The following is a 72,089-nucleotide window of genomic DNA, read 5'->3' on the forward strand; positions in this document are numbered from 1 at the left end:
TTTTTAATCTCTCTTATTTTGGTCAAATAATTAACCTTTTGCAGATTCTGAAAGGGGGGTGTAAACTTTTGACCTCAACTGGATATGAGCTGTGTCGTTTTATCTCTGTCCCAGATATAAATGATCAAGACAAAGAAGTAACACGGTATAACATTAAATCAATCCCAGATCTCAATCTGAGCAGCAGAGTGCAGTATTGCTCAAGTGCAGACACTCATCAGTGGCTCAGATGTCTGATACAGCTCTGCAGTCATGATGTATTTTTGTAGTTTGCATCAACCTGCTTCTCTCAACAAAAACCCAATAGGATTTATTCATTGGAATTTGGATTATTGCAAAAGATCGGCTCTGCGACCAACAAAAGTTAAACATTTTATTCATCATGATTATTTTTACAAATGAACACAGCTAGCCTAATGATGAAATAGCCTTCTGACTTGTACATATTAAAATATATATAAAAGAATAAAGTTAGCATATTAAATTTATTTAAAATTTCTCAGTTATGTAAACATTGGAGAAATATTCTATTTCGAAAAATGTTTTGAGAATGTTAAATTGTTGTAAAATGTCTAAAACACACATTTTTATATTTAAAGAACATTTTTCTTGGTTATGTAAGCATGTTATTATATATAAACTGTTATTATTTCCTGAATGTTTTATAAACTTTCAAAACATTATTTCAATTTTTTTTTTTTTTATTATAATTTTTTTTTTTTTTTACATTTTCAGAACAACAAGTTTTTTTAATGTATTAAAATGTTTCTTCGTGGTTATGTGACACAAATTTTTATATTTAAAGAACTTTTTTTTCTTGGTTATGTAAATATTTTATTATATATAAACTGTTATGAAAACATTATTTCTATTTTTTTTTTTTTTTTACATTTTCAGAATGACCAGTTTTTTATGTATTAAAACATTTCTTCTTAGTTATGTGAACATTCGAGAAACATTATATTCTATAATTTTGAAAATGTTACCTGAATGTTTTCAGTCTAAAACAGCATTTTTTTTAAATAACCATGTAAATATTAAAGAAACATTCTATTTTGAAAAATGTCTTGAGAATGTTAAATGTTATTTATTGTTGTAAAATGTCTAAAACACATTTTTTTATATATATATTTAAAGTTTTATATAAATGTTTTAAATAAACTGTTATAATTTCTAAACTTTAAAACATCCAGTGTTTGTAATGCATTAGAAGTGTTTCTTCCTAGTTATAAAAGTTGCAATTGAATGTTGTCTCAGTTTATAACCACCCCTTTTTAATATTTAAAGGTGTTTCTTCTTATGTGAACATTTGCATTAACAAAAGAAACAATTGTATCATTTTTAAACCATTATGAAAACTTCTAAATGTTTTTTAAATGTGCAAAACATCTATTCTTGTAACGTATTAAGAACATTTCTTCTGTGAATGTTAGAGAAACATTCCATTCTATTATTTTGAAACCGTAATAATGTTACACTGTTATTCTTAAGTTCTAAAGATGCAAATAACATTGTTTCCTCTTAACATTGAAAAAAAAAACATACATCAAATATTAACATTATAAGAACCTTTTATAAACTTAGTGCTTGCAACACCAAGGTCATGGGTTTGATTCCCAGGGAATGCATGAACTTTTCAAAAGTATATCTTGCATGCAATATGAGTTGCTTTGGATAAAAGCATCTGACAAATGCATAACTGTAAATAGCAATAAATGCATCTAGCTGCTTTTCTAGAAATGTTTGCTCAACAATAGAGAATCCAGTTTGTCTCCCTGTGCGTCTCATTACATCTCCAGATGCATTACAGGCCAGCGAGGAAGACTAGAATGTATTACAGCATTTCTATGTCTCTCTGAATGTCAGCGCTGAAAGCCGATCTTTTGTCACTTCATCTGATATCTGGTTAACTTGCTAAAGCTGGCAAGCGTCTGTGTTTGCCGGTGTTTTCTAATCTTATCTCCATGTCCCTGACATCAGACTTCAGCATCAGGCCAACAGCAGGGTTCATCCAGAGAGCCTTTATTCACTAAATTCATAGCTGAGTGTTTCATTTGATCACTTTTTGATTAAATAGATCTAGAAGACACAACTAAGACAAAAAAGCAGTGGTGTAATGTAACAAAGTAATAATACTTCATTACAATACTTAAGTATTTTTGTGAGTATCTCTGTACTGTACTTGAGTTTTTATTTTTCAGTCTACTCCACTACATTTCCTAATTAAAATGTATATTTTTACTCCAAATACATTTTCCCCAAAGCTTATTCACTACTTACTACAAAATAGTCAGAAGTCAGGATCTCAGTCAGAATTGCGAGACGTAAATTCGCAACTGTGAGAAAAAAGTTTTTCTTGATTTAGCAAAAAAAATTCCGTTCTATCTAGAAAGTGTTTGCTCACAAAAACATTGCCTTTCCCTCAAAAAATGTTTTTCTTTCACCTCTTTATTTCGTCACAAGTTTTTGTGAGCAAACACAAAGTTAATAAACTAAATTCTGACTTTTTATATCGGAAGAAGGTCAGAAATGCAAGATAAAACTCACAATTCTGTCTTTTTTTTTCTCACAAATGCGAGTTTGAGGAACTTCTTTTCTGGAAAATTCTGGCTTTTCCCCTCAGAATTGCATGATACAAACTCAATTCTGACTTTTTTCTCTGAATTGGGTTATATAAACTCGCAATTGTGAGAAATAAAGTCAGAATTGCAGTATAAACACTATAATTCTGACTTTTTTTCACAAGAACTGCAAGTAAAGTTTATATCATCCATTTCTAAGTACATTTAAGATTAAAAAAAATACTTTTTGTACTTGAGTACAATAAATATCACATACTTTAAGACTTTTACTCAAGTAATATTCTTCAACTTCTACCAAAGTGGTTTTCTGGTAAGATATCTGTACCTTTACTTAAGTATGACTTTCAGGTACTTTATACACCACTGCACAAAAAGATAACTGACTTTTTATCTCACAATTTAAGCTTTGTTCCTCACAGTACTGAGAAAAAAATGTCAGATCTCAGAAGTCTTTTTTCCTCAGAACTGTGATTACACCACATAACTTGGCTTTTTCTCTGAATTAAACTGCAACTTTTTTCTTAGAATTAAAATTTTTAAATCTCAATTCCAGGTTTACATCTTATAATTCTTGATTTATTTTCACCACAGAATAAAAAAAGATAACTGTGACTTTTCATCTCCCAGTTACAACTTTTTTTTTCTTGCAATTACAAGATTATGTCTTACAGTTCTGAGATGATATCTCGCAAAACTTCTATTCTCAGAAATGCAAGAAAAAAGTCTGAGTTGTGAAATAAAAAGCCACAGTACCTTTTATTTTTTTATTCTGTGGCTGAAACAAGCTTGTATAACAGAGGTTTAATGTTGCTGACCGCTTATGTTCCTTCAAAAAAGTCAGCTAAATGCATTAATGTAAATATGATTCTGTAAGTCGTATATATATGTATATGTATGTATATATATATGTATATGTGTGTGTGTGTATATATATATATATATATATTAGTAAGATTTTTAATGTTTTTTAAAAAGTATCTTATGCTTATCCAAGTTCCATTTATTTGATTAAAAAATGCAGAAAAAATGAGTAATATTATAAAATATTATTGCAATTCAAAATAGCAGTTTTTTATTTTAATATAGTTTAAAATAACATGTATTTCTGTGATGCAAGCTGAATTTTCATCAGACATTACTTCAGTTGCTTCAATATTTCTTTGTAACCTGTAATATTTCTTTTCAGGATTCTTTGATAAATAAAAAGTGAAAAGAACAGCATTTATTTAAAATATAAATCTTTGCTAACAATATAAGTCTTTACTATCACTTGTTATCAATTGAACACATCCTTGCTGAATAAATGTATTAATTTCTTTCAAAGAGAGAAAGAAAGAAAAAATGTACTGACCCCAAACTCTGAACAAGGTGTTAATTGTTACAAAAGTTTTCCATTTTAAATAGAAAAAATTAAAAATTACGGAGCACAACTGTTTCCAACACTGATAATGATGCTGAAAATTCAGCTTTGCATCACAGGAATAAATTATATTTTAATGTATATTAACATAGAAAACCACTATTTTAAATTGCATTAACATTTCACAATATTACAGTTTTTTTCCTGTATTTTTAATCAAATAAATGCAGCCTTGCTTCGCAGAAACAGAAACATCTATATATCATTTGACTGAATAAAAACAAAGATCAAAATGATAGCAGTGATGGTTTTTAAAGAGTTAGTTCACCCATCATCAATCTATCATTCTGTCATTATTTCTATATTAAAAGAATATTGGTGACCAAACAGTTTCCATTCCAACTGATTTGTGATTATATGCATAAAAATACAATGGAAGTCAATGGGAACCAAAATATATATTTGTTTGTGTTTCTGCAGAAGAAAGCAGTGCATACAGGTTTGGAACATGAAGGTAAGTTAAAAAAAATCTATTTTAATTTGGGTGCACTATTACATTAAATTCATGTATTGAAATCTAGATCTAGTAAAAATATCTCAGCCAAATTTTTAATAATGTTCCTTTGTTATTCAAATTTTCTCACAAACATTATGGGAGAGTTACTTTTGAACGTTTTGAAGCACAGAATGTAACAATTAAAGTAACAATTCTATTAACATAAAAAAAACACAAATCCAGGTATATTTGTAGCAATAGCTAACAATACATTGTATGGGTCAAAATTATCAATTTTTCTTTTATGCCAAAAATCATTAGGATATTAAGATCATGTTCCATGAAGATATTTAGTCAATTTCCTACCGCAAAAATATCAAAACTTAAATTTTGATTAGTAATATGCGTTGCTAAGAACTTCATTTGAACAACTTTAAAGGTGATTTTCTCAATATTTAGATTTTTTTTTGCATCTTCAGATTACAAATTTTCAAATAGTTGTATCTTGACCAAATATTGTCCTAACCTAACAAACCTATCAGTACATGTATAATCTCAATTTTAATTAAAAAAAAATACTTTGTGGTCCAGGAAGCTTGTTTTCACCATGCAATAAAAAAAAAGAAAATCGCAATAATGGGGGAAAATGTAAATGTAAATGGAAAATTTTTAAATTGTAAGATAAACACACGCAAACTGCAAGAATTGCAAAAGTCCAACTTTCAATACATTTTAAAACAATGTTTCAAAATGTTTACAAAACATTGAAATGTCTTTTATTATGATTAGAATGTTATCTAAAGGTTACAAAAACATTTATTTTATAATGTTCAACCAGTTTTACCCAATATATATATATATATATATAAGTATTCTAAGAAGATTACAATGTCTTTATTTAAAAGTTACAAAAACATACATTAGTGTTACAGTAACGTTATTTTCACCCAAAATATAACATTATATGAGCATTTATTTTTATATTCTAAAAACATTCGAATGTCAAATTTGGGTTTTCTTTATAACATTATTTAAAGGTTACAAAAATGTTCCTTACAACATTCTACTAACCTTATTTTCACCAAAAATGTAACATTTTATTCTCTTGTCATGATTATAATGTTATTTAAAAGTTACAAAAATGTTCCTTAGAATGTTCAAATACAAATAACATCATGGGATGTTTAGAGAATGTTGATCTCAGAACATTTTGAGAACATAATATAAAATATTGATAAAGTTATAAGAACGTTCCAAAAACATTACTGTAAGAACATTTTGTGCTAACATTTATATGTGACCCTGGACCACAAAACCAGTCTTAAGTAGCACTGATATATTTGTAGCATTGGCCAACATTACATTGTATGGGTCAAAATAATAGATTTTTCTTTTATGCCAAAAATAATAGATATTAAGATTAATTGTACATTCCCTATTAGTAATATGCATTGCTAAGAACTTCATTTGCATGGACAGCTTTAAAGGCAATTTTCTCAACATTTTTTGTTTTTGCACCTTCAGATTCTAATAGTTGTATCTCGGCCAAATATTGTCCTAACAAACCATACATCAATGGAAAGCTTATTTATTCAGCTTGTCAAATCTCAGTTAACCCTTATGACTGTTTTTGTGGTCCAGGGTCACAAATAATGTTTTTTTTTTACTTTGAATGAACATTCTATTAACGTTACGGAAATAGAATGTTCCGAGAACGTTCCCTGTTCACTGTGGAAGTGCTGGATCTGGTTAATGAGTGAGGTCAAAGCTGTAGTTAATGTGGTTAGGAAGGTTTACATCACACCAAGATAAGTGGGTTGAAAGGCCAGCTCTCCTGAGCCTGCATCACATGCTGAGTTTTAATATTATCAACGCAAGTTCAAAAAACAAGCATACAGCAGAGTTTATTTTAGAACAATGAGTCAGGCCGCCTGTGCAGCTGTGACTGATGTCTTAAGCAGCATTAGTGTCTTATATCATAATTACACACTGCTGAGACTAAAATAGAGCTCAGGCCAGCGCTGGTTAAGACCCGGAGCTCAGCAGGACTCACGCCCACAAGACATTAAATCTCGGACATGTGTGGTCGGCTTTGTATCACACCCAGATTCTCCAGATGCATTTGGCCTTGTGTAAAAGGCCAGGAAAATGAGCAGGTGTTAATGTGCCGTAATGTGAGCGAACAATGGATCAGATCAGGCTCGCCGTCGGAGGCCATCGCCGTCCAAAACGCCACATTTATTCATTTAGCACACGCTTTAATCCGCAGTCACAAGGAATGGTCTCAGAATGTTCTGGCAGGTTCTCTCGAAGTTAAAGGAGAAGTTCACTTCCAGGACAAAAGTTCAAAGATCATTTACTCACCCCCTTTGTCATCCAAGATATATGTCTTCAGTCATAAAGAAATTGTTTTTTGAGGCAAACATTTCAGGATTTATCATACAGTGGACTTATGGACATACAGTTTGAACTTCCAAAATGCAGTTTCAGTGCAGCTTCAAAGAGCTCTAAACAATCCCAGCTGAGGAAGAAGAGTCTTATCTAGCGGAGCGATACAATTGACAATCTATACACTTTTCAACCTTAAATGCTCGTCTTGTCTACCTCTGTGCTCTCTGGACTTTGGAGCAGGTTCACGAGTCATTTGATTCAGTTCAGGACTTCAGAATGGGTTTGCGAATCATTTAATTCACTTTGGGACTTCTGAGTGGATTCGCAAGTCATTTGATTCAGTTCGGGATTTCGGAGCGTTTCCGCGAATCATTTGATTCAGTTCGGGACTTCGGTGCGGGTTTGCGAGTCATTTGATTCAGTTTGTGACTTCAGAGTGGTTTCGCGAGTCATTTGATTCAGTTCGGGACTTCAGTGGGGCTTTGTGAGTCATTTGATTCTTTTCAGAACTTCGGAACTACAAATCAGTTGATTCAGTTTGGGACTTCAGAGCTGGTTCGCGAGTCAGAGCGGGCAGAGCAGACTTCAGAGCGGGTTTGCGAGTGATTTGATTCAGTTCGGGACTTCGGTGGGGATTTGCATATCATTTCATTTAGTTTGGGACTTCGGTGGTGGTTCGCGAATCATTTGATTCAGTTCGGGACTTTGGAGCGGGTTCGTGAGTTGTTTAAATCAGTTCGGGACTTTGGTGGGGGTTTTTGAGTCATTTGATTGAGTTCGGGACTTTAGAGCGGGTTCGCGAGTCATTTGATTCAGTTCGGGACTTCAGAGCGGGTTCGCGAGTCATTTGATTCAGTTCGGGACTTCAGAGCGGGTTTGCGAGTCATTTTGATTCAGTTCAGGACTTTGGTTGTGGTTCGTGAATCATTTGATTCAGTTCGGGACTTTAGAGTGGTTTCGCAAGTCGTTTAAATCAGTTTGGGTCTTTGGTGGGGGTTTGTGAGTTATTTGATTCAGTTCAGGACTTTAGAGTGGGTTTGCGAGTCATTTGATTCAGTTTGGGACTTCAGAGTGGGTTCCCGAGTCATTTGATTCAGTTCGGGACTTCAGAGCGGGTTCGCGAGTCATTTTGATTCAGTTCAGGACTTCGGTGGTGGTTCGTGAATAATTTGATTCAGTTCGGGACTTTAGAGCGGTTTCGCAAGTCGTTTAAATCAGTTCGGGACTTTGGTGGGGGTTTGTGAGTTATTTGATTCAGTTCAGGACTTTAGAGTGGGTTCGCGAGTCATTTGATTCAGTTCGGGATTTATACACTTTTCAACCTCAAATGCTCGTCTTGACTACCTCTGTGCTCTCCGGTTCAAGACAGTTAGGGTATGTCGAAAAACATCGCTGCAAAAATGCAGGTTCGCGAGTCATTTGATTCAGTTCGGGACTTCGGAGTGGCTTTGCGAATCATTTGATTCAGTTCGGGACTTCGGAGTGGGTTCGCGAGTCATTTGATTCAGTTCGGGATTTATACACTTTTCAACCTCAAATGCTCGTCTTGACTACCTCTGTGCTCTCCGGTTCAAGACAGTTAGGGTATGTCGAAAAACATCGCTGCAAAAATGCAGGTTCGCGAGTCATTTGATTCAGTTCGGGACTTCGGAGTGGCTTTGCGAATCATTTGATTCAGTTCGGGACTTCGGAGTGGGTTTGCAAATCATTTGATTCAGTTCGGGACTTCGGAGTGGGTTTGCGAGTCATTTGATTCAGTTCGGGACTTCGGTGGTGGTTCGTGAATAATTTGATTCAGTTCGGGACTTTAGAGCGGTTTCGCAAGTCATTTGATTCAGTTCAGGACTTCGGTGGTGGTTCGTGAATAATTTGATTCAGTTCGGGACTTTAGAGCGGTTTCGCAAGTCATTTGATTCAGTTCGGGATTTATACACTTTTCAACCACAAATGCTCGTCTTGACTACCTCTGTGCTCTCCGGTTCAAGACAGTTAGGGTATGTCGAAAAACATCGCTGCAAAAATGCAGGTTCGCGAGTCATTTGATTCAGTTCGGGACTTCGGAGTGGCTTTGCGAATCATTTGATTCAGTTCGGGACTTCGGAGTGGGTTTGCAAATCATTTGATTCAGTTCGGGACTTCGGAGTGGGTTTGCGAATCATTTGATTCAGTTCGGGACTTCGGAGTGGGTTTGCGAATCATTTGATTCAGTTCGGGACTTCGGAGTGGGTTTGCGAATCATTTGATTCAGTTCGGGACTTCGGAGCGGGTTCACAAGTCATTTTGATTCAGTTCGGGACTTTGGAGCGGGTTTGCGAGTCATTTGATTCAGTTTGGGACTTCGGAGTGGGTTTGCGAATCATTTGATTCAGTTCGGGACTTCGGAGTGGGTTTGTGACTCATTTGATTCAGTTCGGGACTTCGGAGTGGGTTTGCAAATCATTTGATTCAGTTCGGGACTTCAGAGCGGGTTTGCAAATCATTTGATTCAGTTCGGGACTTCAGAGCAGGTTCACAAGTCATTTTGATTCAGTTCAGGACTTCGGTGGTGGTTCGCGAATCATTTGATTCAGTTTGGGACTTTGGAGCGGGTTTGCGAGTCATTTGATTCAGTTTGGGACTTCGGAGTGGGTTTGCGAGCCATTTGAATCAGTTCGGCACTTCAGGGCGGGTTCGCGAATCATTTGATTCAGTTTGGGACGTCAGAGCAGTTTTGCGAGTCATTTGATTCAGTTTGGGACTTCGGTGGGGGTTCACGAATCATTTGATTCAGTTCAGGAATTCAGAACGGGTTTGCAAGTCAATTGATTCAGTTCGGGACTTCAAAGTGGGTTCGCAAATCATTTGATTCAGTTTGGGACGTCAGAGCAGTTTTGCGAGTCATTTGATTCAGTTTGGGACTTTGTGGGGGTTCACGAATCATTTGATTCAGTTCAGGAATTCAGAAAGGGTTTGCAAGTCATTTGATTCAGTTCGGGACTTCAGAGTGGGTTTCATGAATCATTTGATTCAGTTTGGGACGTCAGAGCAGTTTTGCGAGTCATTTGATTCAGTTCCGGACTTCGGTGGGGTTTTGCAAATCATTTGATTCAGTTTGGCACTTCGGTGGGGGTTCGTGAATCACTTGATTCAGTTCGGGAATTCAGAACGCGTTCACGAGTCAATTGATTCAGTTCGGGACTTCGGTGGGGGTTCGTGAATCATTTGATTCAGTACGGGACTTCAGAGCAGGTTCGCGAGTCATTTGATTCAGTTCGGGAATTCAGAGTGGGTTCACGAGTCATTTGATTCAGTTCGGGAATTCAGAACGGGTTAACGAGTCATTTGATTCAGTTCGGGAATTCAGAGTGGGTTCACGAGTCATTTGATTCAGTTCGGGAATTCAGAACGGGTTAACGAGTCATTTGATTCAGTTCGGGACTTCAGAGTGGGTTCGCAAGTCATTTGATTTAGTTCGGGAATTCAGAACGGGTTTGCAATCATTTGATTCAGTTCCGGACTTCAGAGTGGGTTCGTGAGTCATTTGATTTAGTTCGGGAATTCAGAACGGGTTCGAGTCATTTGATTCAGTTCGGGACTTCATGGGGGTTCGTGAATCATTTGATTCAGTTCGGGAATTCAGAGTACAGTCGTGGCCAAAAGTTTTGAGAATTACATAAATATTGGAAAAGTTGCTGCTTAAGTTTTTATAATAGCAATTTGCATATACTCCAGAATGTTATGAAGAGTGATCAGATGAATTGCATAGTCCTTCTTTGCCATGAAAATTAACTTAATCCTGAAAAAAACTTTCCACTGCATTTCATGGCTGTCATTAAAGGACCTGCTGAGATCATTTCAGTAATCGTCTTGTTAACTCAGGTGAGAATGTTGACCAGCACAAGGCTGGAGATCATTATTGTCACGATGTAGGCAGGAACACACGAACAACGACGTAGTAAAAGACGAATATTTAATAAATCCAACGGAATACAAGCAGACACAGGAACAGCAGGGCAAGACATCCATATAACATTAAAGACCGACAAGAATACAGGGGAAAACACACACCTTAAATAGACAGACTGATTACAACATCCAGGTGACAACAATGAGGGAGAAACCAAAATACTCAGAACTGCGGGGGAAAATGGGAGAAACCAACATGAAAGTCCGGGGGTGTGACATTACCTCCCCCTCCCGGAAGGCGTGTCCTCGCGCCGACAAATGGGAAACAGCAAACAGTCTCAGGAGGGGGTTTCGGCGGAGGACGGACTCCGGGGAGGAGGGCAAAAGATGGAGTCCAGGGTGGTGACTGAATAGTCCATGGAGGTGATGACGGAGGGAGGAGCCAAGGAGGTGACAGGAAGGGGCTGGAGCAGGAGGAGCCAGGTGGGACCCAGGCCGCAGCCAAGATGTAATCCCACGGTGGAGCCGATGGAGGGAGGAGCCATGGTGGAGGAGAGGCTGACGACTCCATGGGTCCGACTGACGGAGGCGGAGCAGGTGGTGGGAGAGCCCGAGGCGGAGACGGAAAGCCGAAGATCTTGGGTGACACCGCGGATCCGGAGGGCCAAGGCGGAACCCAAGGCTCTGGCGACCAAGGCGGAGATGGAGATCCGGAGGTCCGCGGCGGAGCCGGAGCGACAGAGGGCCGAGGCTGTGCCCGCGGGAGGGAGGAGGTCCACCGAGCCGGTGGGACGGAGCGACGAGGCACAGCCGGAGGAGTATAGTCCAGAGGCGAAGGTGGGGCGACGACTGACCAGGGCGGAGCCGGAGGGACGATGGAGCCCGGTGGAGCTGGTGGACCGACGGGCGACGGCGGAGACGAGGGAGCAGAGAGCCGGGGTGGAGCCGCAGGGTCGGAGGGCAGAGGCGGAGTCCAAGACTCTGAGGCTGGAGGTGATGGATCCTCCAGCCATGACACCGATGGAGATTGGCAGACCCGCGGCGAACCCACCGCACAGATGGTGGGCTGAGGGTGAGCAAGGGGACAGACAGCAGACAACGGGGATTCAGGTAGGCTGGGCGGAACCAGCGGAGATTCAGGACTAGGCAGAAGAGGGAGGGTGGGTGGGAAATCCAGGCAGATAGGTATTTCCATGACACAGTCAATTACATCCCCATAATCTTGTTCCAGCTCACCCTCAGTGATAGTGCAGGCTCTCTACCGCCCTCTCTTGCTCCACGAAGCACTCCACCGTCGCAGATGTAATGGTCGGCTCACGCACCTGATCAGCAGTTTTGCCCCCGTCGGCACTCCATACTGCTGTCGCTCCGGGCTCGGGCTTTCCGTCTCTGATGGGCTCATAATCCGCGGGTCGGGGTGGCTGGCTGGGCTCTGGGTCTGGAGTGGCACTGACGAGATTCTCCTTGGAACAGGCGGGGAACTCGGGTCTTTTTCTCGCCAGTGTCCACTCCACAAACGTGGCAAAATCGGCTCGAGGGCCGTCCTCGGACGACGGCGCTCTGCATGATGCGTTAAGACTCGCGTCATAGAACGCACAGAGCGCGTCGTCCGGGTAGCTGGTGTTGTTAGCTACTAGCCGGAACATTGATGTGTAGCCCTCGAGCGGTAATTCCCCCTGCTTCAGCCGGAGGAGGATGATTTCTGGACGGAGGAAGGAATCCATGGGGGAGACACAACGGAAACAAAAAGACTGGGAAAAACGAACGGGAAACAAAACGGAGGAGAACACGCCAAAAAAAATAAACTGTATAGGTCGGTCTTTCTGTCACGATGTAGGCAGGAACACACGAACAACGACGTAGTAAAAGACGAATATTTAATAAATCCAACGGAATACAAGCAGACACAGGAACAGCAGGGTAAGACATCCATATAACATCAAAGACCGACAAGAATACAGGGGAAAACACACACCTTAAATAGACAGACTGATTACAACATCCAGGTGACAACAATGAGGGAGAAACCAAAATACTCAGAACTGCGGGGGGAAATGGGAGAAACCAACATGAAAGTCCGGGGGTGTGACAATTATATCAGGCTGATTGGGTTAGAATGACAGACTTGACATGTTAAAAGGAGGGTGATGCTTGAAATCATTGTTCTTCCATTGTCCAACCATGGTGACCTGCAAAGAACCGTGTGCAGCCATCGTTGCGTTGCATAAAAATAGCTTCACAGACAAGAATATTGTGGCTACTGAGATTGCACCTAAATCAACAATTTATAGGATCATCAAGAACTTCAAGGAAAGAGGTTCAATTCTTGTTAAGAAGGCTTCAGGGTGTCCAAGAAAGTCCAGCAAGCGCCAGGATGGTCTCCTAAAGAGGATTGAGCTGCGGGATCGGAGTGCCACCAGTGCAGAGCTTGCTCAGGAATGGCAGCAGGCAGGTGTGAGCGCATCTGAACACACAGTGAGGACAAGACTTTTGGAAGATGGCCTGGTGTCAAGAAGGGCAGCAAAGAAGCCACTTCTCTCCAAAAAAACCATCAGGGACAGATTGATCTTCTGCAAAACTATGGCGAATGGACTGCTGAGGACTGGGGCAAAGTCATATTCTCCGATGAAGCCTCTTTCCGATTGTTTGGGGCATCTGGAAAAAGGCTTGTCCGGAGAAGAAAAGGTGAGCGCTACCATCAGTCCTGTGTCATGCCAACAGTAAAGCATCCTGAGACCATTCATGTGTGGGGTTGCTTCTCATCCAGGGGAGTGGGCTCACTCACAATTTTGCCCAAAAACACAGCCATGAATAAAGAATGATACCAAAACACCCTCCAACAGCAACTTCTTCCAACAATCCAACAACAGTTTGGTGAAGAACAATGCATTTTCCAGCACGATGGAGCACCGTGCCATAAGGCAAAAGTGATAACTAAGTGGCTCGGGGACCAAAACGTTGAAGTTTTGGGTCCATGGCCTGGAAACTCCCCAGATCTTAATCCCATTGAGAACTTGTGGTCAATCCTCAAGAGGCGGGTGGACAAACAAAAACCCACTAATTCTGACAAACTCCAAGAAGTGATTATGAAAGAATGGGTTGCTATCAGTCAGGATTTGGCCCAGAAGTTGATTGAGAGCATGCCCAGTCCAATTGCAGAGGTCCTGAAAAAGAAGAGCCAACACTGCAAATACTGACTCTTTGCATAAATGTCATGTAATTGTCGATAAAAGCCTTTGAAACGTATGAAGTGCTTTTAATTATATTTCAGTACATCACAGAAACAACTGAAACAAAGATCTAAAAGCAGTTTAGCAGCAAACTTTGTGAAAACTAATATTTGTGTCATTCTCAACTTTTGGCCACGACTGTAGATTTGCGTACTGTATGATTATTTTTATCTTAAGTTTTGCTGAAAATGTGCTAAAAAGCTGTTCTACAATAAAGTTCTGCTTTATTTGTTTATGGAATCTTGTTTTCACTATGCAATAAAACTGAAACAAAAAAAAAAAAAAAAAAATAGCAATGCAGTGTCTTGCAATTCTTGAAAAATTGCAATTCCGAGAAAAAAATTCTAAATTGTAAGATATAAACATGCAATTACAAAAAAAAAAAGTTTTCATTTTTATTTATTATTTATTAGTTTAGTTTTATTCCCTCTCTCTTGTTGTGAGCTGCACATGTGCTGAAGTTTAGTTCGCAGCATGTAAACAGATCCATCAATCTGACAGCAACATTTAGTGCTCAGATAAACAGCGCTTTCAGAATCTGCAATCAGATCGGATTCGTTCAGACAGAAATATAACTGTGAAGTAATTGAATCTGGTTTAAGATTTCTGTGCATTGACAAACGTGAGAGATGTCGCCTCTGGTTCCTGTGTGAAGACTGAGCACTGACACACGTGTTTTGATGTGTCTGTCACTTGATGATTAGAGAGCTTATTTTGGATGTGATGGTCCTTTACAACATATGCAAGATGTTTTCCACCTTAAATATACATGATGTAACGGAGGCCAGCGGATATCAGGTGTGAACTCTACTGCTGACACATTTGTGTCTGATTGTTGCGATCTCCGGCTGTGAACCTGAGACAGGAGTTTGCTGTAATAACTTCATTAGTTTGCAGTGTTCACAGCTGCGTTTGTCCCTACTCCTTCTTTGAATGTGATTCAAGCCATATTATACTGCAAAAAATGAATATCTTACTCAGTGTTTCTGTCTTGTTTTCCAGTATAAACATTCTTAAATCGAGATTTATTTACTGGAGAAGCAAAATGACAACCCAACTGATATGGAACATTAGTAACTATTTGAAAACCTGCAATCTGAGGGTGCAAAAAAATCTAAATATTGAGAAAATCGCCTTTAAAGTTGTCAAAATGAAGGTCTTAGCAATGCATTTTTAATCAAAAATTTGTTTTCTAAGTTTTAATATATTTACGTTTAGAAAATATCTTCATGGAACATGATCTGTAATATCCTAATGATGTTTGGAATGAAAGAAAAAATAGATAATTTTGAACCATACAACACATAAATGTTAGCACAAAATGTTCTTACAGTAATGTTTATGGAACGTTCTTAATATTTGATATGTTCTCAAAATGTTCTGAGATTCTACGAACCTCCTATAATCTTATTTGTATTTAACTGTTCTAAGGAACTTTTTTATAACCTTTAAATAACATTATAACCATGAAAAGAAGACTTGACAGTTTAACATATATTAAAAACACATGTTGAAATAATGTTACATTTTGGGTGAAAATAAAGTAGACTGTTGTAAGTGACCTTTAAATAATGTTATAATGACAACCCAAAAAACTGGACATTTTAATGTTTTTAGTATATAAAAATAAATGCACACATAATGTTATGTTTTGGGTGAAAAAGTTACTGTTAGCAATGTTTTTGTAACTTTTAAATAATGACATTTTAATGTTCTTAGAATACTTTTTTAAAAATTCAAATGTTATATTTTGGGTAAAACAAATTAGAAGAATGTTGCAAGAAATGTTTTTGTAACCTTTAGATCACATTCTAATCATTTCAATGTTTTATAAACGTTTTGAAACATTGTTTCAAAATGTTTTAAAAGTTGGACTTTTGCGATTCTTGCAATTGCATGTTTATATCTTACAATTTAACATTTTTCCTCAGAGTTTACATTTTTTTTCCCATCACAGAATACTAATAAAAAACAATTCAGATTTTTTTTTTTTTTTTCGGATTTGTGAGATATAAACTCTCTTATTTTTTTAATTGCATGGTGAAAACAAGCTTCCATAAAAAAGAAAGCTGACTTATATTGTAGAACAGCTTTTTAGCAAAAATTCAACTGAAAATAAACAAAGTATGCACATTTGTATAGCAAATTGTATGCATTATAGCATTGCAAAATCCAAAAATAGTCATGTTCAAGCATTTACATGCTTAATTTTTTCCTGTTGATCTCATTAATTTGATCAATTGTGATGTTTATGAAATCTTTTCAGTGTGACTGAGGCATCACTCCAATTATAAATCAATTATATGAGTGTGTATAAACGTAAAATGGTTCATTTGTGATCTAGCTCATACTTTGCTAAGCAAATATTCATGTGTTATATTTTGGGTAAAACATTGAAAAAAATGTTTTTGTAACCTTTAGATAACGTTCTTGTTTTATCAGCATTTCAAAACAATGTTTTTAGAACGTAAATGTGTAAGATGGGAAGTTATGTTCTGAGAAATGTAACAAAATTAAGCAAGTTCTTGTCTAAAACATGAAAAAATATCTGTCAATGGTGTCAGAAAAATAAAATGAATTCAAAGGGAAAACAAGATTATTATTCTGAGCACATTTAATGTTGTTAAAATCCTTTAAAAAAGGATCAAATGTTATATTTTGGGTGAAACTAATTATTAGAATGTTGTAAGAAATGTTTTTGTAACCTTTAGATAACATTCTAATAATGTTTTTTTTTTTTTCAACTAGTCTTTTAAATTTTTTATAAACATATCAAAACAATGTTTTCTAACCAAAATGTGTGAGCTGGGAAGATATGTTTTGTTTTCTAAAAACTGTGCTAAAATGAAGTACATTTTTGCCTAAAACATAAAAAAATATCTGGCAATGGTGTCAGAAAAATCAAATTAATTCAAAGGGAAAACAAGATTATTATTATTCTGAGCAGATTTAATGTTGTTAGAATACTTAAAAAAAGGTTCAAATGTTATATTTAGGTTAAAACTAAAGTAGAATGTTGTAAAAATGTTTTTGTAACCTTTAGATAACATTTTAATCATGATAAAAAAAATTGACATTTCAAAGTTTTATAAACATTTTGAAACAAAGTATGGAAAGATATGTCTTGTTTTCTGTAAAATGTGCTAAAATTATGTTTTTGCCCAAAACATGAAAAAATATCTACCAACACTCTTAAAAATAAAGCTTCCAAAAGTGTGTTTTTGCATTTATGCAATAGAAGAAGCATTTTTGTTCCCCCCCAAAAACTTTCAGTAAACAGTTTGTAAAAGAACCATTTTGAAGAACATTTTAAAAATCATAAATTATAAAGAACCTTTTCTGCATTTAAAAGGTTCTGTGGATGTTTAAGATTCTTCACAGAACCACTGATGCCAAAAAGAACCTATATTAACAGGTTAATGGTTAATGGTATCAGAAAAATAATTCAAAGGGAAAACAATATTATACTTGTTCAAATGTTCAAATGTTCTATTTTGGTTAAAACTAAAGTAGCATTTTGTAAAAATGTTTTTGTAACCTTTGGATAACGTTCTAATCATGATCAAAAATAGACATTTCAAAGTTTTAGAAACATTTTGAAACAATGTAACCTAAATGTGTGAGCTGGGAAGATATGTCTTGTTTTCAGAACAAAATGTTCTTAAATTAAGTACATTTTTAACTAAAACATGAAAAAATATCTGCCAATGGTGTCAGAAAAATACAATTAATTCAAAGGGAAAACAAGATTATTATTCTGAGCACATTTAATGTTCTTACAACCTTTTTTAAGGTTCAAATGTCATATTTTGGGTGAAACAAATCAGTTGTAAGAAATGTTTTTTGTAACCTTTAGATAAGATTCTAATCAAGATTTTATATATATATGTAAATGTGTATGTATATGTGTTTTATAAACATTTCAAAATAAGTTTACCACAATTTTACTACAACCAAAATGTTTGGGGCTCGGAAGATATGTCTTGTTTTCTGAAAAACTAGCTAAAATTAAGTGTTTCTGCTTAAAACATGAAAGAAAAATATCTGCCAATGCTGTCAGAAAACTAAAATTAATTAAAAGGGAAAACAAAATTATTATTTAACATAATAATATTCAAGCATATTTAATGTTCTTACAATGCGTTTTTTTAAAGGTTCAAATGTTATATTTTGGGTAAAATAGTAGAACGTTGTAAGAAATGTTTTTGCAACCTTTAGATAACATTCTAATCAGGATAAAAAAAGGAAACATTTCAATGTTTTATAAACATTTTGAAACATTGTTTCAAAATGTTTTGAGAGTTGAACTTTTGCCATTTTTGCAATTGTGTGTGTGTATATCTTACAATTTAAAAATGTTACATTTTTCCATCACAGAAAAAAAAACCAATTCAGACTTTTAAAGAAATGTTTTTGTAACCTTTAGATAACATTCATTTATAAACATTTTGAAACAATGTTTCCACAATGTTTTTAGAACCTAAATGTATAAGATGGGAAGATATATTATGAAAAATAAGCAAGTTCTTGCCTAAAACATGAAAAAATATCTGGCAATGGTGTCAGAAAAATAAAATTAATTCAAAGGGAAAACAAGATTATAATGTTCTTAGAATTTTTTTTAAAGGTTCAAATGTTATATTTTGGGTGAAACAAATCAAAAACAAAGAAACAAGAAAAGTTTTTGTAACCTTTAGATAAAATTGTAATCAAGATTTTTTTATGTTTTATAAACATTTCGAAACAATTTTACCACAGTGTTTTATAACCAAAACGTGTGAGCTGGGAAGATATGTCTTGTTTTCTGAAAAATATGCAAAAATTAAAGTGATTTTGCTTAAAACATGAAAAATAACAAATCTGGCCATGGTGTCAGAAAATTAAACTATTATCATCATTATTTATTATTGTTATAATAATATTGAATATAATATTAATATTTAATATAATTCTTATAATAATATGCAAGCATATTTAATGTTCTTAGAATACTTAAAAAAAAGTTTAAATGTTATATTTTGGGTAAAACAAACTAGTAGAACGTTGTGAAAATGTTTTTGTAACATTTAGATAACATTCTAATCATGATTAAAAAAAAGAAACATTTCAATGTTTTATAAACGTTCTGAAACATTGTTTTGAAAGTTGAACATTTTTTATTATTATTATTATTATTACAGAATAATAAAAAATTCAGACTTTTAAAGAAAAAAACCTTTAGATAACATTCATTTTATAAACATTTTAAAACAATGTTTCCACAATGTTTTTATAACCTAAATGTGTAAGTCGGGAAGATATATTTTGAAAAAAAAAATGTAAAAAAATGTCTAAAACATGAAAAAAAAAAACGCTCATGTAAAAATGTTTAGATATTTGTACTAGAAAACAAGACAAACACACTGAGGAGGAAAGCATTGTTTGCAGTGCAGAAGCTTCGAGCAGCCCGTGAGGAGAGATAGTGTGTGAAGTGAATGTGTGCCGCCCATCCCAACAGAAAAAGCCACAGAGACCAGAGCAAAGTCACTTCCGAAATAAACCCGAGGAGGAGCTCAGAAACATCATTAGAGGTGCTGATGATCCGCGAGGACAGTTAAACCCATCACTCACCGTCTGGATGATGAAGATCACTCTTACTCTTACTGTGTGCTGATCTGAACCTCACAACCAGGTAAACAGAGATATCCAGAACATGCACGTTTGCAATGGATCCGAGGTGTTTGATCGGTTTGTTCTGTTCACAGGAGATGAGTTCTGCTCTCATTCATGACAAACTCTTTATCAAGTCATTCTGGGAGCAGAAGATCAACAACCACTATCACATGACAGAAGTTGAAGAAGAGAGGATGAAGAAGAGCGCTCTCACCAAGTAAGTCTTGCATCACTTTTTTGCTGTTTTCTTAATGTTCTGCACATATTAAAGTGCTGGATTTAATATTAGGCATGAAATCCAGTATAATTGCAATTAAAAAACACAGAATTCAGTTTTTTGTTTTTCTGTTTTATTGCACATATTATTATGTGTATAGATATTATTATACTGTAACTCAGTCCAGCGGCTCAGTTGATATTTAATATGCGCGTCCTGCTGAGGACAGAAGATTATCAGCGTTATAGCTCTCAAATTCAATAATCCATGTTGAGACAGTGGCAGCTGTGCAAATACTTTCAACCGTATTTCTCACATACGGTCAATTATATTTGTGTCACAGGGTATTCAGAGATTTATTAACGCTACTTTTTGATCTTTTTTTAAATTTACTTGCTGCTGTTCTTTTGAACTTTCTATTCATCTGTGAACCCTGAAAAAAATCTATTCTGCTTATCAAGGCTGCATAAAAAAAAATACAGTAAAAATATGAAATATTTTTAGGATTTAAAATAGCTGTTTTTTGTGTGAATATCTGTTAAAATGTAATTTATTTCTGTGATGCGCAGCTGAATTTTCAGCCTCATTACTGCAGTCTTCAGTGTCACATGATCCTTCAGAAATCATTCTAATATGCTGATTTGCTGCTCAACAAACATTTATGATTATTATCAATGTTGAAAACAGTTCATATTAGTGTGGAGTAAAAATGAGAAAAACAGAGAAAATTCATACTTTCATTCACCAAGGACGCATTAAATTGATCAAAAGTGTCAGCAATGACATTTATAATGTTACAGAAGACTTCAGTTTCAAATAAATGCTGTTCTTTTGAACTTTCTATTCATCTATGAATGCTAAAAAATAAAATGCATGACAGTTTGCACAAAAATATCGGGCAGCATTAATGTTTTCAACATTAATAATAAATTGTCATGTTAAAATGTTTCTGAAGGATCATGTGACACTGAAGACTGCAGTAATGATGTTGAAAATTCAGGTTTGAACACAGAAATAAATTATATTTTGACAGATATTCACATAGAAAACAAGCTAGTTTAAATTTTAATATATTACGCAATTTTTCCTTTTTTTAAATTAATGAAAAAAGTATTTTCTGCTCACCAAGGCTGCATTTCTTTGATCAAACATGCAGTAAAAAGATGAAATATTTTTAGAATTTAAAATAACTGCTTTCTATTTGAATATGTTTTAAAAATGTAATTCTTCCTGTGATTTCAAAGCTGATTCAAAGTGATTTTCAGCATCATTACTCCACAGGAATAAATTGCATTTTAAAATATATTCAAATAGAAAGCGGTTATTTTAAACTCTAAAAATATTTCATCTTTTTACTGCATGTTTGATCAAAGACATGCAGCCTAGGAATATAACTGTTTTAATATTGATAATAATCAGAAATGTTTCTTGAGCAGCAAATCAGTATATTAGAATGATTTCTGAAGGATCATGTGACACTGAAGACTGCAGTAATGATGCTGAAAATACAGCTTTGATCACAGAAATAAATTACATAGTAACAGATATTCATATTGAAAACAGCTTTTTTAAATTCTAAAAATAATTTACATTTTTACAGTATTTTTGAATTAATGAAAAAAGGGATCTTCTGCTCTCCAAGGCTGCTTTTTATTAGATAAAAAATACAGTAAAAATACTATAATATTAATTCAAAATAGCTGAAAAAATTTTCTATGTGAAAATATTTTAAAATGTAACTTATTTCTGTGATCAAAGCTGAATTTTCAGCATCATTACTGCAGTCTTCAGTGTCACATGATGCTTCAGAAATCATTCTAATATACGGATTTGCTGCTCAACAAACATTTATGATTATTATCAATTGAAATGAATTGAAAACACTTTTTATTTATGATATTTTACTACATATTTACAATATTTATGTGGAAACTGTAGGGTTAGTACTATTTAAAAAGAAAAAAAAGCACCAAATTAATAGTTTTATTCATTAAGGATGCATTAAAGACATTTATAATGTTACAAAAGATTTTTATTTCAAATAAATGCTGTTCTTTTGAACTTTCCATTTACCTGTGAATCCTGAAAAATAAAACATAACCGGTTTTCAACACTGATAATAAATGAGCATATCAGAATGATTTCTGAAGGACCATGTGACACTGAAGACTGCAGTAATGATGCTGAAAATCCAGCTGCGCATCACAGAAATAAATTACATTTTAACAGATATTCACACAGAAAACAGTTATTTTAAATCCTAAAAATATTTCAAATTTTTACAGTATTTTTGATCAAGCAAATGCATTGGTGAGCAGAAGAGACGTCTTACTTTTATGCTTAAAAGCGAAACCTTAAGGCCTTGATTGACATGCATGAACTCCACAGTAATGCGTTTCTGGTGTGATTTCAGGCTGCGTGACGAGTGGCTCATAAGGCTGGAGAACCGGACCAAACATCTGAAGAATTTTGGCGACAATCGTGGGGCGAACCCAACGGCGAACTAACACAGATGAGTCCAGCTCAATAAACACACATGTCACAGACCGCTGTTCCATTCTCTTTATTTCACACATTCAGACAGATGGAAATATTCCCCGTGCGAACAGGTGCGCTGAAGGACACGAGCGCTGGCATTTCGCAGCCTGTTACGGCCGTGTCAAAACACTGATCCGCCGCGGCGGGACAAACGCATCTAGAAAAACTGAGACGTGCTGAAAGACGATGTATTTCGAGCTCTGTCAGCGCTCGTTTAAACGCAATCCATCAACAATAATTAACACAAACACCTTCGCTCACTGTTGTGTCAGAGCTCAGCCAATATTAAAAAAACTAAATGAAAGTCTTATCAGGTGTAATGAAAACATAAGAGATGCTCAAACATCTAGAGTCCAACAAAAATCAGAAATGGGAACCAAAGCAGGGCGTGCAAACAAACGATCTTCTGTTAATTACTTCTTCTTCTTCTTCCCTTTCTTTCCTCCTTCTCCCTGCTGCGATCCGGACTCGGCTCCGCCGCTCTTCTGCGTTCTGCTCTTCAGTTTGGGGATCATCTCCGCCACGTAAAACATCACATCTTTTCCTAAAGGCAAAGACAAGACTGATGTCATTACCATTCTTTATACTCCACAGTGTGTGTGTCTCACAATGTTTTATCTAAGTGGTAACAACATTTTAAAACATGGTTGCATATTAGGGTTTAATCATGTGACACTGAAGACTGCAGTAATGATGCTGAAAATTCAGCTTTGTATCAAAGGAATACATTACATTTTAAAATATATTCACGTAGAAAACTGTTATTTTAAATTTGAAATAATATTACACAATATTAGTTTTTTTCTGTATTTTTGATCAAATAAATGCAGCCTTGATGGGCATAAGAGACTCTTTAAAAATCTTAGTGATCCCAAACTTTTGAGCAGCAGTGTACTTGAATTTTTTTTTTTTTAAACATTTTAAAAAAAGATACATAGCCACTCAAAAGTCGATTTTTAGTAGTTTTCAAAGACATTTCCTCTGCTCATCAAGGCTTTATTTATTTGATTAAAAAATACAGAAAAAAACTGTAATATTGTGAAATATTATTTAAATTTAAAATAACTGCTTTCTATGTGGATATATTATAAAATGTAATTTATTTCTGTGATGCAAAGCTGAATTTTCAGCATCATTACTGCAGTCTTCAGTGTCACATGATCCTTCAGAAACCGTTCTAATAGACTGATTTATTATCAATGTTGAAAACAGTGTATTTTTTTGGAAACTGTTTTCAGGATTTCTTAATGAATAAAAAGTTAAAAAGAACAGCATTTATTTAGAATAGAAAGGTTTTCTAACAATATACACTACTGTTCAAAACTTTGGGGGTCAGTACATTTTTATTCTTTCTGTTTTGAAAGAAATTAATACTTTTGTTCAGCAAGGATGTATTAAATTGACTACTAAAAATGATACTAAATACTTATATTGTTATATAAATGCTGTTCGTTTTAACTTGTTATTCATCAAAAAATCCTGAGAAAAAAGAATCACAGCTTTCAAAAAAAGTATTTGGCAGCCGTTTCCAACGATGATAATAAAAGTAATAAATCAGCATATTAGAACGATTTCTGAAGGATCGTGTGACACTAAAGACTAGAATAACTTTGTGAAAATTCAGCTTTGCATCACAGAAATAAATGATATTTTAAAGTATATAAAAATAAAACAAATTATTTTATATTGTAATAACATTTTGCAATATTACATTTGTTTACTGTATTTTTGATCAAATAAATGCAGCACTGATGAGCATAAGAGACTTCTTTAAAAAAAAAAAATAGTGTATATATACATTTTTAATTTAGTAACTTTTGTATTTTTGTCCAGGGTTAGGGTAGTAATATTAAAATATAATTTTAAAATTATTTAATTTGCAGAGCAAACCTGGAATTTTTCTTAAGTACTATTTATTTTACAGAGGAATATATTTTTTTAATTCATTAACTTAATTTAACTACATTTTCATTTAGGATTAAAGTAATACAATTTATTAAAATATATTTTAATTATTTTCTATTATTTCAAATTATCATTTACAATTGTTATAATTTAATTGATCATTTTTATTACGGCAGACCAAGTACCTCAAACCTGGAATTTCTCTTTTTAAGAGTATTTTCCCAATGCGTCTTCAATCGGCCATATTAGCGGCACAGAATGTAAACAATGCCACTGAACCGAATGAAACTTGAATATTTTGCTGATTATTGCTGGTGAAAATGGTCAATTAATGACATGTTTTGGGGCTGTACTAATCGGTTGGAAAGGAAAAAAACATTGAGCACAAAATCAAGAAGAAGTTTGCAAAAAGGGAACAAAAAAGGTCTGAGGAACAAAAGGCGTCATGTTTGTTCTGATCATTTCTGGTCAGGTAAGTGAAATACTATGTTAATATCTTAATGAATACTGCTTGTATGTGTCAAAATATTGTGCCCTTTCCTTCTCTATATGATTTAGCAGCTTCCACTCTTTTTTCTGTGGTTCACAAAGCCATAAATTAGCAGAACAATGTATTAGTAGAACATTAACCCTGCAATCCATGCTGTTGTTTACATCTGAGTATCTCCAATATGGCCGTGCATCCGGATAACTGATCAAACTGTGATGTAAGTGCAAACCCTCTATTCTAGTCACTGTTTTTATCAGAAAATTTGCACCCAGATTTTTTTTTACAACCTAGATTTCCCCCAAATCTTGCAGCCCCATTTGAAAATTATTTATTCAATGCATCAAATGCATAACGTACTAGATCCGAACTTCTCTTGGCACAAACTTCCATCCTCGAGTTTGAGCTGAATCCGCACTCTTCCTCTGAACTGAACGTCTCTGTTCCATTCGCGCGGATACATCTTGTTCTGTGAGAGGGAAAAGATGTCAGGATTTCACACGGACACTAAATACAGGAATCAGCAGATGTATAAAGCCATGATCCCACCTCCACCAGAACATTGAGTCCAGCGGCGGAGAGAACGTCCCGGATCTCGGCACACGACGGGTTCTCCACGGCCTGAACAAACACATCGTACACACATTAAAACACACACAAATACACTAAAACTCTACAAAGATTATGAACAACACCTACAGAAACACTCACCTTCTCTGCAGGAATTCGTCTGCCTTCTGCTAATGTCTTTTTACTGTTGATGTAGGCTGGATAGATGCACAAATAACTGGAGGGGGAAAAAAAATATTTAAATATATTTTGATATATAATTGTATTGAATTTTAATATTTAAATGTATAAATATAATAAAAAATATATATAAATATAAAACACTTAATTTTATATATATAAATAATAAAAAAATAAAATTAAATATTAATAAAACAAACATATTTTAATATAAAATACTTTAAAAATACATATATAAGATACAAATATATATATATAAAAATATTGTTTAAAATGTTCTATTTATAAATTAAAAATATATGTTTCTATATGATATATAAATAGATATTGAATACGTTTAAAAAAAATAAATTACTAAAAACAATATATATAAAAATACTTTAAAACATAAATACATATTAAATGTAAACATTTAAATATATAAATATAATTAAACGTTCAAATATATAAATATGATAAAAAACATTTACATATAAAATACTTATGCATTTTTAATTTAAATATATTTAAATATTAATATATTGAATGTAAATTTTGAAATATATAAATATTAATAAAAACAAACATTTTAATATAAAATACTTTTAAAAATACATATATAAAATACAAATACATATATAAAAATATTGTTTAAAATGTTCTATTTATAAATTAAAAATATATGTTTCTATATGATATATAAATAGATATTGAATAAGTTTTAAAAATATATAAATATTAGTAAAAATAATATATATAAAAATACTTTAAAACATAAATATTATATATAAAAATAATTAAAAAGTATCTTATATTCAATAAACAAATGCATATTAAATGTAAACATTTAAATTTATAAATATAATTAAACGTTTAAACATATAAATATGATAAAAACATTTACATAAATACTTATGCATTTTTAATTATTTAAATATATATTTAAATATATTAATACATATTGAATGTAAGTTTTGAATATATAAATATTAATAAAAACAAACATTTTAATATAAAATACATATATAAAATGCAAATATATATATAAAAAATATTGTTTAAAATGTTCTATTTATAAATTAAAAATATATGTTTCTATATGATATATAAATAGATATTGAATAGGTTTTAAAAAATAATTATACGTTATTTTTTTAATTATACGTTATTTTTTTAATTATACGAATACGTTAAAAAAAAAAAAAATATATATATATATATATATATATATATATATATATATACACATACATATATATATATATATATATATATACACATACATACACACACACACACACACACACACACACACACACACACACACACACACACACACACACACATTGAATATAAACATTTAATTATATAAATATAATTACAAATATATGAATTTCAATATACAACTTTAAAAAGTAAATATTATACATTTATGAAAACAGGCACTAATCTTTTACTATAGTATTTACACAGTACTCGTCGAGTTTTGCAGTAAAACTGTTAGACAGCTGTAATCAAATCTATAAAGTAAGTGTCCATCAAACTGACCGTTCTTTATCCGCTGGATTTGTCGTTAAATGCGCCATATCTTCTGATTCTCTTCGGTTTAATTCGCCTTTAAAAATGTACACGTTTGATTCTAAACGCTTGGAAGTGAAATGCTGATGAGTGTTTCTGTGAACACGACACTTCCGGCGACGGGCGCCTTCTTCCGCTCGTCAGCTGCGTAAGTGGTTGCGTGACGTCACAGCGCCGCCTGTCGGTCCAGAGCGCGTTAGCTGCAGTTAGCATGCAGCATGTTTACCGTTTACACGACCACAAAAGTCGATAACATGTTTATAAAGATGATGAAATATGTCACAGGATGTGAAGGTGAGTAACACAGGAGCTGATTGTAAATGTGATGATCGTTTGACAAACCCGCAGGTAACGTTAAACCAGTTTAGCGTCATTGCTGCGTCTGTACATAAACATAGCGATCTTTTTAGCTTCTCATATTATGATATAAAGTGTAATGTCAGTTAGTTTAATATTTAAAGTTTTGATTAAATAATTTGGCTTAATTCCACACTATCATTTGTTATAATATATTTATTTTGAATGTAATGTGTTTGTTTGTGTTTGTGTCTCCACTGTGTAAACAAAACAAAAACTGGCAATACTCAACACTATCTATTTATACTTTTATTTGAACGTTTCCTACAACAGTGCATACATTTCTAGTATATTTTGTCTGTAGTGTAACGTTACATGGGTTATTTGCTAAAATGTTGACATTAAGATATTTCAAGAAATGTTTTATTTTGTGTATTTTTATTCTATTTATTTAATTAAAATACGGTAAAATGTTAAATATTATTACAATATAAAATGTCTGCTTTCTATGTGAATATCTGTTAAAATGAAATTTATTTCTGTGATGCGCTGCTGAATTTTCAGCATCATTACTGCAGTCTTCACAAACATTTCTGATTATTATTAAAGTTGAAAACAGTTGTGCTGCCCAATATTTTTGTGGAAACTGACATGCACTGTATTTTTCAGTATTCACAAATAAATAGAAAGCTAAATAATAATTGATAGTCAAATTGTGCAGCCTTAACTTAAATAGTGTATTTCTTTATTTTTTAGTCATTTTTATTATTAGTGTTAGTTTTTATTAGTCAGATCTATTTTATGTTATTTTTATAGTTTTATTTAGGGTTAGGGAAATAATTAATTAAAAAATAATTCATTGATAGTATTTTAATATTATAATTACTATTATTATTTAAAAAAAATACATTTATAATTAATATATATGTACATACATACATACACACACATATATATACATGTTTTTGTAGCATTTTCTATATTTTTATTTTTAATTGAGGAAATAATAATAATAATACAATAATATTAAAATAAATTTTAAAGTAATTACTGGATACAATTTAAAATTATTGGACTACTATTATTATTTAATATAATTTATAATCTGTATAACCACACACATTTGGCCAAATCATGCAGCCCTAAAAAAAGCAAACCTTAAATTTTTCTGAAATTTATTACATTTTTTATCAATTTTTATTTAGGATTAGAGAAATAATAAAACAATAATATTAAGATAATTAATTTTAAAGCAATTCATTGATACCATTTAACAATTTTTGTAATTTTACTACTATAATTATTTTCACAGATGAATAGAAAGCCAAATAATAATGTATATATATATATTATTTTTATTAGTACTAGTTTTTATTAGTAATATTTAATTTATATTATTACTTTTTTGTCGTTTTTATAGCTTTATTTAGGATTAGGACAATTTTTATAATAAAATAATGAATAAACAAATTAATTGACACTATTTTAATAATTATTGTAATGTATTACTATTATTATTTAATATAATTTATCATTTGTATGACCACAAACCTTTGGCTAAGTCATGCAGCCCTAAAAACAAGCAGAGCAAACCTGCAATTTTAACAATTAAATGCTATATTTATTTATTTATTTACTAGTTATACTTTTTTATTATCAGTATGAGTTTTTATAGTATTACTTTTTTTAGCAATTTTTCGATTTTTATTTAGGATTTTAAAAAATAATTAATTAAAAATAATAAATTGATACTATTTAAAATTGTTGTAATTTATAACTATGATTGTTATTTATTATAATTTATAATTTTATTTTTATTTTTTTCAGGATTCGCAGATGAATAGAAAGCAATTAAATGCTATAGTTATTTTTTATTATCGGTATTAGTTTTTATTAGTATTATTTATTGTATATTATTACTTTTTTAGTCATTTTTATATTTGTATTCAGCATTATCAAAAATAATTTGTTTTAAAATAGTTAATTGATATTATTTTAATCATTCTAATTTATTACAATTATTGTTATTAATTATATTTTATAATTATAATAATATTTACTTTTCAAAACAAGTTCAAAACAACAGCATTTATTTGAAATAGAAATTTCTTGTAATATTATAAATGTCTTTAATGTCACTTTTGATCAATTTAATGCATCCTTGATGCATAAAAGTATTAATGACTTTCTTTTATTTATTTATTTTTAAATGTTCTCCACAAAATATAAAACAGCCCATCTGAAAATTCATTGCATCACTGAAATAAATTACATTTTACAACAAATCCACGTATAAATCAGTACTTTCAAATATTATTATGTCATCATTTTACAGTTTTGACTGTAAATTTGATCAAATAACTGTGAGCAGAAGAGCCTTTCTTGTGTGTGGTCAAACGTGGCAGTAATTCCGTCTGTTCCTGTTTGTTATCAGGATGTGAGTGTGTATTTCCGTCCGCTGTTGGAGGTCAAAGACGCGGTTTTCCTCACAAACAGAGTCCTGCAGGAGTTTCCCAGCAGAGTCCTTCCCAAATTCAAACCCTGGTTCCCGTCTGCATCTGACCTTCACAAACCCATCAAACCCCTCAAACCTGCTCCTCTGATCTCCTCCTCTGATCTGCAGAACATCACGCTTCGTCTGGAGGAACCGGCGGACGCTTCGGACGCCGCAGACCAGAGGAAACCCGCTGAGAGCGACGCAAAGAGACTCAGACGCTCGTGGTGCGTGATCACAGACAGAAGCACACCGCTGAAGATCACGCGCTCCTTCTCACGGCTGTTTGTCAAGACCATCGAGAAACACGGACTGCATCTCCATCAGAGAGTCAAATGGGTGTTGTGCGAGAGAAACTGTGGCGCTCGCAGCATGGAGGAGCTCTGGCTGGATCTGAACCGAGCCATCAGACGCTCACGGCTGCCCACCTGCAACGCTAACTACCAGAGAGCTCTGGCTCAGATCTGGCTCTACTGCGACGTCTTTTATTCCGAATATATTGGGAATCTTTTGAAGCAGGAGTTCCGGCTCTCAGGACAGATCACTTTAACGGCTCATAAACTCGGGGACATCGTTCAGTTATAGCTGTGAAATGAATTCTATTTATTATTAGGTGTAAATGAATTTGGTTTTATATGACATGAATTTTACACGCGTATTAAAAGGTGCGCTTCACATCCGTCTCTGTCGTTCGTTCGTTCGTTCACCTTTATTTAAATACTTACTAGGTTTACTAGGTTAGTTTCTTTCAGGGTTATTAGCATTAATTAAAATAAGATCATGAGATAATAAATAAATAAATAAAAATATATATGTATATATATATATATATATATAGTATTTATTTATTGCTAAAAATATTAAAATCAAAATGAAAAGATAAAATATAAAAACAAACACTAAATTCAAATTAATAACAATTTTTTTTTTTGCCAAAGCTTCATTTTTCAGTTTCATTCCATTAAAAAAATAATTAAATTTAAATAAAAAATAAAAACAATATAGACACATTTTTGAGGTTATTATCATTAATTAAAATAAAATCATGGAAAAAAAAAATATATATATAGAATTTATTTATTGCTAAAATTACTAAAATGAAAACATAAAATATAAAAACAAAAACTATAATAATTATAATATATATAAATATATATCATTTTATTTTATTTTTAATGGTTGCCATTTGCCAAGGCAACATTTCTTGTTTTTATTCATAATTGGATCTATGAAAATAACAAAAGCTAAAACTAAAATAAAATTAATAAAAGATATACTGACATATTTAAGAAGCATTATTGATTAACTAACACTTGAAAGTGAAATTGAACAAAAAATTATTTTGAAATAAACATTAGTACTATAATGGCATTAAGAACAAAAACTGATACATTATAAAAATTAGTTTAAAAAATGCAAATATAAAAAAAAAAATTGTTAACTGATTTAATTATTTCATTTAATTTTAATGTAGTAAAATAACTAAAACTCAAATAAAAATGAATTAAAAAATAACTATATAAGCATATAAAAGACTATGGCTAATGGCAAAATCACAAGAAAATACGTTGATATATATATATATATATATATATATATATATATATATATATATATATATATACATACACATAGTACATATAAATGTTGCATCTTGATGTATGAAAATAACTAAAACTCAAATAAAAATGTATAAAAGCTATACTGACATATAGCTTTTATTCATTATTTTAGGACATCAATGATGTATAATTGCTTTTATTCATTTTTATTTTAATTTTAGTTGAAACTAAGAAATGATGATTTGACAAAAAGCTGAAATATTATTTTAAGCAACACTTTTTCATCATTTTAGTTAAATTAGTTAATAAATGATAATAACCCTGTATCTGGAGCACACATTTTACTTTAATATTTTTAATCTGTTTTTGTTTTCATATTTCGTGTTATCATTTTAACTTTAGTTAATTAGTTTATTGTGATATTGCCCGTTTTAAATCTAAATATTAACAAAAACTGTATAAGTGATCAGTTGCAACATTGTGACCTGATTCAGAGCAGAAAGTGATGTTTGGGAAATCACAATTATACAATTCAATTCATACTTTAAGAAATAATAAAGCATTTGTGCTCCAGACCAGGGTTATTTTCATTAATTAAAACAAAATCATGCAAAAAATAAATAAAACAAATTGTGCTCCAGACCCAGGGTTATTAAAAACATTAATCATAATTAAAAAAATAATAATTTAATATTTAATTTAATATAATTAATATAATTTTTGTAATATTAATATATATATTTTTTTAAAAAGCTTTTTGCCAAAGAATCATTTCCCAGTTTCAAAAACAACTATGACTGAAATTGAAATAAAAATCAATAAAAACTATATCGAAGCATCCTTGATTTCCTAAAATACTTACAACTTAAATAAATAAATAAATAAATATAAAGTAAAGAGAAATGATGCTATGGCAAAAAGCTGAAATATTTTTTTTACAAATATATTTTCACCGACAATTTTTCATGATTTTAGTTTTAATTAATGATAATAACCCTGGATCTAAAACACACATTTTTACTTTAATATTTTTAATCTGTTTTTGTTTTCATATTTTGTGTTATCATTTTAACTTTAGTTAAAGTTGTAGTCATTTTATTGTGATTTTGCCCATTTTAAATCTAAATATTAACAAGAACTGTATAAGTGATCAGTTTTAAGTAATCAGATGCAACAAAGTGATGTTTGGGAAATCAAAATTATACAATTCAATTCATATTTTAAGAAATAATAAAGCATTTGTGCTCCAGACCAGGGTTATTTTCATTAATTTAAAAAAAAATCATGCAAAAAATAAATGAATAATATATATAAAATATAAATGTATAAAATATAAAACAAAGTCATGCAAATTTTTTTTTAGATAAATATAAAAAGCTAAAAGTGATCAGATGCAACATTTTGACCTGATTTAGAGCAGAAAGTGATGTTTGGGACAAATATACAATCACAATTATACAATTCATATTTTAAGAAATAATAAAGCATTTGTGCTCCAGACCAGGGTTATTTTCATTAATTAAAATAAAAGCATGCAAAAAATAAATGAATAATATATATAAAACATAAAATATAAATGTATAAAATATAAAACAAAGTCATGCAACATTTTTTTAGATAAATATAAAAAGCTAAAAGTGATCAGATGCAACATTTTGACCTGATTTAGAGCAGAAAGTGATGTTTGGGACAAATATAAATTCACAATTATACAATTCATATTTTAAGAAATAATAAAGCATTTGTGCTCCAGACCAGGGTTATTTTCATTAATTAAAATAAAATCATGCAAAAAAAAAAAAAAAGAATAATATATATATAAAACATAAAATACAAATGTATAAAATATAAAACAAAGTCATGCAAAAAAATTTTTTAGATAAATATAAAAAGCTAAAAGTGATCAGATGCAACATTTTGACCTAATTCAGAGCAGAAAGTGATGTTTGGGACAATTTTACAATCACAATTATACAATTCATATTTTAAGAAATAATAAAGCATTTGTGCTCCAGACCAGGGTTATTTTCATTAATTAAAAAATAATCATGCAAAAAAAAAATAATATATATAAAACACAAAATATAAATGTATAAAATGTAAAACAAAGTCATGCAACAAAAAATTAGATATAAATATATAAAAATAAAACTAAATGTGACCCTGGACCACAAAACCAGTCATAAGGTTAAATTTTACAAAACTGAGATGTATACAACATATGAAAGCTCAATAAATAAGCTTTCTATTGATGTATGGTTTGTTAGGATAGGAAAATATTTGGCCGAGATACATCTATTTGAAAATCTGGAATCTGAGGGTGCAAAAAATCAAAATGCTGAGAAAATCACCTTTAAAGTTGTCCAAATTATGTTCTTAACTATGCATATAACTAATCAAAAATTACATTTTGATATATTTACAGTAGGAATTTTACAAAAAATCTTAATGGAACATGATCTTTACTTAATTTCCTAATGATTTTTGGCATAAAAGAAAAATTAATAATTTTGACCCATACAAATGTATATTTGGCTATTGCTACAAATATACCCCAGCGACTTAAGACTGGTTTTGTGGTCCAGGGTCACAAATGTGATCAACATTTTGACCTGATTCAGAGCAGAAAGTGATGTTTTCAGTAATGTGATTTGTGCACTTTATTGGTATGAATATAGTGAACATGGACAAATGAGCTTGATTTTTATCATCTGCATGATTCCTTTGAATCTCCTTCACTCTTGACTGATTTATTGATTGATTCTCATGTTATTGCAAGTTTAGAAGTGAAACTCAAATTGCTGAGTGTGAAGTTTGTGTTGATTGTGACCGAACACTATTCGAGTGTTGAGATTAATTTGAATCCATGCATATATTATTTCAACAGCTTTAAAGTGTGTTACTATTATCACCTGACTGATGGGGCTTTTTAAAAGGTGTTGCAACTTGTGTGACGTACATTCATATCTTGTTCATCAGCAGTTCCTTAGAAAATAAGAGTGTTTAAAATGTCCAAATCTTCACATTTTCTCCCGGAATTTATTCTTTTGCATTGGTCAAACAGGATCATTTAACTAAGTTATGTTTCTCACGACAACAAAAGGAGAAAGGTTTTATTTCTGTGCCTTTTTCACACACAGATGAGATGACAGATAATAGACGTATGCTGTTGAGTTGTTAAGTTGTGTTGTGTTCAGCCACAAGAGAAAGAAGAGGAAAGTGTCAAAGGAAGTGTTTTTCTGCCGTATCACTCTGATGTTATCGCTCTTCTTCTAAACCTGAGCTTCACATTGAGAAACCCTGAGAGAGAAAACCACTGAGGTTCAAGCAGCATGTGCTCCACACCGACTCTGAGGGATTTTACTCTGGTTATGCCATGTGTGTATATGTTTGATTTGTGCGTATAGATGTGTATCAGTGTGCGTGCGTGGATTTATCAGAGCGACAGATCTGCACTCCTGGATTTCTTGAGCTGCTGAGGTTCTTTTAAAATCACTCTTCACCTTATTTCACCTTGCAGATGAGAAGATGAACGGCTGGAGATCTGTGTGCATCTTCATCTGTGTCTTCTGCGTCTGCTGTAAGTATCATTCAGCTCTACACTGTCAAACATCGTTTCTTTTTTCCTCGCCACGGGATAAAAACTAAAAAAGGTAACTGACTCTTTATCTCACAATTCATGCTTTCTCATAAGTCTGACTTTCTATCTGACCATTCTGAATTCATAGCTCTTCATTATATATCTCTCAATTCTCAGTTTCGTTCCGTAATTCAGTTTATGTCTCATAATTCTGCGTTTATACAACATCTTTCAATTCTGAGTTTATATCTCAATTCAGATTTTATCTCTCAGTTCAGTTTTTATTTCTCAATTCTGATTTATATCTCTTCAGAGTTTATATCTCTTAATTCTGAGTTTATATCTCTTAATTCAGATTTTATCTCTCAATTCTTAGTTTATTTCCGTAAATCTGAGTTTATACAATATCTTTCAATTTTAAGTTTATATCCATAATTGTGAGTTTATATCTCTTATTTCAGAGTTTATATTTATCAATTCTGAGTTTATTGCCATAATTTTGACTTTATATCTCTTAATTCAGAGTTTATATCCCTCAATTCTGAGTTTATTTCTGTAATTCTGACTTTTTTTCTCAATTCTGAGTTTATTTCCGTAATTCTTAGTTTATACCTCTAAATTCTGAGTTTATATCTCTGTTAATTTTTTTTTCTCAATTCTGAGTTTATATCTCTCAGTTCAGTTTTTATTTGTCAATTCTGAGTTTATATCTCTTATTTCAGAGTTTATATCTCTCAATTCTGAGTTTATTTCTCTTACTTCAGAGTTTATATCTCTCAATTCTGATTTTATGTCTCAATTCTGAGTTTACTGTCGTAATTCATAGTTTATATCTCTCAATTCTGAGTTATATCTCTCAATTCAGATTTTATCTCTCAATTCTGAGTTTATTTCTGTAATTCTGACTTTTTTCTTAATTCTGAGTTTATTTCCATAATTCTTATTTTATACCTCTAAATTCTGAGTTCATGTCTCTAAATTCTGAGTTTATATCTCTGTTCATTTTTTTTTTCTCAATTTAGAGTTTATTTCTCTTACTTCAGAGTTTATATCTCTCAATTCTGATTTTATGTCTCAATTCTGAGTTTACTGTCGTAATTCTGAGTTATATCTCTCAATTCAGATTTTATCTCTCAATTCTGAGTTTATTTCCATAATTCTGAGTTTATACAATATCTTTAAATGTTAAGTTTATATCCATAATTGTGAGTTTATTTCTCTTACTTCAGTTAATATTTATCAATTCTGAGTTTATTTCTGTAATTCTGATTTTTTTTTTTAATTCTGAGTTTATATCTCTTACTTGCGAGTTTGTGTCTCAATTCTGAGTTTATTTTCATAATTGAGTTTATATCTCTCAGTTCAGTTTTTATTTATCAATTCTGAGTTTATTTCTGTAATTCTCAGTTTATATCTCTAAATTCTGAGTTTATATCTCTTACTTGAGTTTATGTCTCTCAATTCTGAGTTTATTTCCGTAATCTTTAGGTTTTTTATCTCAATTCTGAGTTTTTTTCCGTAATTTTTAGTTTTTCTTTTCTCAATTCTTAGTTTATTTCCATAATTAAGTTTATATCTCTCAGTACAGTTTTTATTTCTTAATTCTGAGTTTATATCTCTCAGTTCAGTTTTTTTTCTCAATTCTTAGTTTATTTCCGTAATTCTGAGTTTATACAATCTTTCAATTGTGAGTTTATATCTCTTAATTCAGAGTTTATATCCCTCAATTCTGAGTTTATTTCTGTAATTCTGACTTTTTTCTCAATTCTGAGTTTATTTCCATAATTATAGTTTATATCTCTATATTCTGAGTTTATATCTCTTACTTGAGTTTATGTCTCTCAATTCTGAGTTTATTTCCGTAATTCTTAGTTTATATCTCTTACTTCAGAATATATATCTCTAAATTCTGAGTTTATATTTCTCAGTTCAGTTTTTATTTCTCAATTCTGAGTTTATATCTCTCAATTCTGAGTTTATTTCCGTAATTCAGAGTTTATATCTCTCAATTCTCAGTTTATTTCCATAATTCAGAGTTTATATCTCTCGACTCTCAGTTTCAATCTTACAATAATGGACTTTTTTTCAGTTTTTCTTTGTTTTTCTTTTGAATTCTGAGTCTAGAAATCTCAAGTTTTCTCTGAATTACCAGTTTATGTTTGGGCAAAAAAAAAAAAAAAAATCTGAATTGAGAGAAACAAAATTAGAATTGCATAATGTAAGGTTGCACTGATGTTTTTTATTTCTTTATCCTGTGGCGAAAGCGTGCTTCCCTAGAAAATACTCTTTCAGTGTTTCTGCTTCAGAATTTCATGTTTAATTCAGTGTTTTACTTGCTGTTTTTTCTAATTCATGGTGAAATTTACTTGCTGAAAATTGTTTGTACAACAAATTCAGTGTACATCTATATCTCCTCATAAATGCTTCTCAGATTTGAATCTGCTGATTATGTTTGATTTACAGGTGCTTTGGGAAACGTAAAGCGCTTATTCCACGTTCAAGGTAGAATTCTGTTGTTGACACACATGAGTGTGATAATATATGAAATGTGTGAATGAATGCATTAATGAGACTGTTTTCCAGAGCTGACGGTGACTCAGAAAGAGCTGAAGGGTTGTGAGAATCAAAAGAATCTGTGTGTGATGTCCAGTGCTGACTGTTCCTATACAGCAACAGACAGAGCTCCTAAAGTTCCCAGAACACCTGGTACGAGAATTTATGTAAGCATAAAACCCAGGGTTCCTACAAGCTGCTTAAAGTGGAGGAACAGACAAACCGAATAAATTGATTGAGTCATTTACGCTGGAACCGCTCCGAATGATCAGTTCAAGCGATTCACTAGCAAAAACCAGATCAAAGAGCCATCCATTTTCGAATTTTGACATTGCATGTAATTTCTTAAACTAAATTACAATCTGCGCTCCGAGCTCCTGATCTCAAATGATGGTTCGCGAATCATTTGATTCAGTTTGCGACTTCGGCGGAGGTTTGCAAATCATTTGATTCAGTTCATGACTTCGGCAGAGGTTTGCGAATCATTTGATTCAGTTCATGACTTCGGCATAGGTTTGCGAATCATTTGATTCAGTTCATGACTTCGGCATAGGTTTGCGAATCATTTGATTCAGTTTGTGACTTCGGCGGGGGTTTGCGAATCATTTGATTCAGTTTGTGACTTCGGCATAGGTTTGCGAATCATTTGATTCAGTTTGTGACTTCGGCATAGGTTTGCGAATCATTTGATTCAGTTCATGACTTCGGCATAGGTTTGCGAATCATTTGATTCAGTTTGTGACTTCGGCGGGGGTTCGCAAATCATTCGATTCAGTTCGTGGCTTCGGCGGGGGTTTGCGAATCATTTGATTCAGTTTGTGACTTCGGCATAGGTTTGCGAATCATTTGATTCAGTTTGTGACTTCGGCATAGGTTTGCGAATCATTTGATTCAGTTCATGACTTCGGCGGGGGTTTGCGAATCATTTGATTCAGTTTGTGACTTCGGCATAGGTTTGCGAATCATTTGATTCAGTTTGTGACTTCGGCATAGGTTTGCGAATCATTTGATTCAGTTCATGACTTCGGCATAGGTTTGCGAATCATTTGATTCAGTTTGTGACTTCGGCGGGGGTTCGCAAATCATTCGATTCAGTTCGTGGCTTCGGCGGGGGTTTGCAAATCATTTGATTCAGTTCATGACTTCGGCATAGGTTTGCGAATCATTTGATTCAGTTCGCAGCTTCGGCGGGGGTTTGCAAATCATTTGATTCAGTTCATGACTTCGGCATAGGTTTGCGAATCATTTGATTCAGTTTGTGACTTCGGCATAGGTTTGCGAATCATTTGATTCAGTTTGTGACTTCGGCATAGGTTTGCGAATCATTTGATTCAGTTTGTGACTTCGGCATAGGTTTGCGAATCATTTGATTCAGTTTGTGACTTCGGCATAGGTTTGCGAATCATTTGATTCAGTTTGTGACTTCGGCATAGGTTTGCGAATCATTTGATTCAGTTTGTGACTTCGGTGGGGGTTCGCGAATCATTCGATTCAGTTTGTGACTTCGGTGGGGGTTCGCGAATCATTCGATTCAGTTTGTGACTTCGGCGGGGGTTCGCGAATCATTCGATTCAGTTTGTGACTTCGGTGGGGGTTCGCGAATCATTCGATTCAGTTTGTGACTTCGGCGGGGGTTCGCGAATCATTCGATTCAGTTCGCGGCTTTGGCGGGGGTTCGCGAATCATTCGATTCAGTTCGTGGCTTCGGCGGGGGTTCGCTAATCATTCGATTCAGTTCGTGGCTTCGGCGGGGGTTCGCTAATCATTCGATTCAGTTCGTGACTTCGGCGGGGGTTCGCGAATCATTCGATTCAGTTCGTGACTTCGGCGGGGGTTCGCGAATCATTCGATTCAGTTCGTGGCTTCGGCGGGGGTTCGCGAATCATTCGATTCAGTTCGTGGCTTCGGCGGGGGTTCGCGAATCATTCGATTCAGTTCGTGGCTTCGGCGGGGGTTCGCGAATCATTCGATTCAGTTCGTGACTTCGGCGGGGGTTCGCGAATCATTCGATTCAGTTCGTGGCTTCGGCGGGGGTTCGCGAATCATTCGATTCAGTTCGTGGCTTCGGCGGGGGTTCGCGAATCATTCGATTCAGTTCGTGGCTTCGGCGGGGGTTCGCGAATCATTCGATTCAGTTCGTGACTTCGGCGGGGGTTCGCGAATCATTTGATTCAGTTCGTGGCTTCGGCAGAGGTTTGTGAATCATTTGATTCAGTTCATGACTTCGGCATAGGTTTGCGAATCATTTGATTCAGTTCATGACTTCGGCAGAGGTTTGTGAATCATTTGATTCAGTTCATGACTTCGGCAGAGGTTTGCGAATCATTCGATTCAGTTCGCGGCTTCGGCATAGGTTTGCGAATCATTTGATTCAGTTCATGACTTCGGCAGAGGTTTGTGAATCATTTGATTCAGTTCATGACTTCGGCATAGGTTTGCGAATCATTTGATTCAGTTCATGACTTCGGCAGAGGTTTGTGAATCATTTGATTCAGTTCATGACTTCGGCAGAGGTTTGCGAATCATTCGATTCAGTTCGCGGCTTCGGCATAGGTTTGCGAATCAATTGATTCAGTTCATGACTTCGGCATAGGTTTGCGAATCATTTGATTCAGTTCATGACTTCGGCAGAGGTTTGTGAATCATTTGATTCAGTTCATGACTTCGGCAGAGGTTCGCGAATCATTCGATTCAGTTCGCGGCTTCGGCGGGGGTTCGCGAATCATTCGATTCAGTTCGCGGCTTCGGTGGGGGTTCGCAAATCATTCGATTCAGTTTGTGACTTCGGTGCAGCTTTGTGAATCATTTCACGAATCTGTATGAATCCTGGAAAGCATTCAGAGTTCTGCTCTGCTGTTGATTTAGGTTTAATTAATTCCTGTTTGTGTCCTCAAGAGAACTTCCTGAACACATCATGCCATTATCTGATCCATGAGAATTCATTGACCTGCAGATGGATTCAGAAAAACAACATCAGATCACAAACCAGCAGCAGCTTCATTTTCAGCCGGTAAACACATCTGAAGAGTGTCATTTCACCACTATTGCTGCTTTGACCTGTGACACAATCAATTAATGAATGCCTCTATTAATCTTCATGTTGACACATTTATTTATTTATTTTTGTAGATCCAGGGACTTCAAACACTGTCTCCAATCTTTAAATCTGCATTCATTCTTAAATGTAACCATCAAGAGTGTCATCGGCCAGAAAGAGCAGTTCTCTGACGTCTATCCGCTGTTCTTTGGGGATATAAGTAAGATGACAGCTTGGCTTTTAGTATTACTTTGATTCATTTGGTTTTAGCATAGAATTGTGGAGATTATTGTGATGAACAGACTAAAGATGAATCTGATGATTGTGTGAATGTTGTAGCTCAGGCTCCTCGACCGCTGATCACATCTGTGAACGTCACCGATTCGTCAATCAACGTCACGTGGAACAGCAGGGATAAATCAATCACTGAATGCAAAATCCGTCACAAACGTCTGAACACAGAGTCATGGACCCAAGTCAGAAATGGCAAAATGTTTTTATGTTTTGATTTTATTTTATTTTGAGTGGGAAAATATCTACCTGTCAGAAATAATAATTTTATAATTTATTTAACTTTTTTTATTGTAAAAAAAAAATAATATTTTTTATTTTATTTTTGTTTTATTTGAATCATTTTATATTTTTTGTTTGATTTTTATTTTTATTAAGCGGAGAAATATCTATGTCAGAAATAATAATATTATTATTTATTTTATTTTACTTTTGTCTTATGGTAAAAATAATATCTTTTTTATTTTATTTTGCTTTATTTTTGTTTTATTTGAATCATTTTATATTTTTGTTTTATTTTATTTTTTATAAAAAAATATATGTTTTTTTTTTTTTTTTTTTGCTTTGCTTTGTTTTTAGTTTATTGCAATCGGGAAAAAAATACAAAAATTTTTGTATTTTTAATTATGTTTTTGTTAAGTGGAGTAATATAATTTAGTATATATTTACAATGAAAAAAGTAAAATAAAAATGTATTTTTTAATTTAATTTTACTTTATTTTTAATTTATTGTAATCATTGTTTTGTTTGTTTGATTTTATTTTTATTAAGTGGAGAAATTTCTTCCTGTCAGAAAAAATCATTTTAGAATTTATTTCAATTTACTTTGTCTTATTGTAACAATAATATATATTTTTAATCGAATTTTACTTTATTTTTATTTTAATCATTTTGTATTTTTGTTTGATTTAGTTTTTATTAATTTAATTTGATTAAATATTCTATTTTACTTTTTTAAATGTTAAAATATTATTTTTTATTTTATTTTATTTTGCTTTATTTTTATTTTATTTCAATCATTTTGTGTTTTTTGTTTGATTAGATTTTTATTAAGCAGAGAAATGTCTACCTGAAAAAAAAAATCATTTTATTATTAAACTGTATCATTATTATTATTATTATTATTATTATTATTTTACCTTGTTATTGTAAAAATAGAATTGATGTATTTTGTGTATCAGACTGCAGGGTTCCCAGCCTCCATCGAGTCTCATTTCGTGATTGAGGGTTTAAAGGCGTTCAGTGAGTATCATCTGAGCGTCTCCTGCTTTTATGGATCCGGCCTGTGGAGCGACTGGAGCGAAGACACTCGAGTGAAGACGTCAGATAGCTGTGAGTGACAGGAACATAACCTTAATATGATTTCCATACAGATTCAAGTTTGTTAATACGTTTGTCTGTTGCTGTATTTGTGTGTTTGTGTTTGCAGTGCCGTCTGCTGCTGTCTCTCTCAGTTATTATGTGGATTCAGATCAAAACTCTCCACAGCTGCTGCTTCTCTGGAAGGTAAAACTGTGTGTTTAGTGTGTGTGTTGTTTCTCTCGTGCTGTAAATCACAGCGGTGTGTGTTTCTAAAGGCTCTGGACGTCAGTGAGGCTCGAGGACTCATTGAAGGATATGAAGTGTCTTATATGCCCATCAATCAGCCCTCTCAGAAGAAAACCAACCACACCACTCATCTCAAGGTGATTTTATTTAATTTGTCTTATTTTCTTATTGTTTTTTATTGTATTCCTAAAGCTCAAACAATTAAGCATGACACCTGGAACACCAAGATATTTTATTTTAAATTGTATTTTATTTTATTGTATTTTTTTATTTTAATTGTTTTATTTTATTTTATTCCTGAAGCTCAAACAACTAAGCATGACAGTTGGAACACTAAGATATTTTATTTTAAATTTTATTGTATTTTATTTTATTTTTTATTTTAATTATCTTATTTTATTTTATTCCTGAAGTTAAAACAACTAAGCATGACAGTTGGAACACCAATATATATTTTTTTAAATTTTATTTTATTTTATATTTTATTGTATTTTATATTTTAATTATTTTATTTTATTTCTGACGTTAAAACAACTAAGCATGACAGTTGGAACACCAAGATATTTTATTTAAATTTTTATTTAAATTTTAATTTTTTTTATTTAATTTAATTTAATTTAATTTAATTTTTTATTTTATTTTATTTTATTTTATTATTTATTTTTTGTATTTTTTTTCACGATGCCTAAACAACTAGTGGAACAAGAAGATTTTTTTTTATTTTAGTAATTTATTAATTAACTAATTTATTTTAATTTTTAAAATGTATTTTATTTTATTTTATTATTTTATTTTATTTTATTTTATTTTATTTTATTTTATTTTATTTTATTTTATTTTATTCCTGAAGCTTAAACAGCTAAGCATGACAGTTGGAACACATGCATGACAGTTGGAACACAAAGAAATTTTGTTTTAAATTGTATCTTATTTTATTGTTTTTATTTTTTATTTTACAAATTTAATTTAATATTAATTTAATTTTAAGTTAATAATCATTTTATTTTATTTTATTTTGTTTTATTTAATTTTATTCCTGAAGCTTGAACAGCTAAGCATGACAGTTGGAACACCAAAAAATGTTGTTTTAAATTGTATTTTATTTTATTTAATTGTTTTTTTTATTTTACAAATTTAATTTAATATTAATTTATTTAATTTAATATTAATTTAATGTAATTTAATTTAATTTATTTTTTAATTTAATTTAATTTAATGTTTTATTAATTTGAATTAATGTCATTTTATTGTATTTTTTTATTTTAATAATTTAATTTTTATTTCATTTGTAATTAAATTTTTATTGTATTTTATTTTTTAGTTTAGCTTAATTTACCCAAACAATCAAATCCAGGCATCATTTCTGTTGATGAATGTGAGATTGTATAAATGAGCGGTGTTTGTAATGTCTGTAGGTCATTATTCCAGTAAGACCCGAGGAATATGAGGTCTCAGTTTGTGCCTATAACAGCGTGGGACGCTCGCCGTACCGCCGGATCACGGTCGACGCGTCTCGTACTCACAGTCAGTACGAGTCTTTTTCAGAAATACAATTGGGGGATAAAAAGTCACATCCAGCTTGTTTACTCTAGTTTTTATGTTGTTAAATGTGCTGTTTTCCCACAGATGTGCCGGCAGTGAAGAGTCTCTGGGTTTATTCTGACGGTTCTTCACTGCAGATCCTCTGGGAACACGAGTTTACCGCGGTAAACATCAGCGAGTTCGCCATCGAATGGAGCGCCGTGACCGACCGCGAGCACAGACACTGGGAACGAGTCAACGGATCCACGTTTACAACCCGTCTGACAGGTCGCATTACACAGTACTGCCCTCCAAAGGCAAAATACAGTAACTACGCCAACACTGAAACTGAGAAAAATGCCTTTAAAGTTTTTACGCCAGCTAGTCAAACATGTTGACACTCTTGTTTCTCTGAAACAGGACAAAATTGAACTAGGAGCCAAAAGACAAAACCGTTGTCACAAAGTCCATTTTGAGCCTTAACTCAATTTTGTCCAAAAGTGTAGTTACTGAGCTTTGCCTTTGGAGGGCAGTGTACACATATGACGAATAAAAATATGAATGAGTGAATCTCACTAAACATGTCTGGGTCATATTTAATCCTGAAATATAATGGGAATTATAAAACGGTTAGTTCCATTCCTCAATTCTGATTGGTCAGCAGCTGTGTCGTATTCATGATACGGCACGGCTATGACCGCTTCACTCAACGGTTTTGTGTATCATTGAACCTCCTTAGCAACCACCCTTAGCAACGTAAACAAAGCTTTAGCAGTTAGGGACTACTTTTTACAGCGGAAGGCAGTTAATGATTTTACTTTATGAAAATGTACAACCTAATATATATATAAATTAATATATATTTTGATATTAATATTTTTATTGTGTGGTAACCGTTTTATAAAAGCAATAAGGTACTTGAGGCCTTGCTGTATCGTGAATAAATCACGGCTGAAGGGGTTGCAGGCCCTAACAACGCCCTTCAGCCGTGATTTATTCACGATACAGCACGGCCTCTCGTACCTTATTGCTTAATCAAACCATGATCTTGATGTTCCAACTGGCATGCTCAAGATTCAGAAATTAAATTAAATTGAATTAAATTGGACTGTAAAAAATATGGATGTAGTGTCCGTGACGTCACCCGTAGGTTTCTGAAGAGCGTTTTTGAAGCTCATAGTGGGCGGGATTCAGCCGCCGCCAACTTGGAATCGTGTCATCACGCGTCACTCCCTGATAATCGAAAATGGGTAAAGATGCGGGACATGGGCGGAGCTGGTTGCTGAAACCACTCCCTCTTAGCGCGACTTAGCGGCAATCCACCTGTCACTCAAGTGGCCACGCCCTTAATTATGCAGAACTTTAAGGCTCAATCAGAGCCATATAAAAAGAGAGTTGCGACACTCCCATAGGCTTCCATAGGAACTGAGGAATGCGGAAGTAAAGCGTGTGATGGAGCGGTCAATAGTTCCAAACAACCAATAGCTCCTCCATTGAAGCCCATTCATTTCAGCGCTTCTTAAGCACAGTCGCAAGTATATTGAAGAAATTACTGCATTTCTTTACATTTTAACGCATCAGCTGACCTCTCGAAAAACTGGCCAATAGTGGTGTTTTATGAAGCGTGTTATAGTTAATGTTTATCGTTAAAAAATAAACAGTTAAACTGTAAATGCAGCTGGATAACGTGAGAAACACCATAATAGCGACCATAGCCAGATACTAGTTGTCATATTTTTATGTTTTTAGTCTTTCTGCAATCTTTCACTGTAGGAGGTTGAATGAGTTTCAGTAAAGACTGCATTCAAGAAACACGACAAAAATGTATGCTGAATGCAATTCGTTGCCTTGTGTTTTTTAAACATTATTTTCATCTTTTCTATTATGTTAAATGCCATTTTTGCTTGCCTTTTATAATATTCACTTATGTTGTATATTTGAATATCATAAAACAAGAGTAAATTACTTTTTTTTTATTTAACATTAAATCGTTAAATCGAAACATACTGTATAAAAAAGTGTTTGATCATGTCCAAATACACATGCAGATGTATTTAACCTTAAATATTACACTAACTGTAATCTAAATACTATATTAGAAAATGTTATCTTTTAAATGGTCAGGATCATTGTTGCACATATTAAGTACAAAAAAAACCTCCTCAAAATATTTACTAAATAGAACTTAACTATATATATTACAGTTATTTAATTGAATAAAAGTTACACTTAAGGTGTTTGGTCACATTTGACTGCCAAAGAGTATGAGAACATATTAATTATGTCTCTTTATCACTCCCCAGAATAAAATGCGATTGTAAAGCGTATTCAGAGAAGTTATCAATACACAATCAATGCACATTATGTGTTAATAATTACTCGAAATTGCTGCAAATATAGTAAAACTGCTGTCTATCCTATTTAACCCCATTCAAACACATTGACAGCGCGGAGCTGTTTGGAACTGTTGAGAGCTCCATGAACCACGTGACCGTGCGGCGGCGAGATCAAAGCGTGTCGCAACTCTCTTTTTATATGGCTCTGGGCTCAATATAACTTAACCCTTATGTGTTGTTGGGGACGTTTTCATCCACTGAGGGGTGCTGTTGAGTCTTAATTTGGCCACAACTTTTTCTCTGTTAAAGCAAATTAAATGATTTTTTGTGAGAAATCTTATTTTGACACATATTTTAATAAAATGCTTTGAAATTTTTCGAAAACTTGACTGTACACTCTGGGCAAATTAACTACCCTCTCGTTATGTTAGTGGATGAAAACATCCACTAAATTAAACTGCTGTAAAAATTTATCAGATAAATATTTTTTTTTAAAAATCTTTTGCATAAATCTCTTAATCAACCTCAGTCCTGATCAAAACGACCAAATCTTTTGAAAAAATTCAGGATTTTGACTCTTTAATTGCCAAGTTCATAAATGATGTCACTGATTTTTGAAAAAAAAAAAAAAAAAACACAAAATGACTTATTTTCAATATAAAAGGTAATTGTGGACTGGATTTTTTTTTTTAACCTTTTTAATAGTCTTGGACATGTGAAAGATTAGTAAGAAGATTGGTTTTCATGCGTTGTTAGTTTTGGCGCAGCGTCAGATTTTCATTTTTTTTCTCCCTCATTTGTTGTTCGTGGCTGTTTTTGTCCCATTGACTTCCATTATAGCCAAATTTTTTTATTGCAAAGCCATGACACCATATAATGATGAATTCTTGATTGTTTGTGGTTTTTCCTGTTGGGAAGAGGTAAAATTAGTCAATTTTACTGTTGATTATCAGTTAGCCCCATTAACCCTTTAGATAGGCCTTTGCAAAAAAAAGCTTAGATTTTACATAGAGTTCTATGGAGTATAACGGCATATTATAGTGTGCGTGTGTGTATGTGTGTCTGAGTGTGTGAAAGTGAGTGAAAGTGTGAGAGAGACCTTTGTGCACCTTGATACATCTGAGAAAATCACTGGAGTGTTCCTTTAAAGTTTGTCTTGACAAACTTTTTTTTATCTAGCTTCTTTGTGATCTGGAGCTGTTTTCTTGAGGTTCACTCATATGACCTGTATGTATTTAGTGCATTATAATGTGACATAAAATAACTCTAAATGTAAACACATGTGCTGATTGAAGGCATTGAAGCGCAGCAGACGTACATCATCGGCGTGTTTCCCATCTACGAGTCTCTCTGCGGGCCGCCGACCTTCATCTCTGCTGATCTTCATCACGGCGGTCAGTGGTGGTGATAAATCTCTAAACTCTGAAAGCTGGTCAGATGTTGAGTTGTGATGTGTGTTGTGTTGTGTTCAGCTCTGTTGGAGGTGGTCCGGCTGCGTGTGGTGAACGTGACGACGAGGTCTGTGGCGGTGGAGTGGACCTGGCAGGAGGCTGAGCCCAGGGTCAGTGTGCTTCACTACAGACTGATGATAACCGGACCCAATGGCACCCAGTGTAAGGAAATGCTGTTTAAATTAGACATAATTTTGCACATTTTTTCATTTTTATTAGTGTCATTAACAATTTTGTTAGTTTTCATTTTATTTTTATTGACAATTTTGTTCGTTTTTGTTTAGTTTTTATTCGTTTCATTAACAATTTTGATAGTTTTTATTTCGTTTTTATTTGTTTCATTAACAATTTTGTTCGTTTTTGTTTCGTTTTTATTCGTTTCATTAACAATTTTGTTAGTTTTAGTTTCGTTATTTTTATTAACAATTTTGTTCTATTTAGTTTTGTTATTATTTTTCTTAACAATTTTGTTCGTTTTTGTTTAGATTTTATTAGTTTCATTAACAATTTTGTTCGTTTTTGTTTAGTTTTTATTTGTTTCATTAACAATTTAGTTCGTTTTAGTTTCGTTATTTTAACAATTTTGTTCGATTTAGTTTTGTTATTATTTTTATTAACAATTTTGCTCGATTTAGTTTTGTTATTATTTTTATTAACAATTTTGTTCTTTTTTGTTTAGTTTTTATTAGTTTCATTAACAATTTTGTTAGGTTTAGTTTTGTAATTTTTTTTTTTTACAATTTTGTTCATTTAGTTTTGTTATCATTATTTTTATTAACAATTTTGTTCGTTGTTTAGTTTTTATTCGTTTCATTAACAATTTTGTTAGTTTTTATTTAGTTTTTATTTGTTTTTATTTCGTTTTTATTTGTTTCATTAACAATTTTGTTCGTTTTTGTTTCATTATTATTTTTATTAACAATTTTGTTCATTTAGTTTTGTTATTATTTTTATTAACAATTTTGTTTGTTTTTGTTTAGTTTTTAGTGTTTCATTAACAATTTTGTTAGTTTTTATTAGTTTTTATTTCGTTTTTATTTGTTTCATTAACAATTTTGTTCGTTTTTGTTTCATTATTATTTTTATTAACAATTTTTTTCGTTTTTGTTTCGTTTTTATTCGTTTCATTAACAATTGTATTAGTTTTAGTTTCGTTATTATTTTTATTAACAATTTTGTTCATTTTTGTTTAGTTTTTATTCCTTTCATTAACATTTTTGTTAGTTTTATTTCGTTTTTATTTGTTTCATTAACAATTTTGTTTGATTTTGTTTCGTTTTTATTAGTTTCATTAACAATTTTGTTAGTTTTAGTTTTGTAATTTTTTTACAATTTTGTTCATTTAGTTTTGTTATTATTTTTATTAACAGTTTTGTTCATTGTTTAGTTTTTATTGGTTTCATTAACAATTTTGTTCGTTTTTGTTTCATTATTATTTTTATTAACAATTTTGTTCGTTTTTGTTTCGTTTTTATTCGTTTCATTAATAATTTTATTAGTTTTGTTATTTTTATGAACAATTCTGTTTGTTTTATTTTCATTTTTTATTCGTTTCATTAACAATTTTGTTCGTTTTATTTTCGTTTTTTATTCGTTTCATTAACAATTTTGTAAGTTTTAGTTTCGTTATTACTTTTTATTAACAATTTTGTTTGTTTTATTTTTGTTTTTATTCATTTCATTAACAGTTTTATTTTTTTTTATTAACAATTTTGTCCGTTTTTGTTTCGTTTTTATTCGTTTCATTAACAATTTTGATCGTTTTCGTTTATTATTTTTATTAACAATTTTGTTCTATTTATTTTCAATTTTATTCATTTCATTAACAATTTTGTTCGTTTTTGTTTCGTTTTTATTTGTTTCATTAACAATTTTGTTCGTTTTTGTTTCGTTTTTATTCGTTTCATTAACAGTTTTGATAGTTTTTATTTCGTTTTTATTTGTTTCATTAACAATTTTGTTCGTTTTTGTTTCGTTTTTATTCGTTTCATTAACAATTTTGTTAGTTTTAGTTTCGTTATTTTTATTAACAATTTTGTTCTATTTAGTTTTGTTATTATTTTTCTTAACAATTTTGTTCGTTTTTGTTTAGTTTTTATTTGTTTCATTAACAATTTTGTTAGTTTTAGTTTCGTTATTTTAACAATTTTGTTCGATTTAGTTTTGTTATTATTTTTATTAACAATTTTGTTCTTTTTTGTTTAGTTTTTATTAGTTTCATTAACAATTTTGTTAGTTTTAGTTTTGTAATTTTTTTTTTACAATTTTGTTCATTTAGTTTTGTTATCATTATTTTTATTAACAATTTTGTTCGTTGTTTAGTTTTTATTCGTTTCATTAACAATTTTGTTAGTTTTTATTTAGTTTTTATTTGTTTCATTAACAATTTTGTTCATTTTTGTTTCATTTTTATTCGTTTCCTTAACAATTTTGTTAGTTTTAGTTTTGTTATTATTTTTATTAACAATTTTGTTCATTTAGTTTTGTTATTATTTTTATTAACAATTTTGTTTGTTTTTGTTTAGTTTTTAGTGTTTCATTAACAATTTTGTTAGTTTTTATTAGTTTTTATTTCGTTTTTATTTGTTTCATTAACAATTTTGTTCGTTTTTGTTTCATTATTATTTTTATTAACAATTTTTTTCGTTTTTGTTTCGTTTTTATTCGTTTCATTAACAATTGTATTAGTTTTAGTTTCGTTATTATTTTTATTAACAATTTTGTTTTTTTATTTAGTTTTTATTCCTTTCATTAACATTTTTGTTAGTTTTTATTTCGTTTTTATTTGTTTCATTAACAATTTTGTTTGATTTTGTTTCGTTTTTATTAGTTTCATTAACAATTTTGTTAGTTTTAGTTTTGTAATTTTTTTACAATTTTGTTCATTTAGTTTTGTTATTATTTTTATTAACAGTTTTGTTCATTGTTTAGTTTTTATTGGTTTCATTAACAATTTTGTTCGTTTTTGTTTCATTATTATTTTTATTAACAATTTTGTTCGTTTTTGTTTCGTTTTTATTCGTTTCATTAATAATTTTATTAGTTTTGTTATTTTTATGAACAATTCTGTTTGTTTTATTTTCATTTTTTATTCGTTTCATTAACAATTTTGTTCGTTTTATTTTCGTTTTTTATTCGTTTCATTAACAATTTTGTAAGTTTTAGTTTCGTTATTACTTTTTGTTAACAATTTTGTTTGTTTTATTTTTGTTTTTATTCGTTTCATTAACAGTTTTATTTTTTTTATTAACAATTTTGTCCGTTTTTGTTTCGTTTTTATTCGTTTCATTAACAATTTTGATCGTTTTCGTTTATTATTTTTATTAACAATTTTGTTCGATTTATTTTCAATTTTATTCATTTCATTAACAATTTTGTTAGTTTTAGTTTCGTTATTATTTTTAACAATTTTGTTCGTCTTTGTTTCGTTTTTATTTGTTTCATTAACAATTTTGTTCGTTTTCGTTTAGTTTTTATTCGTTTCATTAACAATTTTGTTAGTTTCAGTTTTGTTTTTATTTTGTGAACACATTTCTATTTAGTTTTTATTTAGTTTATTTTCATAGTTTGAGTTTTTTAGAGATCAAATTGTATTTTTATTTAAAATATAATACATTTAATACACCAATTTTTAATATTAAGCTTATGAAAAAGTGGTTTGAATGAATAAATGACTCATAAAAACATTACTGGATGAATCAGCATTTTTGAATGAATTTCTCTATTCAGCGACAAATAAGTTTTTTTAACAGTTATGATTAAGAAAACGATTATTTATTTTTGATAACTATTATTTTATTTCAGTTATTTTTTCAATAAGACTCGTTAGTTTTATTGTTAGTCTTATCAATTGTTTTCGTCTATTTCGTTTATGAAAATAACCTTGGTGTGAATCTGTGTGTAAGCAGGCTGGATGTGTGTCAAATCTCACACTCGCTCTGTTTTCTCAGCTCTCACAGTCCTTCCTTACAAACAACAGCACTTGTTCATCCATCTCCATCCAAACACCAAATACTCAATCCACATACACGGACAAACTAAAGACAGGAACTTCTCAAAGGCTAGTCTGGACATCAACACACCTCTCCTTGGTAAGATGTGACGGCCAATATAGGACCAAACCTGCAGTAAAATTAATTAATAAATGTAATAACTGGAAAATAAATAAATGATTATGTAGTATTTTCTTTTTTTCTTTTGGTATTTGTATTCTTTAATTTATTTTGTAAATGTACTTATTTCCATCTAAACTATAATTTAATTTAATAAATAAAATACTAAATGTAATAACTGGAAAATAAATGTTTATTTATTGTTTTACTTAATTATATATATATATATATATATATATATATAATTTTTTTTTCTTTTTGTAATGTACTAATTTCCATCTAATTTAAATTTGAAAATAAATTACTCAATGTAATAACTGGAAAATAAATAAATGTTTTATTTATTGTTTATATATATATATATATATATATATATATTCATTCATTCATTCATTTTCAATGTACTTTATCCATCTAAACTAAACTAAAATATTAAATTAAAATATAAAATTAAATGAGTTAAAATAAATTAATACATATAATAACTGGAAAATAAATAAATGTTTATTTATTATTTTATTTAATTATTGTTTCTGCATTTTTTGTATTTTTATTCTATGTAATTAATTTTTAATGTACTCGTTTCCATCTAAAATGAAATATAATATAAAATATAATACAATTAAATATAAAATGATATTAAATAAAAAAGTACACTAAAATAAAGTGGATAAGGTAAATTAAATTAAACAAAAAAAATACAATTAAATTAAATTTAAAAGTACATTCATCTGAACTAAAATAAAATAATATTTAAAATATAATAAATATTTATTTCAATTCATATTTATTTCCTCATTTCCATGTTGCACACAGAAAAGTAAAAATAAATAAATGTATTGTGTAAATAAGTAAATATGAAAATAAATACATGTAAGAATAAATAAATACAAATGTAAATGAATAAAACAATAAAACATTAAAATACGATGCTGAAAACAGAGATTTGTAAATCCTTCATTGTTTTTCAGATTATGATGAGATGATGAGGTTTGCTGTTCCAGCGCTTCTCCTGCTTCTCCTCTTTGGGATTTTCTCCTTTTTAACACGGACCATGTAAGCACTGATCTCATGGACACAATCCCTCACATTGGTTTGATTTGGCTTCATTAATGACTGTCATCGCTTGACACACAGGTGCAGGGAATATTTCTCCCCCATCGTCGCCAATCCGAAGTACAGTCTGATCGGACGCTGGCTTCTCAATCCGCATCTTCAGGTCAGAGTCGCTCTCTTCCTTTGGTTTGACCGTCATTCGTATAACCCTCAATAATAAAATCAGAACTTATATAGTATCTGATAAGCAACTTCTTATTATTGAGTGAATTTGGAAAAAAAAATACAAGTTTTCAATGTTATTTGAATGTTATTACTGCAAAAATTATTTTTTTTATTGTTAATGAGGAATATTATTTGAACATATCATTGTATGAAATTTAAAACAATATACAATCTGAGAATTATCAGTATTAACCCCATGGAATGAATGGAATTGAATTAAATTCCTTTGAATTCAAATTTAAAATTCATGAATACAACCCCAAATTTATAAAGCCTACATATTTATTTCTAAATATTATTATTTTTATTTTTTTGATTATTAAAATAAATACATGAATACATGAAATCTTAAATTACGTATGAATCACACCACTAAAAAAACTATGATGCAAATACACACACACACACACATTATATATATATATATATATATATATATATATATATATATATATATATTTATTTATATTTATATTTATTTATTTATTTATTTATTATTTTTTTAATGAATTTATAGGAATATATAATCTGAGAGTATAACAGTATTAATGATCAGTATTAATCCCATTGGAATGAATGGAATTTTATTAAATTCCTTTGAATTTAAAATTTATGATTGCTCAAAAATAGCCCAAATTTATGAAGCCTACATATTTATTTCTAAATATTATTATTATTATTATCATTATTATTAAAATAAATACATTTTACTTGCATGAACTTTCACTTTCAGATGAAAAAAGTTAGCAATTTTTCATGCTGCAGTGGTTCATCAATAGATGTACATACTCATGTTTATTAAAAATAAACAAAATAAATTAATTAATTAAATAAAATACAAATAAATGAAATACCTTTTGTTCCAGCTGTCATGAAATTTTATATTTCACATGAATCACACCACAAAAAAACTATGATGCAAAAAATCTATATTTTTAAATGAATTTATAAGAATAAATAATATAGAAAGAAAATTTTCTATTTTTATTAAAAAATAATATTTTTTAAAGAATTCAAAAACGAATCACACCACAAAAAAACTGTGATGCAAAATATAAATATATATTTTTTCAATGTTGATAAGAAATATAGATTTTTGAATATATCATTGTATGAAATTTATAACAACATATAATCTGAGAATTATCAGTATTAACCCCACTGGAATTAATGGAATTCAAGTCCTTTGTATTTAATTTTCACGATTGCTCAAAAACAGCCCAAAATTTATGAAGCATACATATTTATTTCTAAATATTACTCGGAAAGGTTTGCATAAACTTTCACTTTCAGATAAAAAAAGGGATACATTTTTATCTCAAAAAAACATGGCCAAAAAAGTCCAAAACGTGAGGAAAATCTGCGCTGAAACAGCTTAATAAGAATCACTCATATATCCTTCAGATAAAAAAAAATATTGATAACAGCTCCATTTATACATCTATTCTAACATTCTCCTTTGCTCAGCAAGGCTGCATTTATTTGTGCATTAAAAACACATGCCTGATTCAAGAAGGGGCTCTTAAAATGGCCAAAGTTGATTATTTTACTAACTTATTCATTTGACGTTAAATTGTGCTTTGTTGGAACTAGAATGTTAAAAATATACAGTGGTAAATAAATTTTTTCCTTGAAAAGAAAGACAAAACTGTAAAAAGCAAATACTATTTAATTTATGCAATGGTGAAAAAAAATGGCAAAATACATGGGGGGAAAACAGAAAACCATGTTCAGTAATTGGCCTTTTGTTTTCGGCTTCGGCCAAGAATTTTCATTTTCGGTGCATCTCTATCTTAAAGCATTTGCAAAGTTTTGCTCCCTTTCTAAAAACTATGCATTTTATATGTTTATGTTTCTCTCTTCTGAGTCAAAATATGAGCAGAATGCGTATAATGAATTAATGTGAACTACCTGACAGACTCTTGTTTACAACAGGGCAACAGTAAGATCTGCGTGATGAAGCTGGACAGTTTGATCCTGCTGGACCAGCAGATGGAGAAGAGCATCCAGGTGGAGCGCCGCGTGTCTTTGATATCCAATCACGAGGACGTGCTTCCACTAAAGATCTCTGTGAGCGCTGAAGGTACAGATCTGTGGAAACCCGGTTCAGGCTATGTGGAAAACGCTCCCACTCCCTCCAGTGTGCCGGAGTATGTAGATTTGCCCTTATTACCTGACAGTTCAGGTTATGTTCAGAATTGACAATTCCCAGTGAGACTGAAACTTGCGTTGATTGAATGTAAAAACTAGAGTGTTTCAGTCTCAGAATGGCTCGTCTGCGGTTTCTCATCTGTAACAGAATCTCAGTCAACTTTCACTCGCAGTTCTGTGTACAATATTTGATGATGAATTGTCCATATCGTGCTGACAGGCTTTAAAATGACTTTAAACCATTTTTAACCTTTATAACACAACAATATATACACTTTTCTAAAAAAAAAAAATGCAGTTTTTTAGTAAGGGATTGAAACTTTGCAAATGCTTTAAGGCCTTCAAAAAATCTTACATGTACCCAGGTTTGTATGGAGCCCCATTAGGTTGTAAAAATATGTAAAAATGCATAAAAATACAAAGTAACTTTACTTATGAAGCTACATGAATGTCAAAAAACATTTGTGAAATATATTTCACCTTTCCCCCATATCTCACACACTTTTGGACTGAATTTTAGTCTAAATATGTCAAGAATTAAGTCAAAATATTATGAGAGTGAAGTCGAAACATTTTTTAAACATTTTGACTTTATTCTCGCAGTATTTCGACTGTATTTTCGTAGTATTTTGACTTTATTTTCGTAGTATTTCGACTGTATTTTCGTAGTATTTCGACTGTATTTTCGTAGTATTTCGACTGTATTTTCGTAGTATTTCGACTTTATTTTCGTAGTATTTCGACTTTATTCTTGCAGTACTTCGACTGTATTTTCGTAGTATTTCGACTGTATTTTCGTAGTATTTCGACTGTATTTTCGTAGTATTTCGACTGTATTTCGCAGTATTTCGACTTTATTCTCGCAGTATTTCGACTTTATTCTTGCAGTACTTCGACTGTATTTTCGTAGTATTTCGACTGTATTTTTCGTAGTATTTCGACTGTATTTTCGTAGTATTTCGACTTTATTCTCGCAGTATTTCGACTTTATTCTCGCAGTATTTCGACTTTATTCTTGCAGTACTTCGACTGTATTTTCGTAGTATTTCGACTGTATTTTCGTAGTATTTCGACTTTATTCTCGCAGTATTTCGACTTTATTCTTGCAGTACTTCGACTGTATTTTCGTAGTATTTCGACTGTATTTTCGTAGTATTTCGAGTTTATTCTCGTAGTATTTCGACTTTATTCTTGCAGTACTTCGACTGTATTTTCGTAGTATTTCGACTTTATTTTCGTAGTATTCGACTTTATTTTCGTAGTATTTCGACTGTATTTTCGTAGTATTTCGACTGTATTTTCGTAGTATTTCGACTGTATTTTCGTAGTATTTCGACTGTATTTTCGTAGTATTTCGACTTTGTTTTTGTTGTATTTCGACTTTATTCTCGCAGTATTGCGACTTTATTCTTGCAGTATTGCGACTTTATTCTCGCAGTATTTTGACTTTATTCTCGCAGTATTTCGACTTTATTCTTGCAGTATTTCAACTTTATTCTCGCAGTATTTCGACTTTATTCTTGCAGTATTTCGACTTTATTCTCGCAGTATTTCGACTTTATTCTTGCAGTACTTCGACTGTATTTTCGTAGTATTTCGACTTTATTTTCGTAGTATTTCGACTTTATTTTCGTAGTATTTCAACTTTGTTTTTGTTGTATTTCGACTTTATTCTCGCAGTATTGCGACTTTATTCTCGCAGTATTGCGACTTTATTCTCGCAGTATTGCGACTTTATTCTCGCAGTATTTCGACTTTATTCTTGCAGTATTTCAACTTTATTCTCGCAGTATTTCGACTTTATTCTTGCAGTATTTCGACTTTATTCTCGCAGTATTTCGACTTTATTTTCGTAGTATTTCGACTTTATTTTCGTAGTATTTCGACTTCATTTTCGTAGTATTTCGACTTTATTTTCGTAGTATTTCGACTTTATTCTTGCAGTACTTCGACTGTATTTTCGTAGTATTTCGACTGTATTTTCGTAGTATTTCGACTTTATTTTCGTAGTATTTCGACTTTATTCTTGCAGTACTTCGACTGTATTTTCGTAGTATTTCGACTGTATTTTCGTAGTATTTCGACTTTATTTTCGTAGTATTTCGACTTTATTCTTGCAGTACTTCGACTGTATTTTCGTAGTATTTCGACTGTATTTTCGTAGTATTTCGACTGTATTTTCGCAGTATTTCGACTGTATTTTCGTAGTATTTCGACTGTATTTTCGCAGTATTTCGACTGTATTTTCGTAGTATTTCGACTGTATTTTCGTAGTATTTCGACTGTATTTTCGCAGTATTTCGACTTTATTCTTGCAGTATTTCGACTGTATTTTCGTAGTATTTCGACTTTATTTTCGTAGTATTTCGACTTTATTCTTGCAGTACTTCGACTGTATTTTCGTAGTATTTCGACTGTATTTTCGTAGTATTTCGAGTTTATTCTCGTAATATTTCAACTTTATTCTTGCAGTACTTCAACTGTATTTTCGTAGTATTTCGACTTTATTTTCGTAGTATTTCAACTTTGTTTTCGTAGTATTTCGACTTTATTCTCGCAGTATTGCGACTTTATTCTCGCAGTATTGCGACTTTATTCTCGTAGTATTTCGACATTGTTCTCGCAGTATTCCGACTTTATTCTCGTAGTCTCACCTTTTCTCCATATTTTTTCAGCAAGAAAAATGCCTTACTTTTTTCCATCTAAAACTGAAAGTTGCAAGTAAAAAATTTTTATTGTTTGAAACATTTCAGAGAAATATTTAGAAATAAATATGTAGGTTCCATAAGTTTGGATTGTTTTTTATCAATCATGAGTTATAAATTTCAAGGAATTCGACACAATTGTATTAATTCCAATGGGGATAATACTGATTATTCTTAATTTATATGTTCTTATAAACTTTATACAATGATATATTCAAATAAAATTTGCTATCAGTATTAAAAAAAAAAGTATTTTGCATCAGTTTTTTTATGTGGTTCAATTGCAATTTGAAATGTCAAAGAATTTCTCATTGTTTTAATTAATTTAAAAAAATGGGTAAATGCAGTAATAACATGGTAACTTAAACAAAAAAATCACATTCACTCAATAATAAGAAAAAAAATGTATGCACTATTATGATTCTTTTTTTTATAGAATATTTTTCATTTTATTAACCCACAATGCAAAATAGTATACATAATTTGAATGCATTAAGGGATAAAATAAAATATATAAAGATATTTCTTAATTAAATTATTTTTTTGAATTTGAAGAACTGTAATTCCCAAATGGTCTTGGAAAACCTGAATATTCAAGGAACCCTTGTTTTAATGTGATATCTTAACCCTCAAAAAGTAAATCTTAAGCATTTCTATACTAAGCATGCATTTTTAATATATTTAAATTTAAAATCTTTCCTCAGGTAGAAATTGTGAGTAAAAATATTGTAAAAAATCCATCCTCGATCCTTATCCAGTAAATTATGAAGAACGTCTAGGTTACGAAGGTAACCCACGTTCCCTGAAGGAGGGAACGGAGACGTTACATGGGATCTCGCCCGAGAGACCGATCATCTCTGAGCCTTATATAAAAAGGCCAATTGCAAATTGGCGAGTGGACGTGCGCGCCGGCCACGCCCCGTACATACGGGTATATAAGATGGCCGCGCGCATCACTCAGTTAGGCTTTTGCTGAAGAGCCGGTCGAGCCGGCGTCAGCGCGACGTCAGGACGTGGCAGGGGAATGTAACGTCTCCGTTCCCTCCTTCAGGGAACGTGGGTTACCTTCGTAACCTAGACGTTCCCCTTCAGTCGAATCACTTCGACGTTACATGGGAACTAGCCCTATGGAAAAGGCCACGACCCTGACGCCGCGTTACGCAACAACTTCACGTACTGACAAGTATACGTGCCGGGAGGCGAAGTGTAACGTAACCTTCCCAACGCCCTGAGGCCCAATAAGGGGGCCCTTCCAGGGATGCCAGTTGTACTGAAGCATGGGTTGGGGGGGCGGAGCACATGAAATCTTTACATGTGGAAATGAGAATAATTCAATATATCCATAAAGGTTTTTAGGGATACACGAGGGAAACAGCGGTCTCCTCCGCTGGAATAATAAAAAACTAAGCCACAACCTGCGGGGCGAAGGAGACCCAGGCAGGATCACAGTGCAGGACTACTCCGCGCCTAGCCCTGACTGCGGGGCAGGAGGACCCAGGGTTCGCCGGAGGGAACATTCTGGGAAATAGCGCACGGATCCACATGGGAATGGCGCAGCAAGCCGACACCAGCCGGTCTTCCCGCTCGCCTGTGAGTCCTCATGTTAGGACACAGGAGAACGGCCTCTACGCAAGGTTGTAGAACCAAGCGAAGGTAGGGTGTCGCCCAGCCCGCAGCTTCTGGTTTTTACATCTGCTGGTGAGGTGCCATGAACCAAGGATCACGGCTGTCCCTGAGTATAACAGGGAGAAGGCATCTACCACCCATTTAGCCAACCTCAGTTCGGGGAGCATTCCCTTTCTGCTGAATCCCGAGGCAGATGAAGCTGCTTGGTGCGGCTGAAGTGCCGAGTGATTCATTAGTTTCACATTTTTAACGACACAACATCGCAAGGCTGGGTCTGCCTCCTCCGAGGCAGAGCTTGCAGGTTCACCACCTGATCGCGGAAAGGCGTGGTGGGAACCTTGGGCACCGGGCCGGGGTCTCGACGGTAACGTGGCAGACGCCGGGCCCAAATTTCTCGACACACTTTGCTGGCAGAGAAGCTTGTAGGCCCTTTTAATGGGAGCCAGGGCAGTCAGGAGTGCTGTCTTAATGACAGGAATTTTAGCTCGACTGAGGCCAGTGGCTCCAATGGAGCGACCCGCGGCCCTGAAAGGCGACAGGGGGGTCCAAGAGGTATGAGGTGCGCTCTAAGCACCACTGAGGAACCTCAGCTTGTCGGTATCTTACCCTCTTAAAGGAAGCCAGGGCAGTCAGGAGTGCTGTCTTAATGACAGGAATTCTAGCTCGACTGAGGCCCAAGGCTCCAAAGGAGCAACCCGTGGCCCTGAAAGGCGACGGGGGGTCCCAAGAGGGTATGAGGTGTTTCTTGACAGAGAAAACTTGTAGGTTTCCTACCCTCTTGACGGAAGCCAAGGCAGTCAGGAGCGCTGTCTTAATGACAGGAATGCTAGCTCGACTGAGGCCCATGGTTCAATAGGAGCGTCCCACGGCTCTGAAGGCGACGGGAAGGTCCCAAGAGGGTATGGGGTGTGTTCTGGGCACCTCTGTGAAACCTCACGACCAGAGAATGCTTACCTACTTTGCTCCATCTACTGCATGTGATATGCGGCGAAGCCGCGGCATATACTTGGAGTGTCGAGGGGACAGCCTGCGCTCAAACTCTCCTGCAGGAAGGGAAGCATTACTGCAATCGTGTATCTCTGTGGGACCTCTCTTTTTAGCGAGAGGAATGCCAGCAAATAGACCTCATCTCAGTGCGTAAGCCTGCCTGGTCACGGGAGCTCGGTACCGAGTGATAGTTGTATCACGGCCTGTAAAGGCCGGAGAGGTCTGGGTGTCAACCTTTCGTGCCCTACAGGGAGGGACTGCCGCGAGGGAGGGGTTACTAAGACCTGAGTCCGGGTGGGCCATCCTTGTAGCGCAACCAACAGACTACTCCTCGTCCTCCCTGGACTTGCACAGCGTCTGTGCAAGGAGGCTCGCTGGGGAAGGCGTACTTGGGCCCCGGAGGTCAGCTGTGTGCCGGCGTTACTCTGAAAAGAGGCAGCTGGCAATGAGAGGAATCGGAAGACGGGCGGATGTGGCTGGCCAACCGATATACTCCAACTAGCTGCGTCACGGGGTGGAGTCGCCATCCTGCAGGTGGGTGGACTGCCGTGAGAGCCGATAGACTGCACGGTTGAGTTTTCCTGCTTCAAGAGAATGGCAAGTAGCAAAATCTGCCACATTGGACTCCATGGGAGCAGATGGGGAGGTTGTAAGCCTCCATCGTACATGGCAACCCAACCCGTGGTAAGCCACGAGCTGGCTTGTCGGCCATACTGCGGGAAAACGCCAGTCCGGAGTGAGCCGAGATGCCATGCCCATCATGGGACTCGATCGTGCTGAAGCGGTCTCACATAAAACAAGCTTAGCAGCTCTTAGCGGCTAGAGCTGTCATGTGCCCCAGGAGCCTCTGATTTTGAGAGGGACCGCTGTATTGTGTCTGATTAACTCAGGGATTACAGCACTGACTGCGCGCTCTATTGTAGTAAGGCGGCTGTCTTGTTGGACCGAGTCGGCTCCCTAACCAAGGAAACGAATCCCCTCGGTTGGCCTGAAGGACCAGATGGCGGGGGTGCCGAAGCACCAGGTCCCTATGTTCGCACAACGGAACTCACGAGTGGGCTATACAAAGCACCAGCCGAAGAGACGGTTGATGATGCGAACTCCTGTCTGCCAAGAGGGGACAGGGGAGCTCCCATGGCCTAAAAAAGGCAGGAAGGAGGGGGACTTGCCAAATGGAAGCACCTCACACTGAAGAGCTCGACCCCCGGAGCAGACCGCCGAGGGGGTGTGTGTCGGGGGGAAATCGAGACGCGACAGCGGGTGCCCTTCAGGCAGATGGCTGCAACCCAGCCCTGGAGACGGAAACATAGCTGTATGTGCTTCGTCGTGAGCGAGTGTGCCGACAGCCTGAGAAGGGATCGGGACAGAGCTCCATCCAGGGCGGATATTAACCCACCACACTAACTGGGCACGTGAAGTCGGAACTGAGGGGTCCCGACCTCGTCCCGGGGGAGGGACAGGCTGGATCGCGTCCTTCGCCAGTAGGAACGCGACCTCCGCAGGCAGAACAGAGGCACGCCTGCCCGAATAAGAATGTAAGGGGTACCTCTGAGTCTGGGCGGACGCCTGGGGCCGGGCCGTACCGTCCGTATCAACCAGCGTAGTGGTATCAAGGGAACGTTGACCGACGTGACCGTGGTGGGGCAGCCTAGGGGGAGACAGGGGAGGAGACAGAGCCCAGAAGGATGAACGTCCTGGAGAAGTGTCTAACTGCACTAAGCAGTGCTTACCTTCTTCCCTGGATCCCGCGCTGGCGAATGCCGGCCGCGAGTCTGGTTCTGAGGAGTGTAAGTGCTGCTCAGAAAGGAAACTCGAGGCCGAAACCAGAGGTGAGAATTTTGCTCTTTTTGAGAAAATTGTGGGTGCCGTCGACGGATGGCCGACTGCAGCATTGAAGTACACAGTGGCTCCCGGCCCTCCACCGGGAGCGTGGAGCGGGGAGCGTAGATGTTAGCATCCCCTAAAGAGCAGTCTCAATCACCTCTGGAGGCCCGCGTCAGGGACGTTTCGCAGTTTTCTTGCGAGTGTTTCGGGCCGGTCCCTGAGAGGCGGGCGGCGCCGCTCTCCTGCGGCCGGCTCTGCGCCGGGTAGCCATCCCGGCTTCGTGACCCTTGGCGGGAGCTGGAGTTGACCTACTGGCCGCAGGGGGGCGCCCTCGGCGATGGGCAGGCGGAGGCGGGGCCACCGGCGGCGGGATGTTGACTTCGCGGCGGGGCAAGATATGTTTGATGGCCTCCGTCTGCTTCTGGACTGCCGAGAATTGCTGGGCGAAATCCTCGACAGTGTCGCCGAACAGGCCGCTCTGGGAGATGGGGGCGTTGAGAAAGCGAGCTTTGTCGGCGTCCGCCATCTGAGCCAGATTGAGCCACAAGTGTCGCTCCTGGACCACGGCCGTGGACATCACCTGACCAAGAGACCGCGCCGTGACCTTCGTCGCTCGAAGGGCGAAGTCGGTGGCGGCGCGGAGTTCCTGCATCACTTCTTGATCAGGACCACCCTCGTCCAGCTGTTTCAGCGCCTGCGCCTGGTAGACCTGTAAGGTGGCCATGGCGTGGAGGGCAGAGGCAGCCTGTCCAGCAGCGCGGTAGACGCGGCCCGCAAGGGCGGACGAGCGCTCACACGCTTTGGAGGGTAGATGCGGTCGGTCCTGCCAGGTGGTGGCGCCACGCGGGCACAGATGCACCGCTACAGCGCGCTCCACCTGGGGAACCAACTCGTATCCCCGGGCTGCCCCGCCATCGAGGGTGGTGAGGGGGGAGGAGCTGGGGCGGAGACGCGATGAAAACGGCGCCCGCTCCTCATGCACCTCCGGAAATAATGGAACGGAGGGAGGGCGCGGCGGAACCGCAGGCGCCCCCCTCAGGAACCAGTCGCCAAGCCTAGAGGGATCGGCAGGAGGTAGATCTGACACCTCGAGGCCGATCCCCCTGGCGGCACGGAGGAGCATAGCCGACAGCTCAGCGTCCATGTCAGCTGGAGCAGCAACCACGGGAGGGCGCTGGCCCGGCGAGATATCCGCCTCGCCGTCAGACTCACCCTCTGACGCAGCGACAGACATCTCTTCCTCTGGTGGAGCGCCAAAAGAGATGCTCGGCCCGGATACCGGGGAAGCATACTGCTCTGGCCACTCAACGGGGCCACGCTGGGGTGCAGACGGCCGCGGGGCTTTGGAAGCCGGCGGCGCGTTCTGCACCGTAACCTTTAAATCCCCCCTTTGCCTCGCCACGGCGGCCGAAAAGCACTGACGGCTTAACGACGGGCCGCGGGGCGCAGAGGCGAGCCGTCTCGCAAAAGAGCGGCGGTTTCTCAGCGTGACCATGGTCATGCACTCACAATGCTCGCATGAACCATCCGTGAACGCTGCCTCAGCATGTTCTAAGCCCAGACATGTGAGGCAGCGTTCATGTCCATCCTCAGAGGTGAGGAAACTGCCACATCCAGTAGCGCACGGCCGGAATACCATCCTGAAAAGGACGCTTCACGGCCGTGAGAAATTGCTCTTTTAGATCCTGGTCTGCCCAGGGAGGAACCGCGGCACTCTGTGCACTGCTGGGGCTGCTCGCTGGAGCGCAGGAGGCTTTTAATGGCCGTTAAAACGGCCGCCCGCAGGATACCGCTGACGGCTGCCAAACACTCTTTTAGAAGTCTCTTATAGATGGCAGCACGTCAGCAGAGAAGAGCTTGAGCAGGAACGTGAAGTTTTCTTGAAGTTTCTTTCTTAGAAGGCTCGATCAGAAAGGCTCTGAAAGCAAAAGTCTAACTGAGTGATGCGCGCGGCCATCTTATATACCCGTATGTACGGGGCGTGGCCGGCGCGCACGTCCACTCGCCAATTTGCAATTGGCCTTTTTATATAAGGCTCAGAGATGATCGGTCTCTCGGGCGAGATCCCATGTAACGTCGAAGTGATTCGACTGAAGGGGAACCAGAATTGTCAAAGGTCAAAAGGTTGGGAACCACTACTGTAAAGGATTATAGAAACATGATTTAAGGCTGTAAATATTCAAAACATTGACAAAAACATGTTGAAATATGCCATTCTGAATTTCACAGTTACAGTATTGTGTAATATTACAGTCATGGTGTTTCCTGTTTGCAACAGTCAAAACAAATCATGTATGAAGTGGCATATACGTTAAACCCATAAGAAATACACAGAATATAGTATGAATTAAGAACATAGTGTGGACTGGAGAAAATGCATTCCATTCATGTTTATTTGTATAGTGCTATAGTCACAGTACATACTGTTTCAAAGCAGATTCAGGTGAAATGTTTCAATGTTACAGTCAGTAAATATTCTGTTATTAGATATAAAGATAAAAGTGTGTGTCAAAATAATGTCCATACAGCTATAAAACATGACCCTGGAGCACAAAACCTTAAGTAGCACTAGTATATTTGTATCAATAGGCAAAAATACATTATTTTATGCAAAAAATCATTAGGATATTAAGTTAAGCTAAGATATTTTGTACATTTCCTACCATAAATATATCAAAACATAATTTTTGATTAGTAATATGCATTGCTAAGAACTTCCTTTGGACACTGCAGGCAAAAACACAGTTTTTTCATGCACCTGTCAAGTTTGAGATTTTGGCCTTTTTGGTTTTTCATAAAGTGTTTTTTTAGACTAGAGGAAAGAAAACATCCAAAAAAATACTGTTAAGTGTTTCTTTTATAGCACTTTATCTATTTGTGTCAGTAGATTTCAATTACAATACATATTTCTAAAGGCCAAGAGTTTTTTCTCCTACACTGAGCCATAAATCTCCACTTCAGCAGCACTTACACACACCACACTTTACATTTGTGTTCCTGTCTATATCCTGAAGGTTTTTACAGAGGGATTTGTTCAGATAGAATTTGCTTGATTTTACACATTTTATTCCTCCAAAAAATGGTAAAAAAAAAAAATACAGTGTTTCCTGTCTGTTCTAAGTTTTCTCTGAATTATGTTGTGACGAAATGAGACACAAAATCCCCTCAGTAAAAACATTTAACACCTAATATGTCAAAAAAAATTAAAACAAGAATTTTGAAACTGACTTCATCCAGTGTTTAGATTTTTCTACTAGAAATGTATGCAAATTAGCACGTATTTCATTAAATGATGCTCATTTGCATATTTAAACCTAACATTTTAGAAAACTTGTAATACAAAAAATTTTTGCAATTATCAAAGTAATCAATCAACTGAGTAAGACAGGTGATAACTATTAGTTCTTTTTTTAGCCTATTCACCTGCAGTCATATTACCCTGTTTTGATTATTTTGTGCGCTCAGATATCAGATTTTCAAATAGTTGCATCTCAGCCAAATATTGTCCTGGTTTTGTGGTCCAGGATCACATATACAGCTATAATATGTGACCCTGGAGCACAAAACCAGTCTTAAGTCGCTGGGGTATATTTGTAGCAATAGCCAAAAATACATTGCATGGGTCAAAATTTTTGATTTTTCTTTTATGCCAAAAATCATTAAGAAATTAAGTAAAGTTCATGTTCCATGAAGATTTTTTGTAAAATCCCTACAGTAAACATATCAAAATGTAATTTTTGATTTGTAATATGCATTGTTAAGAACCTAATTTGGACAACTTTAAAGGTGATTTTCTCAGTCTTTTTTATTTTTTGGCATCCTCAGATTCCTGATTTCAAATAGATGTATCTCAGTCAAATATTGTCCTATCCTAATAAACCATACATCAATAGAAAGCTTATTTATTGAGCTTTCATGTGATGTATAAATCTCAGTTTTGTCAAATTTAACCTTATGACTGGTTTTGTGGTCCAGGGTCACATATGTTATTAGTGTGGTTAATGCCATTTGTTCACTTAAATGCACACAATATCAGTCAACATCTGCTCATTGTGATTACAACACAGTATAAAGACAATATTACATTAAAGCTGCAAGCAGCGATGAACGGGCCCTCGCACACGGGCTCACCGCTGACCGGTGGCTTTAGGAACACAGCAAATGGTGGGTAGTATGCTTTTAATACAGTAAAAATAGGAGAAATATGTCAAAGTCACTTAAATGTGCCAAATTTACTGCTGCCAGCTGGTGGCGCTATGCCTATAACTGATTATTGGCATGTAGATGTGTTTAGGCTACCACTTTCATCAAACATATGAAGTTTGGTGCAGATTGACCTTGGTATGTTTGAGTTAGTGAAAGATATGATATATCCTGCTACCAACAGGTGGCGCTATGATAATATCTGAATATTGGCCTTTAGGTGTCTTCAGGCCAGGACTCTTACCAAACCTGTGAAGTTTGAGGCAGATCGGACATTTTATGGCTGAGTTATAATAACTTCTATGTCCATGGCGAAACATCAAACTTTGTCACGCAGCCACGGACACGCCCTTTAACGAAAACTCAAGATCTTCGCAATTTAACATCTCTAAGGCCTCTAGATCAGACTGACCAAATATAATGTCGATATCATTAAATCTCTAGGAGGAGTTTGATACAAGTCATTTCCTGTTGCCAACAGGTGGCGCTGTGATTATAATAGATTATTGGCCTTCAGATGTGTTCAGGCCAGGACTCTTATCGAATATGTGAAGTTTGAGGCAAATCGGACATTTTATGGCTGAGTTATAACAAGTTTTATATCCATGGCGAGACCTCGAAATTTGTCAGGCCGCCACGGACACGCCCTTCAACGAAAACTCAAGATCTTCACAATTTAACATCACTAAGGCCTTTATATTAGACTGACCGATTTTGGTGTTGATCTGTATAAATCTCTAGGAGGAGTTGGTTGTGGAGTACAGCATGACACTTCCTGTTGCCAGCAGGTGGCGCTATGACTATAACTGAATATGGATATGTAGATGTCATCAGGTCAGGAGTGTTATCACACATGTGAAGTTTGGGACAGATCGGACATTTTATGCCTAAGTTATAGCAACTTCCTTTTTCATGGCGAAACATCGAAAATTGCGAGGCCGCCACGGACACGCCCTCCGATGAAAACTCTAGATCTTCACAATTTAACGTCACAAAGGGCTTTAGATTAGACTCACCAAATTTGCTGTTGATCGGAGTAAATCTCTAGGAGGAGTTCGTTCAAGTACGACGCCTGAAAATGGCAAAAATGACACAAATTTTGCTAAGAAAATTAATAATAACCGACTTCCTGTTGGGTTTCGGATTTTGTCCCAGGAGGCTTTTTTGTAGGTATTGGTGAGTTACATGTGTGTACCGATTTTCATGCATGTACGTGAATCATAGCTGAAAGCGCACACCGCGGAACGTGTAAAGGTGGCGCTATCGAGCCGTTTTGCCACACCCATCTCTGAAACCCATATCAGACATCCATTTTCGCCAGGTTTGATGTGTGTGCAAAGTTTCATGAGTTTTCGGGTATGTTTAGGCCCTCAAAAATGCGATTCATTCCGGAGAAGAAGAATAATAATAATAATTAAAGCTGCAAGCAGCGATGAACGGGCCCTCGCACCCGGGCTCACCGCCGACCGGTGGCTTTAGGAAAACAGCAAACGGTGGGCAGTATGCTTTTAATACAGTAAATGTAGGAAAAATAGATCAAAGTCACTTAAATGTGGCAAACTTCCTGCTGCCAGCTGGTGGTGCTATGCCTATAATTGATTATTGGCATGTATATGTGTTCAGGCCAGCACTTTCATCAAACATATGTAGTTTGGTGCAGATTGACCTTGGTACGTTTGAGTTAGTGCAAGATATGATATATCCTGCTGCCAACAGGTGGCGCTATGATAATATCTGAATATTGGCCTTTAGGTATCTTCAGGCCAGGACTCTTACCAAACCTGTGAAGTTTGAGGCAGATCGGACATTTTATGGCTGAGTTATAACAACTTCTATGTACATGGCGAAACATCAAACTTTGTCACGCCGCCACAGACACGCCCTTTAACGAAAACTCAAGATCTTCGCAATTTAACATCTCTAAGGCCTCTAGATCAGACTGAGCAAATATAAAGTTGATATCATTAAATCTCTAGGAGGAGTTTGCTACAAGTCATTTCCTGTTGCCAACAGGTGGCGCTGTGATTATAATAGAATATTGGCCTTCAGATTTGTTCAGGCCAGGACTCTTATCGAACATGTGAAGTTTGAGGCAAATCGGACATTTTATGGCTGAGTTATAACAAGTTTTATATCCATGGCGAGACCTCGAAATTTGTCAGGCCGCCACGGACACGCCCTTCAACGAAAACTCAAGATCTTCGCAATTTAACATCACTAAAGCCTTTTGATTAGACTGACTGATTTTGGTGTTGATCTGTATAAATCTCTAGGTGGAGTTTGTTGCAGAGTAAAGCATGACACTTCCTGTTGCCAGCAGGTGGCGCTATGACTATAACTGAATATGGACATATAGATGTCATCAGGTCAGGAGTGTTATCACACATGTAAAGTTTGGGGCAGATCGGACATTTTATGCCTGAGTTATAACAACTTCCTTTTTCATGGCGAAGCATCGAAATTTGCCAGGCCGCCACGGACACGCCCTCCGATGAAAACTCTAGATCTTCGCAATTTAACGTCACAAAGGGCTTTAGATTAGAATCAGCAAATTTGGCGTTGATCGGAATAAATCTCTATTAGGAGTTCGTTCAAGTACGAGGCCTGAAAATGGCAAAAATGACACAAAATTTCCTGAGAAAATTTAAAATAACCGACTTCCTGTTGGGTGTCAAATTTTGCTCCAAGAGGCTTTTTTGTAGGTATTGGTGTGTTACATGTGTGTACCTATTTTCGTACATGTACGTGAATCACAGTTGAATGAGCACACCGCGGAACGTGTAAAGGTGGCGCTGTCGAGCCATTTTGCCACACCCACTTCTGCAACCCATATCAGACGTAAATTTTCGCCAGGTCTGATGTGTGTGCGAAGTTTCATGAGTTTTCGGGTATGTCTAAGCCCTCAAAAATGCGATTCATTTTGGAGAAGAATAATAATAATAATAATAATAATAAACGAAGCAGATCCAATAGGGTCCTCACACCATCGGTGCTCGGGCCCTAAATATAAGGATATAAAACACATTCTGCTGTTGCATCATGATTTTTATTTGCATTATATTACTGCATTATCTTCTAGAATCTAAGAAGTTCACACAGAAGATGCTGATTCAATCAATTTGATTAATACATCTTCTCATATGAACCATAAAGAAGCATTTAAACCCCAGATTAGAGGTTTGCGTTGCAGCCGATCCAGTGTTTGAGCAGATAGTGAGCGATGGCCTGTCTGGGCGGCATGATGAACACGGCACGCTTGTCTTTCACAAGAGCGTCCATCACCTGAACAACAGAGAAATACCTTACAAACTCTGTTTAAGGAAGAGTTCAGCTAAAAATTAAAAGTTTATCATCATCAGATTTGTATAAATGTGTCATTCCATCACTGTCTCCCCAACGGATCCTCTGGAGTGAATGGGTGCCGTCAGAATTAGAGTCCAAACAGCTTTTAAAACATCACATAATCACAAAATTTGGGTGATATTTAATTGAGCTCCATATTTTTTTCTTACTGGCCGCACCCGCAAACATTCTAATATTGTAAATATTTTCGCAGTTTAAATATGCAGTGCTCGCGCTGTTTACTTTTACTTTCGATTTTGCGATAACGCGCACTCTGTGTAAAGGGAGCAGCACATTATAGATATTTGTCAGCCAATCCTCCAGCCTGGTCTATTTTTTAGTCATCTCTCCTTACTTTCGACTCATGATCATTGCACACTGAGTAGGTTTTACGTATGCGTTTTTTAGTTTTCTCATATTCGCCATCCTTTCCTATCAAAATGCTTATTATGGATGCGAAAAAACGCAGAAAATTTTTTTTCACAGTGTGAAAATTTTTTTTTTTTTTTTATGACGGACGAAAGTTTCAGAGACAGTGTGTAAAGTGTATTTAACGTGCAAAAAATCTTGGACGAAAATTTAGTACTGATGTGTGCAATGACATGAATTAACTCCAGCAGCTCGTGTTGGACGCAGGGTTGCCAAGTCCGCATTTTTTCCCCACGGAATTGGTCTGCTTTTAAACTGTTGCCATGGGTTGAATTCCCCCAGTTATTTAAAGGTTTTAAATATTGCAGAAATTTAAATTTCAATAAAATGCCTGTATTTAAATATTTTGCGTTCTACCAATGATAAAATGATGCTGGATATTAGGTTTTGTGAAGGCTACTGGTAGGAAGCCTTTGGAGCTGTGTTTATGATCAATGTGTGTTTTAGATATGGGAATGATGTATATAAGTTTTGATATTTGGGATATGGTCAGTGCATTATTTTGGGTTGTTCTTGGCTGGTCATTGGGCTAGTTATGTCATACAGACCTGGTAACCCTGCTGTCAGATGCTTTCAGTTTAGAATTGTAGCTTACATTTTCCAACTGCAGTAAATTATTTTTATTTCTATAAAAAGCGATCTCAAAATGACTCAGAGGCATTTGAGGTGAAACTAGCACTGATTGTGGGACAACTTGCCTCAACACACCTGCCTGGAGGTTTTAAGTATATCTATTAAGACCTTGATTAGCTGGTTCAGGTGTGTTTGATTAGGGTTGGAGCTTGCCGGTCCAGGACCAAGTGTGGTGACCCCTGCTCTAGAGGATCCATTGGTGAGACAGTGATGGAATCACACATTTATTCGAATCCGATGAAGAAACAAACTCATCCTAATCTTGGATGGCTTGAGGGTGAGCACATTTTCAATCGCACCTGTTGTCGGGTAAACCAGCGCGCCTCTTCAATCTCATTCTGGTCCACTTTGATGTCTGTCGTCGTAGCGACGCAGTGGCAGCCAATCATCAGACAGGAGGGCATGGGCCACGCCTGACAGGACAGGTACTGCACGGGTCCCACCTGAACACCGCTCTCCTCCTGCACCTCCCTCCTCACCGCCGCCTCCAGCGTCTCCCCTGAGCGACACACGGATCACACGCTCGTTATCAATCGCCGGCTCAAGCGCAGCCGCTTTAATATCAGATACCTGGCTCCACGAAGCCGGCGAGACAGGAGAACATTCCTGGAGGAAAGATCTTCTTGCGTCCCAGCAGGCACTGGTTCCCATCCGGGTGCAGGACCAGCATGATGACCACTGGATCTGGAGGAGCGGACAGACCACTGTATTCTCAAAATATTTCTACTTTATTTTTGAAATATTTCTACTTTATTTTCAAAATATTTTGACTTTATTCTTGAAACATTTTGAGTTTATTTTTTTTAAATATTTAAATTTTATTTTCAGAATATTTTGACTTTATTCTTGAAACATTTTGAGTTTATTTTTTTTAAATATTTAAATTTTATTTTCAGAATATTTTGACTTTATTCTGAAAATATTTCGACTTGAAAAGATTTCTACTTTATTCTCAAAATATTTCAACTTTATTCTCAAAATATTTCGATTTTATTCTGAAAAGATTTCAACTTTATTCTCAAAATATTTCAACTTTATTCTTAAAAGATTTTGACTTCATTCTCAAAATATTTCAA

At 34.3% G+C, this 72,089-nt stretch overlaps 4 protein-coding genes across 4 annotated transcripts in view; 2 read left to right on the forward strand and 2 right to left on the reverse strand.

Annotated features, from left to right (window-relative positions):
• Positions 1–19,465: 19,465 nt before the first annotated feature.
• On the forward strand, positions 19,466–22,359 carry LOC141286984 (protein FAM240B-like). The gene is made up of 3 exons (XM_073819115.1): positions 19,466–19,615; positions 19,689–19,813; positions 22,227–22,359. The coding sequence occupies exons 2-3, from the start codon at positions 19,692–19,694 to the stop codon at positions 22,318–22,320; spliced, it is 216 nt and encodes a 71-aa protein (XP_073675216.1). The 5' UTR covers positions 19,466–19,615; positions 19,689–19,691; the 3' UTR covers positions 22,321–22,359.
• A 2-nt stretch (positions 22,360–22,361) lies between these two features.
• On the reverse strand, positions 22,362–27,161 carry LOC141286983 (signal recognition particle 19 kDa protein-like). The gene is made up of 5 exons (XM_073819114.1): positions 27,021–27,161; positions 25,455–25,530; positions 25,293–25,364; positions 25,104–25,212; positions 22,362–22,895 (listed from the first exon to the last, which is right to left on the reverse strand). Exons 1-5 carry the CDS (start codon positions 27,056–27,058, stop codon positions 22,765–22,767), a joined length of 426 nt encoding a protein of 141 aa, XP_073675215.1. The 5' UTR covers positions 27,059–27,161; the 3' UTR covers positions 22,362–22,764.
• Positions 27,162–27,223: 62 nt separating this feature from the next.
• Positions 27,224–30,504, forward strand: LOC141287801 (shieldin complex subunit 3-like). The gene is made up of 2 exons (XM_073819926.1): positions 27,224–27,344; positions 29,782–30,504. Exons 1-2 carry the CDS (start codon positions 27,327–27,329, stop codon positions 30,424–30,426), a joined length of 663 nt encoding a protein of 220 aa, XP_073676027.1. The 5' UTR covers positions 27,224–27,326; the 3' UTR covers positions 30,427–30,504.
• A 39,134-nt stretch (positions 30,505–69,638) lies between these two features.
• Positions 69,639–72,089, reverse strand: part of nudt12 (nudix (nucleoside diphosphate linked moiety X)-type motif 12) — a 9,690-nt gene continuing 7,239 nt past the window's right edge. The window contains 3 exon segments of the mRNA XM_073819498.1: positions 69,639–69,891; positions 71,313–71,512; positions 71,584–71,697. Coding sequence (XP_073675599.1) covers positions 69,781–69,891; positions 71,313–71,512; positions 71,584–71,697 — 425 coding nt within the window. The 3' untranslated portion in view covers positions 69,639–69,780.

The sequence above is a fragment of the Garra rufa genome, chromosome 15, assembly GCF_049309525.1.
Source record: "Garra rufa chromosome 15, GarRuf1.0, whole genome shotgun sequence".
NCBI lineage: Eukaryota > Metazoa > Chordata > Actinopteri > Cypriniformes > Cyprinidae > Garra > Garra rufa.

What these genes read in the sequence shown, in the direction of transcription:
- LOC141286984 (XM_073819115.1), top strand. Translation starts at nt 19,692, where the DNA reads ATGAGTTCTGCTCTCATTCATGACAAACTCTTTATCAAGTCATTCTGG. An exon ending in AAGAAGAGCGCTCTCACCAA is followed by an intron (nt 19,814 to 22,226) that starts GTAAGTCTTGCA and finishes GTGTGATTTCAG; the next exon opens with GCTGCGTGACGAGTGGCTCA.
- LOC141286983 (XM_073819114.1), bottom strand. Translation starts at nt 27,058, where the DNA reads ATGGCGCATTTAACGACAAATCCAGCGGATAAAGAACG. An exon ending in GACTCAATGTTCTGGTGGAG is followed by an intron (nt 25,213 to 25,292) that starts GTGGGATCATGG and finishes TCCCTCTCACAG; the next exon opens with AACAAGATGTATCCGCGCGA. An exon ending in CCAAGAGAAGTTCGGATCTA is followed by an intron (nt 22,896 to 25,103) that starts GTACGTTATGCA and finishes CTTTGCCTTTAG; the next exon opens with GAAAAGATGTGATGTTTTAC.